The following is a 69,165-nucleotide window of genomic DNA, read 5'->3' as shown; positions in this document are numbered from 1 at the left end:
ACCCCACCTGCATATACCTATCGCCTTCGAAGATAACTTCCATCCAGTTCCACACCCTCCCTCCTATTTATTTCTAAAGCCCCCATCCCCCTCCCTTGCCCACCACTTTCCTGATGAAGGACTTATGCCTGAAACGTCAACTCTCCTGCCCCTCGGATGCTGCCTGTCCTGCTGTGCTTTTCCAGCCCCACACTGTTCAACTCTGATCTCCAGCATCTGCAGCCCTCACTTTCTCTCAGCCTCTAATAGTATTTTCACTCTTTCTGACATGTTACTCAAGAGCGTGATAATTTGTGGAATTGGGACCGAAATTAAGCATTCCCTTGTGCAACATCAGGTTGGAGTGCCAAATCAAGTTTGGGGAAGTAACAGTGAGAGTGAGTGGCAGAGTGTCAGTTCCAGGAATACAGTTTGGCAGGATTCAAGGTGGGAGAAACAATCCTTGTGGTGGAGAAGGTAAAGGAAATCTAGGGAACTAGAGAGTTAACAAAAATACCCAGGAACTTTTCCAGACTGTGTAATAACAAGATCCCACTCTCATAAGGTACAGCAGGAAGGAAAAAAAAAACGAAAGAAAAAGACAAAGGAGTTGATGTGCATTAACTGAAACCCTGTTTGACGTCACGCTGCAGGAAACAAAAGCTGAACAGGCAGAGGGTCAGGCAGTGTTGTTTAGTCCTGAAAGGCTAATAGACTTACGACAAGAGATATATACACACACATACACATGCACACACACAGAAAAGGAATCAGATCATATTATCGAACGTTATTAATTTAAATATAGAATCCTAAAATTTAAATGGAGACCACAGTAGGTTAGTGCAGAGGGAAATGTGCCTAAGTGCACCAGATTCTGTTACTGGTAGCATACAGTGTTACGGGTAGCTCATGAACTAACTGGAGGTGGTCACCGAGGTCGATGGAAGACTCATGCTCAGGTACAGAAAAATGTCTAGTGGCCTGGAATGCACAAGAACGTGGTTATTTTTTGTTACATGCCAAATGGAAGGTAAGTCACAGGCAGTAAAATAAAAAGCAACTTTGTGGGCAATTCCTGCATTCGAAGAATCTTTCATGTGGCTAATGATCAATTGTGTAGCTCCCCTTTCTCAACTAAATGTGGAAACCAATTTTTGCTGACTATAATGTGTCTACCAAATTTCCAGAGGCAATTCCATTCCGGATTGTTAAGGTAAAAAGGGAGGTGGAGGGATTGGTAGCTTTCTTTACTCTAGTCCTTTCCTATCCACATATTTACCCAAATGCTTTTGAAATGTTGTTAATGTACCCCATCAAGTTCATCTGCTGGCAGCACATCCACACACCAGCCCTCTGTGTAAAGTGGTGGCCCCTCCGGTTCCCTTTTATTCCTTCCCCTATTATCTTAAACTCATCCCCTCTAGTCCTCGATTCTCTAAACCTTGGAAAAGGACTGAGAGCATTCCCCATATCCATATCCCTCAGGATCCTATACAGCTCTATAAGGTCCCCCCTCAGTCTTCTACACTCTAGAGAAAAAGTCCTAGTTCGTTCAACCTCTCCCTATAACTCATACCGCTGGGTCCTGGCAACGTCCTTGTAAATTTATTCTGCCCTCTTTCCAATTTAGTAACATCCTTCCTATAACAAGGTGACAAAACTGAACACAATACTCCAAGTGCGGCCTTACCAAAGGTGCAGTTGCAACATAAATACCCAACTTCTATACTCAGTGTCCTGCCTCATCAAGGGCAGTGTGCCAAAAGCCTCTTTCTCTGCCCTGTCTACCTGTGACTCCGCTCTCAGAGAACCGTGCACCTGAATACAAAGGTCTTTCTGACCACGACACCCCTTAAGGCCCTTCCATTCAACATGAAACTCCTACCTTGATTTGAGCTTCCAAAAGGCAAGACTTTGTACATCTACACTACATTCCATTTGCCATTTTTCGGTCCACTTCCCCACCTGATTAAGGTCCTGTTGCAATTTCTGTTAAACTTCCTCACTCACCATGCTCCCAATTAATTTATTGTCATCTGCAAACTTACTAATTATAACTTGTACATTCTCAACCAAATCGTAGACAACAAACAACAATGGACCCAGCCTCCAGTCTGAAAAGCATCCTTCCACTAAACTCTCTGCTTTCTATCATCAAGTCAACTGTGTATCTAATTGGCTAGTTCCTCCAGCACTCCACGTGATGTCACCTTCCAGAGCAGCCTGCCGTGTGGGACTTTATCAAAGGCCTTACTGAAATCCATAAAGACGATGTCTACAGCTCTGTCCTCATCAACCTTACTGATCACTTCATCAAAGAACACTAACAAATTTGCGAAGCATGATCTCCCACTCACAAGTCTATGTGGACTGCTCCAAATCAAACCCTGTGTAAGTAATGGGTGCAGGCAATGGTAAGCTGTCCTTCTATTTATGATGATTCGAGTGCATAAGTAAAGCCATCTTCCTGCAGTTGTAGAGCCTTGCTGAGAGAGCATTTGGGGCAATCTCTACAGAGTTGATCTCCTTTGTAAGGAATGATCTCCTTACCACAGACACCGGTGATGGTATCATGAGAATAGAGGGAAGAAGCTGAGTGTTTAATCTCTAGAAATGTGAGAGGCAAAGAAATAGTGATGCTGAAACAGGACCAGTGGCAGAGATCACTTATTTACTAAGAGACGTTGATAGGGTGAGAAATTCCATACTTTACGCAGGATTGATTGGTTTGATTTATTGTCATGTGTACCTCAGAAAACACTGTATTTATAAACAGTGGAGGCAGATCATAGTAAACATGGCCAGACAGATCATAGGGTGAAAATAGTCTTGGACAGAGTAAGATATACAGATTACACTGAACAGGATAAGCACTCGACAAGATCAACATGAACATGATCAGCATTATTTGAACTTAGAGAGTCCATTCATCAGTCCAATGTGACTTTCTTAATAGTTTATATGCCTAAATTAACTCTCCCCATGTTATTGTGCAGTCGGCGTGTGAACCCGTACTGAACGTCAGGTAGCTCACAATCCCCAACAGCAGCCACAATACCTTCCTTCTGTAACAGGTATCCATTCCCATCAGCTTCCGCCCAGGCTGGCTTCTCGGATGTGGAAGATGCCTTCTTGAGACTTCACAATATGGCTTCCCTCCTCACCGCGAGAAAACATCCACGTTAAAGTCCCACGTGTGTATCATGAGCAACGGAGCCACCTGGAACAACATGGAGCAGTCTGCCTGTGCAGCCTCTACTCCACTTGTTCATCATGTTGGAGCTTTAATTAGGAGACACTTAAGACTGCCGATGCTGGAGATCAAAGTAGAGCGTCGATTGCTGGAAAAGCACAGCAGGTCAGGCAGCATCTGAGGACCAGGAGAATCGACGTTTCGTGCATAAGACATTCATCAGGAATCAGCATAAATTACCTCATTCTGCCCCCGTGTAAGTGCATTGAGGTGGGAATGGCCTCCTACTGTTCCTGTATAAGTGACTCAAAGGACTGTTTGGCTGCTTCCTCGTTCGATTGGACAAGGCCAAGGGCCTGACTGGATTACCCCTGGTTCCTGTTTGACAGCTTGATGTGCTGACAAGTGTGATGATGCTGCAGCTTAAAGAGGCTTTTTTGTCCTAGTTTCCTTTAAGAGAGATATTGAACAACCGTTACCAAGCTGGCTCGTTCAGACCACTTGAGTAAACAGCTAGCGAGGTCTTAGGTTTATTTTAATGGAGCCTGAATGTGTGTGGCCAGCTGTCACAGATTAGGATCACTGCGTTTTGGTTTCTCAGTAACATCAAAAACTATAGGGGTCTCCAGAGAGTTGGAAGCTTCAGGGAATGTCTCCTGGCTGCTACTCTCTCTGAACTTCCTCTTGATGTTGTTTTCAATTCCTGAATTTTCCTTTTTGCCAAGGGCTGTGTTTATGGGAATTTCATATGTTGGAATAATTCATTAGGAGTATCTCCTCGATCTATTATTCTGTTCAGTTGTCCAACAGAATTACGTTATTCTAAATTCCTCTTTCTTTGGTTTTATTTCATCTTTCGTGTTTAAATAAATGGTGTTTTGCTTCACACCAAGTAGTTTGACCAGTCAAATTGATGAAGCAGCTGAAGATGTTTGTGAAAAAGAAGCTACCCTGAGGATCTCCCACAGAGCTGACCCAGGACTCAGATGATGAACATCTTCCTTTGTGCCATGTTTGACTCCAAACACTGGAGGGTTTACTCTGATTCCCATTAACTCCACTTTTGTTAAGCTTCTTGATGTCAACAAAAATCAACCATTGCCTTGATATCGGGGCCAGTAATTTTTTCCCTGAACCTTTGTGTCGACCTCTTTTGTTCATATCATTAGGCCATGATGGAGGAGCAGCAACTGTTTTCTTCAAACAGATGGTATTGAATGTCAGGATTTCTCTTCTCCAGAGTGTTGGGGATCGAGATGACTGAAAGTATTTGAAGAGGAGGTAGATGGATATTGACCTGTCAGAGAAGTCAGGGCTATGAGGAATTGGGCATTAAAGGGCATTTCAGACCTAGAGCAGATCAGCCACGATCTTAGTGAAGGGCAAAACAGGTTTGGGGAGTGAACGACCTTCCCCTGTTTCTGATGTTCTCACATTCTGTTATTGGAAAGTTAGTGGGTGTTATTTTCATGAATGCTCTGATATTGCATATTGCAGTCAGGGAGACCAGAGGATTTTGTGAGCCATCTCTGAGTGAGCCATCTATGGGCTGTATTCGCAGTAAGTCTGGATCTACAATATGACCAACAAATGGAGCACAAGTTGCAGAGAGGGTACACTCTGTAAAGAGAGATGAGGGGCCTCTTTCATACCCAGCTTGGGCTTTCCAATTACATTTCCCAAATCACCTCAAACCGTGTGGGACAATCTTGAAGAGCCGAATGTTCTCCTCCGTTTCTGTGCACCAGGTTATAGCAGTATGTAGCCTCCAACTGCTCCTGTCTAGCAGGTATGAGGGGCTAAATGGAATACAGAAACATGGGACTGAGGAACAGGAGTTGGTCATTAGACACTTTGAGCCTTCTGCACCATGCACTAAGATTGTGGCTGATTAGGTTGTGGTCTCAGCTTCACTTTCCTGTCTGTATCGTATTATGCATGACTCACTTCTCTGTCAAATACTTAACTAATGCAGCTTTCAATCAATGTGAACATAGGGGCACGATAAACTTCCAGTGAAGAGAATTCCCACTTGAAAGGTCCATTCAGAATTATTCGTCATCCCTCTTAGAGAATCAGAGAGTCATGCAGAACGGAAACAGACCCGTTCGTCCAATCTGTTCGCTCTGATCAGATGTCAAATCTCATCTAGTCCCATTTGCCAGCACTTGGCCAATATCCCTTCTCTTTCAGATACGTTTTAAATGTGCGATTGTAACCGCCTTCACCACTTCCTCTGACAGCACTTTCTGTACACACACCACTCTCTGTGTGAAACATTTAACCTCAGGTCCGTTCTACATCATTCACCCTCTCCCCTCCAAACTATGTTATCCTGTTCTGGACTCCCCTACCCTGGGGAGTAGAACGTGGCTGTTCAGAATATCCATGCCCCTGATGATTTTATAAACCTCTATAATTTCACCCCTCAACCTCTGACAATCCGGGGAAACACCTCAACCTAATCAGCCTCTCCCAAAATCTCAAATCTCCAGTCCTGGAACAGCCGTGTAAGTCATTTCTGCAGAAAACCGAGTTTTACGCAGTATTCTTAAAGTGGCCTCACCAACATCCTGTACAGAGGCAACATACCACCACAACTCCTATACTCAATGCTCTGACTGATTAAGGCAAATGTGCCAAATGTGTTCTGCATCACACTGTCTACCTGCGACTCCACTTTCAAGGAACAATGCACGTGCAGCAGTATGTCCCTTTGTTTCACAACATGCCCCAGGACCTTACCATTAAGTGTATAATTCCTGCCCTGATTTGCCTTCTCAAAATGCAAAGCCTCGTATTTATCTAAATTAAACTTCATCTTCACTCCTTGCCCCTTTGTCCCATCTATTTGTGGTCTCGTTGTACTCTGAAATAATCTACTACACCACCTTTCTGATGTAATCTGTAAACTTACTAACTATGGCCCCAATGTTAACATCTAAATCCTTCAAATAAATGAGAAAATGCAGTGAACTCAGTACTGATTCTTGCAGCACACTGCTGCTCACAAGCCTCCAGTGTGAAAAATACCCGTCTTCCTTCAATCCAATTGTGACGAGTTTCCTCTGTATCCCAAGTGACCTAACTTTATTCATCTATCTACCAATCGGAATAAAATTCTAGCTATGAAAAGAGGCTGAGTAGGTTAGGTTTATTTTCACTAGAAAAAAGGAGATTGAGGGGGGACCTGAGTGAGCTTTGCAAAATCATGAAGGGAATAGACAGGATGGATAGAGACAAGCTTTTTCCCAGGGTGAAGGATTCAATAACGAGAGGTCACACTTTCAAGGTGCGAGGTGGAAAGTGTAAAGGGGATACATGCGGTTAGTACTTCACACAGAGTGTGGTGGGCGTTTGGTACACGTTGTTAGCAGAGTGGTAGTGGCAGGCACGGCAGATTCATTTAAGATGCGTCTGGACAGATGCATGAGTAGGTGAGGAGCAGAGGGATACAGATGCTTAGGAATTGACCGACAGATTTAAACAGTACATTTGAATCGTCTCAGGCTTGGAGGGAGAAGGGCTGTTCCTGGGCCGTAAGATTTTCTTTGCTCTTTGTTCTTTAAATGAAGACCTTGCGGAAGTTCATTTAGACAATGTCTACCAAACTGCCTTCATCAATCTTCTTTGTAACCACTTCAAAAAACTGAACCAAGTTAATGAGACATGATTTCGCATGCAGAAAGCCACGTTGTCTACCCCGCTCAGCCCTTGCCTTCCCAAATGTATGTAAATGCTATCCCTCAGAATCCCCACCAAAAGCGTACCCACCACTGACATCAGACTCACCGGTCGATAGTTCCCTGGCTTTTTGGGTCACTGTTTCCTTTTTTGGTCCCACTCCTCCACTGCTCACAACAAATGTTAAATGTAACCAGGTCGGTGAGATGGCCGATGATATCGGTCTCAGACTGGGTCAGGGTCAGTTTTCGGAACAAGTCAGGCTAATTTCTTTTATCTGGAAAAACAACACGTTTATGATCCAAAGCAATGTTACTCAAACTATGATGGAAAGATGAATGGCAAACTATTTGGGTATTGCAAATATATAATCAATATTTCCCTTTCTAAAAACAATGACACGCACACACACACACCACACACACACACCGAGAAACAAAATCTCTGCAATTTTAACTTGAAAGAACTTTGTCCAGATATTATTGGAATTCATGACAAAAGGAAAACAATACGAGATTGTCCAAAACGTTCTTGTGCTTCTGAAGATATTGTACTCACACAGGTGCTCGTAATGGGATTTAATCCTGGGAGAGTTGGAATTTGGCTGAATTCCCTTTGCTTTGGGCAGTGAGGAGATTCCAATGAATTCTGGTCAGGGATCACCCAACGGGTAGCACGGTGGTTAGCACTGCTGCCTCACAACACCAGGAACTTGGTTTGATTCCAGCCTTGGGTGACTGTCTGTGTGGAGTTTGCAAATTCTCCACTTTTCTGTGTGAGCTTCCAGTTTCCTACCACAGCTCAAATTGTGTAGGTTAGGTGGATTGGTCTTGCTAAATTGTCTGTAGTGTTCAGGGATTTCTAGGTTAGGTGCATTAGTCAAGGATAAATATAGGGGAATGGGTTGGGAATGTTGGTATGGACTTGTTGGGCCGAAGGGCCTGTTTCAACACTGCAGGGATTCTATAAAAATAAGAATGGAAACGACGACTGTAGAGAATTTTTGTTTAGCTCGCACACATTGCTGTGATGAGGAACAATGAAGGAGAGAGAGAGTAATAGGCCGTTCCTTCTCGGACAGATTACATTTTCTACCTCTCTGAGCTGAATCACACAGTAATGTCATCCTCTCCCAAACTGGATCATGTGAGGTCTCCTTGTACATTGTCCAAACTATGCCTCCAACACATTCTCTGTTCCATGTAGGTGCATCATTGTAGCTGTCATGCCCAGAGGCATATCTTTAGCAGAAAATGGTCTTGGTCGATTTGAACTATATTTACATGGCCCTGCGTCATTAAAAAAATAAAATGTTTAATTTATTCAGAATACCTGTGTTAAAATGAATGCGTTTTTTAAAGAAATACAGAAATTACTGGAAAAACTCGGCAGGTCTGTCAGCATCCAGATGCCTTTTACATGCTGTAGTTGTACCAGCATCCACCACTTAATCTGGCCGCTCATTCCATATGCACACCACCATCTATGTGAAAAGATGCCCTTTAGGCCTCATCAAAACCTTTCCCCTCTCACATTCAACCAATGCCCTTGAGTTTTGGACGCCCCTAACCTGGGGAAAAAACTATGACTACTCACCCTATCCATGACCGTTCTGATTGTATAAACCTCTACTGCTGCCAAATGTGACTCCAATCAACACGAATGGCTGTACTTTCAGTCATTCTTGGCCTAAATTCTGAAATGCAATACTGGCACCTCTTACTTCTTCATCAAGTAACAATTCTAAGTCGATTTTAATCAGTTTGTTCAGACGTATCATGAGACACTTCTGTGGGATTTACGCCCAGACCTTTGTGCCCGGAGGTAGGGACACGAGCATCACTCAGCAATACCCATAAAGCTGTCACATTATTCTCCTGTGTGTTTGTTCATCAGCCTGTTCTGACATGATGTGACATACCTCTGCAACAGGCAGGACTTGAATCCAGGTGTTCTAGTCCAGAGCTAGGAACACTACCACCCCATTTCAGGAATTGGAATCAAATCAAAAGCTCTGGTTCGGAGACAGGAACACTAGCCACTGCACTATCATACCCAGATTTTGAGTCATAATTTAGTGCCGGCTTTCAGCTCGATGTGGATTTATTATAATCATTACTGAACTTTGTATTGTTAAACAAACGCAAGATATTTGTCTCAACTGTAGAATGTTGAGTGTACGTATTGTGCTATCGAAAGTAACTATGAACTTCTTTAAACGCTATTATCTGTCGTCTGCAATATTAGGGAAATAAATCCTGCAGACACACTCTGCCCAATGAAAGGTGATTAGATTAGATTAGATTACTTTACAGTGTGGAAACAGGCCCTTCGGCCCAACAAGTCCACACCGCCCCGCCGAAGCGCAACCCACCCATTTCCCTACATTTACCCCTTACCTTACACTACGGACAATTTAGAATGGCCAATTCACCTGACCTGCACATCTTTGGACTGTGGGAGGAAACCGGAGCACCCGGAGGGAACCCACGCAGACACGGGGAGAATGTGCAAACTCCACAAAGTCAGTCACCTGAGTCGCGAATTGAACCCGGGTCTCTGGCACTGTGAGGCAGCAGTGCGAACCACTGTGCCACCGTGCCGCCCACAAATGGATATTTATTACTCAACACCAGAGACGAAGAAAGAGCTTAATTTCTGGCCCCAAAACACCGATCAGTATTACCCAACTCTAACGTGCGACTGCCCTCTTCCTAAAACCATGAAATGATACCAGGCCGCTGATTTACAGTGTCTGCAATCTGTCCCTATTCTCACTTACCTCACAAGGCAAACCAAGCTCAGGATCTTTGTGAAAATCAAGGCCGGAGTGTGCAAGTCTCCTGGAGAGGGGGATGGGCAATTTAAAATTAAACGGGGACGGTGAGTGGCTGTAATACCACTCACCAGGCTGAGGGGTGGCAGATGGAGTTTAGTTTCGATTAAGGTGAGGTATTGGATTTGGTAAATCAAACAAGGGCAGGACCTATACAATTAAACGTAGGATCTTTGGCAGTCTTGTTGAACAGAGACCTCATCCATCAGGTATAATTCTTTAAAATTTGCATCTCATACGGATAGTGTGATTAAGGAGGTGTTTAACACACTTATCTTCATTGGTCAGTTCTTTGAGTATCGGAATTGGGACGTCGTGTTGTGGTTGTACAGGACATTGGTGAGAACTCTTTGGAATACTGTGTCCAGTCTGGTCATCCTGCCCGCTCATTCCATAGGCACACCACCCTCTGGTGAAAATGCTGCCCCTTAGGTGACTTAAAAATGTTCCTCTCTCATCTTAAACCTATGTTCTCTAGTTTTGGACTCAACGTACCCCTCGAAAATGCCTTGACTATTAACTTTGATAAAATTGACTTTGATATTATTAAGCTGGAGAGGATTCAGAAGAGATTAACCGGGATGTTGCTGGGAAAGTAAGGATTGAGCTATAAGGAGAGGTTGGGTAGACTGGGACTATTTTCACTGGAGAGTATGAGATTACAGGGTAACTTTACAAGGTTTATAAAATAATGAGGGGTACATATAAGCTGGAGGGTTGATGTCTATGCCCTAGATTTGGGGATTCAAAACTGAGGGATATTTTAAGGTGCGAGGAAAAATATTTACAAAAGTCATGAGAGGTAAATATTTTAGACAGAATCTGGCTTGCGTGTGGAATGAGCTTCCAGAGGAAGTGCTGAAAGCAGGGACAGTTACAACGTTTAAAGGACATTTAGATCAGTACATGGATAAGACATCAGTTTGGATGGTGCTCTGAGCAGCTGCCCTCTCCCTCTCCCTCTCTGAATGAATCCCTGTTGGTTTTCACCCCCTGCCAATGCCTGTGCAATGGCGTGTGGAGGCCAGCGGAGGGTAGCATTGCATCACTTTTAGCACCACAGAGACTGCCAGACCTGCCCCATACAGAGACACACAGATACACACACGGGAATGGTTAGGGCACGGCGTAAAGCTCACCTGGTAACTTAAATGAAATATAAAGAAATGCTCAATTCGCCTCGTAAACTGTTAAAATATGAGTGACAGATCTGACAAATTCTACTGTTTAAATAAAAACATCAATTTATTTTTTCACCCTGAAAGTGAATATTTTACATCAACTATTCTCAACTCTGAGAGCCCCTTTCTCTTAACCACTTATTCCCCGACTCCAGCTCTATAGCAATATATTGTTTCTGGGTCTGCCATCTTCTCATATCTCAGATGCTTCTAAGCCGTCAGTTCAGAACAGCACTCACCCTCTGTTAAAGGTACAGTACACACGTTCAGCTTCATCACATTATACACTGGTCAATATAGATAAGTGGAACCTATCTGGATTTCTCTTGCTCTGTGGATTGTCAATATTTCATCTACTCTTGTCTGGTATGTGTCAGCACTTTTGTTGCTCCATTGACAACATGTGGTCATTCGACTCTGTCGGTTGTAATATAGCAGTATTTCACTTGCTCACACTCGTGTATGTGGGGCAGGATTTCAGTTGTTTCATGGGGACTGTGAGGCTATGACAATCTCAATGTTTGTAGATGGCACCGAACCTGGAAGAACTCTGAAGTCGATGGAGGAGAGTGTGGAACTGTAACCGGACGTTGTTGTAGTGTTCATGTTTATGGCAGATGGGGATCAGTGCAGAGGTGATGCACTTTGGTAGGAAAGACAATGAAAGAGAGTTTAAAACAGGCTGTTCCATTATAAAGGGACTGCAGGAACCGAGAGCGCTGAGTGTATATGAGCACAGATTGTCGAAGATGTCAGGACAAGTGAGGAGAGCAGTAACTATCACAGTTTAGTTTCAGTATCTGAACTATTTCCAGGAGGAGGTGTAGGAGGGAGTCTCCGTGCTCCCTTCTTGGGAGATGGAGGTAACGGTGTGTTGTGAACCCACCCTCCTGCCCACCGAGATTCCATTTGTACAAGTGGGGATTCCATTTGAACCAGCTCAACCAAAAATGGAGATGGCATCAGGGCCAGGGCTTCTAAGTTGAGCTGGGGGAAAACGGAGCTTCCAGTGGGTTTAAAGTGGGAATTGCCCTTCACTGAACATTGCTCCTTACTCGGTCTGGGGGACGTGGATGTTTCATAATCTCCACACGAGGCATCCCGGTCCTGTCTGCCTCCAACCAGGGTCCTCCCCAAATGGCGGGGGGCGCTGGGTGAGGGAACAGACATTGGGCATTCCACTACCCGTCTTGGCCCTTTCTGTCCTACTCTAGGCTGTTTCTCCTGGAATGGGAGGAAAGGAGGGAGGGAGGGTGGGATTGAGTGGCCCTGCTGTTAGTGCTGGTGTAGGTGGGAGACAGGTTCATGGTGAGGTGTCTGGAGGGAGTAAGTCCACAGTGATGTATCCATGCAGTGTTATTAGTGTAGGGGGACAAAGTGGAGGGGGAGAGACTGAACGAGAGAGAGAGCACGAGAGAGAGAGCGCGCGAGAGAGATGGCGCGTGAGAGAGAGCGAGACAGAGACAGAGAGAGACAGAGGTAGAGCCAGAGAGAGAGAAGGTGAGGCTTGCAGCAGTGAGAGTGGTGGAGCAGGAGCCTTGTTCGGGGGTCAGTGCTATAACAGATATACCGTGAGTGTGAGGGGGCAGAGAGAATACGTTAACCCTTATCCTGTCGGAACGGGGAAGGTTATTGATGCTTGTCCTGTATTGCTGGACATTTCTTCAGACCGCAGATACTGCACTGAGCTGGGTGGTGAACTCAGACAATGCTCGGTGGGTATGGTGATGTGACCCCCTCTAGGAAGAGAATTCCCCCCCCCCCCTTCAATGCTAGCCACTCCACCAGGATCTCCATGCCCCTGTCGACAAAATGTAATGTAATTGCCCCTTATCTGCCATGCTCGGGGTCAACTGTGCAGGGCAGCTCATAACAGAGAAAGATAAATTGTGTGCCCATTGGCCTTTTAAAGATGGCACCAATGTCAGGGATCACAGAATATCCAGGGGCACCCGGGCGATCGTGAGTACCTCCAGCCATGATGGGTGGGAGAATCTGGTTGGTATTGAATGAGCGGGACACCATGGGGTGGGGTGGGTAGTTAATGAGGTGAGTTGGATACAATAGCACCAGGAAATTAGCTCAGCCTCGTGTGAACCATCCCTCTGTCACATTCAAGGAAAATCAAACAAAGATGAAGTATTGTTAGAAAATGCCCAATGAGTCAAAGATTCTGTTGAAACTAATTCCAGTTGCAAAGATGCAGAACAAATGCTCATCTGTCTTCACACAAATATCCCTTTTATCCATCTTTCCCGGGAAGACAGGCTCATATTACAGGACGCTATCGAAGTGTCTACATTTCAGCATTCTGAAACCTGGGAGCACATCCTTCCATTACACTGTCTCTCAGTCTCCCTCTCTCTGTCTATACCCCAAACCCCTCCCATGTGGTGATATTTAACCTGATCCCCCCGCCATCCCTCTCTGGCAGTGATGTTCACACCCACAACACCACCTTGTCATGGCACAATGGAGATTAGGGAGCTGGAAATGGATGGGAGCTGCACATCCTGTCAATTCCAGCATGGGTTGCAAGTTTCCCCACACTGGGCAGGGATCTAACACAGTGTTACTGAGCAATGCACTGGGGCGGTGTACACAGTCCTACATGCTGGGAGGGTAACTGCTCTTGGTTTACAGATGAGTTCACGGTGATCACTGCACAGATCGCTGTGCTGGTCAGACTATCTGCTTGAAGATTATAGATAATGCAATGATGTGGTTTGTGTAACTCTTTATACTGGATGGATATTTGTTTCAGGTTCACACAGTAGTGCCCTGCAGCGATATGCATAGCTCCCCATGCTGGACAGATATCCAGTGCGGGTTTATAGATCAATGCACTGCTGAGGACTGCACAGCTCACCGCGCTGGACAGTTATATGGTCTGGGTTTATAGATCAATGCCCTGATCTGATCTGTGCAGTGTTCCACTCTGGACAGATTGCTGGATTGTATTGACCAGTGCAATGGGTGAATCTGGACAGATTGCTGGGTTGTACTGAGCAGTACACTGGCCTGGTCTGCACAGTGTTCCACGGTGAACAGATATCTCCTCTGGGTTGATGGTGTCTGGGATGGTACTGTGAGGTGGATTGAGAATGTGGTATATCTAGCCATTTCAGCTGATCTGGCAATGTCTTTAGTTCCCATTCCTGTGATTGGACCCTCCGTCTCTCACCCTATTAATGTTACAGTGTGCCCAGGCACAGTACATCATGTTGGTGGGGTGGGTAGAGGGGAAAGGTGATGGACAGGTCAAGGAGTTCCCCGGAACGTGCTGTCCCTAACATTCTATAACTGCCATTCCCCGGAACGTTCTGTCCCTGACATTGTTTGTGAACGGCCGGACGTCAGTGAATTGAACAAACGATAAGTTTCCGAGGGAAGAGATCCCGCTCCAGGGAGAAGGAGACACTGTTCCGAAGGCCCCTAAGGCAGTTAAAGGGGTGAATACGTTTTCCCTGCGTTTACATTTCTTCACGACACAGGATTAACCACAATTTAGACCAAAATACAGAAATTCCCAAAGTCCGTTTGTCTTCAGGAAAATGAGAGAGAATCCTTCAGGACAGCAACGTTTCCACCCTCCGGATTAGGAACTGGGAAGGAGTGACCTGTGTTTGCTCTCGAGTGATCGAATGTGTGGGAATGTTCCAGAAACCATCTGTCCTCATGGATGTGTCTCTGTGTGTTTGGGGAGGGAGGGTTTCCTGTGGTTTATGTCAGATTTTTGTCAGTAATTCAGACCTTCCCATTAGGTATTCCAGCTCCAATTATTTTAATAAATCCCTGAATACAGGGACACATTTGAAAATCTCACTGGGTCCCCAATCAAACGGGTCCCTTTGCCTCCAGGCTGATGGATAATGTGTTTGTTTTCCTTCCTCACAGTTAACGTAGTGACCATCTACGTCCTGCTTTATAAAGATTGTGGATTGTCTCCATGTGTCAGACGTTACCTGGGGGCCAAGGCAGCGGCGGATCTCCTGGTCATTATCCTCGACTTGATCCTGAGACACATTCCCATTGTTTATCGGGAACAGTTTTACTTCCTGAGGTACTCCGTCCCCGTGTGTAATATCCACGCCGTCCTGCTTTATGCAGCCACTGACTGCTCTGTCTGGTTCACCGTCACTTTCACCTTTGATCGGTTTGTGGCCATTTGTTGCCAGAAGCTGAAAAGTAAATATTGCAGTGAGAAAACGGCGGCTGTGGTTCTGGGAGCAGTGACTGTGCTGAGCTGTTTAAAGGACATTTTTTGGTATTTTATGCTCACGTTTCAGTACTTGCTGGTGAACCGCCCATGGTTTTGTGAGGTAACAGTCGCTATTAGATCCTCCATTGTCTGGGTCACAATCGAGTCCCTCCACTATCTTCTAACCCCGTGTGTCCCATTTCTCCTGATTCTGCTGCTCAATGTTCTCACCGTCAGACACATTTTAGTGACCAGCAGAGCCCGCAGGAGACTCCGCGCTCACACCAATGGGGACGCTCAGTCTGACACAGAAATGAGAAACCGAAAAAAATCCATCATTTTACTGTTTGTGATCTCGGCCAATTTCATCCTGTTATGGTCAACGTTAATGCTGTATTCTCTATGGTACCGGATGTATTATTTCGTGGATATCCCTGTGTATCTCCATGACTTTATGCGGGAATTGGGCTTCATGCTGCAGCTCCTCAGTTGCTGCACAAACACTGCGATTTATGCCGTGACCCAGACTAAGTTCAGGCAGCAGCTGAAGAATGTGCTGAAATATCCCTTCACCCAAATCCATCCATCAATCAAATTCCCTGATTAATCACCCCATCCGGGATTTTCTCATTTCAATTCAGTGTTTCAGCGATGGAGCAGCCTGTCGCTATGGTAACAGACTGAGGGTAGCGCTGGTTTGTCCATCCTTATTCCACAGGGGGGTTAAAGGGAAACATTTCAATGTTTCTCACAACTCAGGGGCCAGTGAGCAAAGGCACCATCCCACTGAGTGTATCCATCCCTTCCATTTGTAACCAATAAAAATGTTGATTAAAGCGTGCCGAGCAGCAGAGTGACCGATGTTGTTGTGTGTCATTGTGTTGGAGAAGCTGAGCTGGAGAGAGACAGACTCAGCCCCAAGTCCTGGTCCTCAGGGAAGGGGAGGGCACGGCGCCCTGAGATCATTAGCTGGGTTTAACTCCCTCTGTTCACCCACTGCAGCCTGGCCTCCCCATTTACTCTCCCCCACTCATTCTACACGATTCTCTCCCTCTCTCTTACCACCACTCCTCTTCACACTCCCTCGTCCCCCCTCTCACACCCCTCCCAACCCCGGTTTCTCAATCTGCCTCCACTCTTCCCTTTCCGCTCACCCTCACTCTCTCTGTCCTACCGTCTCTGCCTCCCTCCAGCAGTTCCATCTCTACCCCAATTTCACCTGCTCCGACCTCCCACAACTCAGCCCCCCCACACACAGCCTCACGACCAACCGACCCCCGCACACATCCCAGTCTCTGGGTCAGAGGGAGAGGGAAGGACCAGGGAGACAGGGTGCATCAGAGAGAGAGGGAGGGATAGAAGGAAGAGAGATTCAGTCAGAGAGAAACGAATGGAGGTGGGAGAGAGAGACACCGATTGAGGGGGGTCGAGAGTGAGCAAAGGTGGAGAGAGAGTGAAGGAGCAGGGGGAGGGAGAGGGAACAACGGAGCGATAGGGTGACAAAGGGGAGGTCGAGAGAGGGGAGGGAGGGGAAGGAGAGAGGGACGGCGGGGGCGGGAGAGAGAGAGAGAGTGGGGCGAGAGAGAGAAGGGTGTGAGAGAGAGGGGGTGGCGAGAGAGAGAGGAGGCGAGAGGGAGGGGGGAGAGAGAGAGGAGGCGAGAGGGAGGGGCGAGAGAGAGAGGCGAGAGAGAGATGCGAGAGAGAGGGGGACGAGAGAGGGGGTCGAGAGGGAGAGAGGGGGCGAGAGAGAGAGGTGGGGCGAGAGAGAGGGAGAGAGGGGGGTGAGAGAGAGCGGGAGGGAGGGCGCGAGGGAGAGAGTGGGAGAGAGAGAGAGGGGGGCGACAGGGACGAGGGGGGATAGAGAAAGAGGGGAGAGAGGGGAGCGAGAGAGAGAGAGAAGGAGAGAGGGTGCAAGAGAGAGAGAGAGGGAAGAGAGATACAGTGGGTGGCGAGAGAGAGAGGGGGCGAGAGGGAGAGAGGGAGGGACGAGAGAGAGACGAGTCAGAGAGAGGGTCGAGAGAGAGAGGCGAGAGAGAGGAGAGCGAGAAAGGAAGAGAGGGGACGAGAGAGAGAGGGAGAGAGGCGGCGAGAGAGAGAGGTGGGGCGAGAGAGAGGGAGAGAGGGGGGTGAGAAAGAAAGAGGGAGGGACGGGGCGAAGGAGAGAGAGAGAGAAGGAGATAGGGTGCGAGAGAGAGAGAGACGAGAGCGAGGGAGAGAGGGGAGCGAAAGGGATGAGAGTGGCTGGAGAGAGAGGGAGCAAGAGGGGAACGAGAGACAGTGGGGGCGAGAGAGGGGGTCGAGAGGGAGAGAGGGGGGACGAGAGAGAGGGAGAGGGGGGGTGAGAGAGAGAGGGAGAGAGGGGGCGAGGGAGTGCGAGGGAGAGAGGGAGGGAGGGGGCGAGAGGGATGAGGGGGGGTTAGAGAGAATGGGGAGAGAGGGGAGCGTGAGAGAGAGAGGGAAGAGAGAGAGAGGGGGGCGAGAGAAGGGGCGAGAGGGAGAGACGGAGAGAGGGAGAGAGGGAGGGATGGGGGCTCGAGAGAAAGGGATGAGAAGGGAGCGAGAGAGAGAGAGAAGGAAAGAGGGTGCGAGAGAGAGGGATGAGAGAGAGGGGGCGAGAGAGAGAGGGGGCAAGAGAGAGAGGGGGCGAGACAGAGAGGGTGGACGAGAGATAGGGGAGAGAGAGGGCGAGAGAGAGATGGCGAGAGAGAGAGGGGGCGAGAGAGAGATAGGGGGCGAGAGAGAGGGGGCGAGAGAGAGAGACAGCGAGGGGGGGTGCGAGAGAGAGGGTGGCGAGAGAGAGGGGCGAGAGAGACAGAGGTGAGAGAGAGAAGGGCGAGAGAGAGGGGCAAGAGAGTGTGGCTAGAGAGAGAGGGGCGAGAAAGAGTGGTTAGAGAGAGAAGAGGGCGAGAGAGAGAGGCGAGAGAGAGCAGGGTGAGATCGAGAGGGGTGCGAGAGGGAGGGGGTTCGAGGGGGGGCGAGAGAGAGAGAGAGAAGGAGAGAGGGCGGCGAGAGGGAGAGAGGGAGATAGGGTGAGAGAGAGACAGTGGGAGGGGCGAGTGAGAGAGAGAAGCAAGAAAGAGAGGGGCGATAGAGAGAGGGGGTGAGAGAGAGGGGGTCGAGAGAGAGAAGGGCGAGAGAGAAGGTTGAGAGAGAGGGGCGAGAGAGAGGGGTGTGAGAGAGAGAGGGTTTCGAGGGGTGGGCGAGAGAGAGCAGGAGCGAGGTCGGCGACAGAGAGGGAGAGAGGGTGTGAGAGAGAGAGGGAGGGACGAGAGAGAGAGAGAGTGGCGAGAGAGAAGGTCCAGAGAGAGGGGCGAGAGAGAGGGGTAAAAGAGGGAGGGGTGATCGAGGTGGGGGGCGAGAGAGAGAGAAGGAAAGAGTGCGGCGAGAGAGAGGGAGAGAGGGTGTGTGTGAGAGAGGGAGGGGCGTCAGAGAGAGAGGCGAGAGAGAGTGGCGACAGAGAGGGAGAGAGGGGAGCGAGAGGGATGGTTGGCTAGAGAGAGAGGGGGAGAGATGGGAGCGAGAGAGAGAGAGACAGAAGGAGAGAGGGTGCGAGAGAGAGAGAGAACACAAGAGAGAGTGGCCGAGAGAGAGGGGGGGCGAGAGGGAGACGTGGCGAGAGAGAGGGGGGGCGAGAGAGAGAGAGAGAGAGGGCGAGAGAGAGGGGGCGAGAGAAAGGGGCGAGAGAGGGGGGAAGAGGGAGATGGGTATCGAGAGAAAGAGAGGGAAGGGCGAAAGAGAGGGGAGAGAGAGGGGCGAGAGAGAGGGGAGAGAGGGGCGAAAGAGGCGAGAGAAAGAAGGGGCGTTGAGAGGGAGAGGCGTGAGAGAGAGGGGGTGAGAGAGAGGGCGGGCGAGAGAGAGAGAGGGCGAGGGAGAGAGAGTTGTCGAGAGAGAGGAAGAGACAAAAGAGAGAGAAGGGCGAGGGGGCGAGACAGACAGAGAGTGGGGTGCGAGAGACAGAGGGATAGGGGGCGAGAGGCAGAGAGAGGGATAGAGGTGGCGAGAGAGAGGCTGAGAGGGGGGCGTGAGAGAGAGAGGCGAGATTTGGGGGTGGGCAAGAGAAAGGGGCGAGAGAGAGATGGAGGGAGGGTAGCGAGAGAGAGACAGACAGGGGCGAGAGAGCGGGTGAGAGAGAGACGGGGGTGCGAGAGAGAGAGAGGGGTGCGAGAGAGAGGGGGGAAAAGAGAGAGAACGGGGCGAGAGAGAGGGATGGAGGGCGCGAGCAAGAGGGAGAGGGGCGAGAGAGAGAGAGAGTGGGTCGAGAGAGAGAAGGGGGGGCCGCGAGGGAGGAGCGAGAGAGAGAAAGAGCCGAGAGAGACAGAGAGGCGAGAGACAGAGGGAGAGAGGAGAGCGAGAAAGGGAGAGAGGGGTCGAGAGAGAACATAGAACATAGAAAGATACAGCACAGTACAGGCCCTTTGGCCCTCGATGTTGCGCCGATCCAAGCCCACCTAACCTACACTAGCCCACTATCCTCCAAAACTGCACACAATACTCCAGATGCGGCCTCACCAGAGTCTTATACAACTGAAACATGACCTCAGGACTCCGGAACTCAATTCCTCAACCAATAAAAGCCAGTACGTCATATGCCTTCTTCACAGCACTATTACCTGGGTGGCAACTTTAAGAGATCGATGCACATGGACACCAAGATCCCTCTGCTCATCCACACTACCAAGTATCCGACCATTAGCCAAGTACCCCATCTTCTTGTTACTCTTACCAAAGTGAATCACTTCATACTCCACACGAGAGAGAGAGAGAGAGAGAGAGAGGGAGAGAGGGGGCGAGAGAGAGGGAGGGGGCGAGAGAGAGGGAGAGAGGGGGGTGGCAGAGAGAGAGGGAGGGAGGGGGTGAGGGAGAGAGAGGGAGAGAGGGAGAGAGGAGGCGAGAGGGATGAGGAGTTTGGAGAGAGAGGGGAGAGAGGCGAGCGAGAGACAGAGAGAAGGAGAGAGGGTGCGAGAGAGAGAGGGACGAGAGAGGGGGGCTGGCGAGAGAGGGGGGAGCGAGAGGGAGAGAGGCGAGAGAGAGAGAGAGAGAGGAAAGCGAGAAAGGGAAAGAGGGGGCGAGAGAGGGGGTCGAGAAGGAGAGAGGGGGCAAGAGAGAGAGGTGGGGCGAGAGAGGGAGAGAGGGGAGTGAGAGAGAGAGGGAGGGAGGGGCGAGTGAGAGAGAGAGAAGGAGAGAGGGTGCGAGAGAGAGAGAGGGACGAGAGAGAGGGGGTGGCGAGAGAGAAGAGGGAGAGGGAGAGAGGGAATGGCAAGAGAGAGAAAGGCGAGAGAGAGAGTGTCGAGAGAGATGGAGAGAGGGGAGCGAGAGGGATGAGGGGGCTAGAGAGAGTGGGAGAGAGGGGAGCGAGAGAGATTGGGGGTGAGAGAGGGGGACGAGAGAGAGAGGGGCGAGAGAGTGGGAGAGAGGGGTGTGAGAGAGAGGGAGAGAGGGGGCGAGGGAGAGAGAGAGAGGGAGAGAGGGGAGCGAGAGGGATGGGGGCGAGAGAGAATGGGGAGAGAGGGGAGCGAGAGAGAGAGAGAAGGGGAGAGGGTTCGAGAGAGAGAGGGAAGAGAGAGAGGGGGTGGCGAGGGGGGCGAGAGGGAGCGAAGGAGGGCGAGAGAGAGAGAGAGGCGAGAGACAGAGGGGCGAGAGAGAGAGGAAGTGAGGGGAGCGAGAGGGATGAGGGGTCTAGAGAGAGAGGGAGAGAGGGGAGCGAGAGAGAGAGAGAAGGAGAGAGGGTGCGAGAGAGACAGAGGGAAGAGAGTGAGGGGGAGAGAGAGAGGGGTTGCGAGAGAGAGAGGGTGGGGGATAGAAAAAGGGGGGAGAGAGAGAGAGGGCGAGAGAGAGAGGGGGAGAGAGAGGGGGCGAGTAAGAGAGAGGGTGAGAGAGGGGTGCAAGAGAGAGGGTGGCGAGAGAGAGGGGCGAGAGAGAGGGGTGAGAGAGAGTTGCGAGAGAGAGAGGGGCGAGAGAGAGGCGCTGGAGAGACAGAGGTGAGAGAGAGGGGCGAGAGGGAGGTGGGTTCGCGAGGGGCGGGGAGAGAGAGAGAAGGACAGAGGGCGGCGAGAGAGAGAGGGAGATAGGATGTGAGAGAGACAAAGGGAGGGGCGACAGAGAGAGAGGGGCGAGAGAGAGGGGGGCGAGAGGGAGAGGGGCGAAAGAGAAGGTCGAGAGAGAGGGCCGAGAGAGAGGGGTGCGAGAGGGAAGGGGTTTCGAGGGGGGGAGAGAGAGAGAGAAGGAGAGAGGGCGATGGGAGAGAGGGATAGAGGGTGTGAGAGAAAGAGGGAGGGGCGAGAGAGAGAGAGAGGGGGGGCGAGAGAGAAGGTCCAGAGAGAAGATCGAGAGACAGGGGTGAGAGAGGGAGGAGGGATCGTGGGGGGCGAGAGAGAGAGAAGGAGAGAGAGGGGCGAGAGAGAGAGATGGGGCGAGAGAGAGTGGGCGAGAGAGAGATGGGGCGAGAGAGAGAGGTGAGAGAGGGGGAGAGAGAGGGAGGTGAAGGAGAGTGTAGAGAGAGGGCTGAGCGAGAGGGGCGAGAGAGAGGAGATAGAGGGGCGAGAGCGAGAGGCGTGAGAGAGAGGGGCGCGAGATTGCGGGAGAGAGGGGGTGAGAGAGAGAGGGAGAGAGGGGGCGAGGGAGAGAGCGGGAAAGAGGGAGAGAGGGGCGAGAGGGACGAGTGGGGGCTAGAGAGAGAGGAGGAGAGAGGGTGAGAGAGAGAGTCGACGGGAGACAGGGAGCGAGAGAGCGGGGTCAAGAGAGACAGGGGGGCGAGAGAGAGAAGGGAAGAGAGAGAGGCGCGAGGGAGGGGTTAAGAGAGAGGTGCGAGAGAGTGGAGAGAGAGAGAGGGGCGAGAGAGACAGAGGCGAAAGAGAGAGAGGGTGAGAGAGAGGAGTTTGAGAGAGAAGGGGACGAGACAGAGGTGAGAGAGAGAGAGAGGGGCGAGAGAGAGAGAGGTGCGAGAGGGCAGGTGGTTTGAGAGGGAGCAGGGGCGAGAGAGAGAGAAGGAGAGAGGGCGACGAGAGAGAAGAAGAGGAGGTGTGAGAGGGACAGAGGGCGGGATGAGTGAGAGAGGGGCGAGAGAGAGAGGCGAGAGAGGGGGCGAGAGAGACGGGTGCGAGAGGGAGGGGATTCGAGGGGGGCGAGAGAGAGAGAAGGAGAGAGATCTGTGAGAGAGAGGGAGAGAGGGTGTGAGAGAGAGGGAGGGGCGAGAGAGAGGGGTGAGAGCGAGAGAGATGGGGTGAGAGAGAGGGGGCTAGAGAGAGAGGGGCGAGAGAGATGGGGCGAGAGAGAGGGGAGTCAGAGCGGGGCGAGAGAGGGGGAGAGAAAGGGGAACGAGAGGGAAGCGAAGCAGAGGGGAGAGAGAGGGGCGAGAGAGAGAGGCGTTAGAGAGAGAGAGACGAGATTGAGAGGTGGTGGCCAAGAGAATTGGGTGAGACAGAGGGAGGGACGGTGGCAAGAGAGAGGGAGAGGGGGACGAGAGAGAGATGGGCGAGAGGGGGGGAGTGAGAGAAGGGGGCGAGAGAGAGAGGGGCGATAGAGGGGGTCGATGGAGAGGGGGGTGAGAGACAGGGGCGAGAGACAGGGGCGAGAGAGCGAGGGGCGAGAGATAGAGGGGCGAGAGAGAGAAGCGAGTGAGAGAGGCGAGAGCGAGCGGCGAGAGAGAGGGGCAAAAGAGTGGGGCTAGAGAAAGAGGGGCGAGAGAGGGGGTTTGAGAGAGAAGGGTGTGAGAGAGAGAGGCGAGAGAGAGAGAGCGCGGCGAGAGAGAGGGAGTACGAGAGAGAGAGGGTTCGAGAGGGAGGGGGCGAGAGAGAGAGAAGGAGAGAGGACAGCGAGAGAACGGAAGAGAGGGTTTGAGAGAGACAGAGTGAGGGACGAGAGAAAGAGGGGGCGGGAGATGGGGAAGTGAGAGAGAGGGAGTGAGGGTGTGTGAGAGAGAGGGAGAGGCGAGAGAGAGTGAGAGGCGAGAGAGAAGGGGACGAGAGAGAGGGTCGAGAGAGAGGGTCGAGAGAGAGGGCCGTGAGAGAGGGGTGCGAGAGGGAGGGAGTTGCGAGGGGGAGTGAGAGAGAGAGAAGGAGGGGAGGGCAGTGAGAGAGAGGGAGAGAGGGTGTGAGAGAAAGAGGGAGGGGCGAGAGAGAGAGAGAGGGGCGAGAGAGAAGGTCCAGAGAGAGGAGTGAGAGAGAGGGGTGGGAGAGGGAGGGGGGATCGGGGGGGCGAGAGAGAGAGACGGAGAGAGAGGGTCGAGAGAGAGAGAGATGGGGCGAGAGTGAGGGGGGCGAGAGAGAGTGGGCAAGAGAGAGATGGGGGCGAGAGAGAGAAGGGAAGAGAGAGAGGCGCGAGAGAGGGGGTGAGAGAGAGGTGCGAGAGAGAGGGGAGAGAGAGGGGCGAGACAGAGGGGAGAGAGAGAGGGGCGAGAGAAAGAGGGGTGCGAGGGAGCAGGGGGTTCAAGAGGGAGGAGGGGCGAGAGAGAGAGAAGGAGAGGGGGTGTGAGAGGGACAGAGGGCGGGATGAGAGAGAGAGAGGGGCGAGAGAGAGAGGCGAGAGGGAGGGGTTTCGAGGGGGACGAGAGAGAGTGAAGGAGAGAGGGCTGCGAGAGAGAGGGAGAGAGGGTGTGAGAGAAAGGGAGGGGCGAGAGAGAGAGGGGCGAGAGCGAGAGAGATGGGGCCTGAGAGAGACGGGGCGAGAGAGAGGGAGTGAGGGTGTGTGAGAGAGAGAGGGAGGGGCGAGAGAGAGAGAGGGGCGAGAGAGAGGGGGGGCAAGAGAGAGAGCGAGGGGCGAGAGAGAGGGCGAGATAGAGTGGCAAGAGAGAGGGTAGACAGATCGGGGCGAGAGAGAGGGGAGAGCGAGAAGGGAGATAGAGAGGGGAGAGAGAGAGAAGCGACAGGGCCGAGAGAGAGGGGATAGAGGCGCGCGAGAGAGAAGCGTGAGAGAGAGGGGAGCGAGAGAGAGAGAGACAGGGGGCGAGAGAGAGAAGGGAAGAGAGAGAGGCGCGAGAGAGGGGGTGAGAGAGAGGTGCGAGAGAGAGGGGAGAGAGAGGGGCGAGAGAAAGAGCGGTGCGAGGGGGCAAGGGGTTCAAGAGGGAGGAGGGGAGAGAGAGAGAGAAGGAGAGGGAGTGTGAGAGGGACAGAGGGCGGGATGAGAGAGAGCGGGGCGAGAGAGAGAGGCGAGAGAGAGGGGTGCGAGATGGAGGGGTTTCGAGGGGGACGAGAGAGAGTGAAGGAGAGAGGGCTGCGAGAGAGAGGGAGAGAGGGTGTGAGAGAGAGGGAGGGACGAGAGAGAGAGGGGCGAGAGCGAGAGAGATGGGGCCTGAGAGAGACGGGGCGAGAGAGAGAGGGGCAAGAGAGAGGGGCGAGAGAGAGGGGCGACAGAGAGGAGAGACAAAGCGGGGAGAGAGAGGGGGAGAGAGAGGGGAGAGAGAGGGAAGCGAAGCAGAGGGGAGAGAGAGGGGTCAGAGAGAGAAGGGGGCGAGAGAGAGAGGCGTGAGAGAGAGAGAGAGAGAGACGAGATTAAGAGAGGGGTGGCCAAGAGAATGGGGCGAGAGAGAAAGGGAGGGAGGGTGGCGAGAGAGAGTGAGATGGGGTGAGAGAGAGGGGGGCCGAGAGAGAGATGGGTGAGAGTGGGGGCGAGAGAGAGGGGGTGAGAGAGAGAGGGGCGAGAAAGTGGGGCGAGGGAGAGGGGGCGAGAGAGAGGGGCGAGAGAGCGAGGGGCGAGAGATAGAGGGGCGAGAGAGAGGAGCAAGTGAGAGAGGCGAGAGCGAGCGGCGAGAGAGGGACGAAAGAGTGGGGCTAGAGAAAGAGGGGCGAGAGAGAGGGGTTAGAGAGAGAAGTTGGCGAGAGTGAGAGAGGCGAGAGAGAGAGAGGGGTGCGAGAGGGAGTGGTTTCGAGACAGAGGGGAGAGAGAGAAGGAGAGAGGGTGGCGAGAGAACGGGAGAGAGGGTTTGAGTGGGGGACGAGAGGGGGGGCGAGAGAGAGGGAGTGAGGGTGTGTGAGAGAGAGAGGGAGGGCGAGAGAGAGAGAGGGGTGCGAGAGGGAGTGGTTTCGAGACAGAGGGGAGAGAGAGAAGGAGAGAGGGTGGCGAGAGAACGGGAGAGAGGGTTTGAGTGAGGGACGAGAGGGGGGGCGAGAGAGAGGGGAGCGAGAGAGAGGGAGTGAGGGTGTGTGAGAGAGAGAGGGAGGGCGAGAGAGAGGGAGGGGCGAGAGAGAGAGGGGGCAAGAGAGAGAGAGGGGCGAGAGAGAGGGCGAGATAGAGTGGCGAGAGAGAGGGTAGACAGATCGGGGCGAGAGAGAGGGGAGAGCGAGAGGGGAGATAAAGAGGGGAGAGAGAGAGAAGCGAAGGAGAGGGGAGAGAGGGGCGAGAGAGAGAGGTGTGAGAGAGAAGGGAGCGTGAGAGAGAGACGAGAAAGAGAGAGAGGACGAGAGAGAGGGCGGGTGAGAGAGAGGGGAGAGAGAGAGGGTCGAGAGAGAGGGACGAGAGAGTGGGGCTAGAGAGAGAAGGGCGAGAAAGAGGGGTTAGAGAGAGAAGGGGACGAGAGAGAGAGGCGAGAGAGAGAGGCGAGAGAGAGAGAAAGAGGGGTGCGAAAGGGCAGGGTGTTCGAGAAGGAGGAGGGGCGAGAGAGAGACGACGAGAGAGGGCGGCGGGAGAGAGGGAGAGAGGGAGAGAAGGGGCGAGGGAGACAGAGGGAGAAAGGGCGAGGGGGGCCAGAGGGACGAGGGGGCAAGAGAGAGGGGAGAGAGATGGAAGCGAAGGGGAGGGGAGAGAGGGGCCAGAGAGAGGGGCGAGAGAGAGAAGGGGGCGAGAGAGAGAGAGGGGCGAGACAAAGAGCGGTGCGAGAAGGCAGGGGGTTCGAGAAGGACGAGGGGCGAGATAGAGAGAAGGAGAGAGGGCGGCGAGAGAGAGGGAGAGGGAGGGGCGAAATAGAGAGGAGGGTGAGAGAGAGAGGGAGGGGGCGAGAGAGAGAGAAGAAGAGGGGGCGAGACAGACAGAGAGGGAGGCACGGGAGACTGAGGGAGTGAGGGGCGAGAGAGAGTGGGGTGAAAGAGAGAGGGGCGCGAGAGAGAGGGGGCAAGATAGAGAGGGGCGAGAGAGAGGGGCGAGAGAGATGGGCGAGAGAGAGGGGCGAGAGAGAGGGGCGAGAGAGTGGGGCGAGAGAGTGGGGCCAGAGAGAGAAGGGCGAGAGAGAGGAGTTAGAGAGAGAAGGGGATGAGAGAGAGTGGCGAGGGAGAGAGAGGGTCGAGAGAAAGAGGGGTGCGAGAGGGTAGGGGATTCGAGAAGGAGGAGGGGCGAGAGAGAGAGAAGGAGAGAGGGCAGCGAGAGAGTGGGAGAGAGGGTGTGAGGGAGAGTGGGAGGGGCGAGAGAGAGGGGGCGAGAGAGAGGGGGGCGAGAGAGAGAGGGGAAAGAGAGAGGGGTGAGAGAGAGGGGCGAGAGAGGGGGAGACAGAGCGGGGCGAGAGAGGGGGAGAGAGAGAGGAGGGGCGAGAGAGAGAGAGGGGCAAGAGAGAGGGGCGAGAGAGAGGGGAGACAGAGCAGGGCGAGAGGGGGAGAGAGAGAGAAGAGGGGGCGAGAGAGAGGCGTGAGAGAGAGGGCAACGAGAGAGAGGGGCATGAGTGAGAGGGGATCGAGAGAGAGAGGGAAGGGCGAAATAGAGAGGAGGGCGAGAGAGAAAGAGGGGGTGAGTGAGAGAGAAGGAGAGGGGGCTAGACAGACAGAGAGGGGGGAACGAGAGACAGAGAGACGTGATTGAGAGGGGGCAAGAGAAAGGGGTGGAGAGAGAGAGAGGGAGGGTGGCGAGAGAGAGAGAGACCGGGACGAGACAGAGGGGGCGAGAGAGAGGGACGAGAGAGGGGGGCGAGAGAGAGGGACGACAGAGAGGGGCGAGAGAGAGGAGCGAGAGAGAGGAGCAAGAGAGCGGGGGCGAGAGAGGCGGGGCGAAAGAGAGGAGCGAGAGAGAGGGGTGGGAAAGAGGAGAGAGAGAGAGGTAGAGAGAGAGGGGAGAGAGAGAGGTGAGAAAGAGGGGAGAGAGAGAGGGGCGGGAGAAAGCGGCGAGAGAGCGAAGGGCGAGAGAGAGAGGGGCGAGAAAGAGAGGCGAGAGAGAGGGGCGAAAGAGAGGGGCTAGAGAAAGAGAGGCGAGAGAGAGAGGTTCGAGAGAGAAGGGGGAGGGATAGAGAGAGGCGAGAGAGAGAGCGCGGCGAGAGAGAGAGGGGGGCAAGATGGAGCGGGTTCGAGAGAAAGAGGGCGCGAGAGAGAGAAGGAGAGAGGGCGGGGAGAGCGCGGGAGAGAGGGTTTGAGAGAGACAGTGAGGGGCGAGAGAGCGATGGGGCAAGAGAGAGGGGGAGCGAGTGAGAGGGAGAGAGGATGTGTGTGAGAGAGAGGGTGGGACGAGAGAGAGAGGGGGGCGAGAGAGAGGGGTGCGAGAGGGAGGGGTGTTGGGGGGGCAAGAGAGAGAGGAGAGCGGGTGCCGAGAGACAGGGAGAGTGTGTGTGAGAGAGAGGGAGGGGCGAAAGAGAGGGGGCGCGAGAGAGAGAGGGGATGGAGAGAGGGGCGAGAGAGAGGGGCGAGAGAGATAGGCGAGAGAGAGGGGAGACAGAGCGGGGCGAGAGAGAGTGGAAAGAGACAGGGAGATAGAGAGGGGATGGTGAGAGAAGCGAAGGAGAGGGGAGAGAGGGGCGAGAGAGAGGGCGGTTGAGAGAGAGAGGGGTCGAGACAGTGGGGATCGAGAGAAAGAGAGGGAGGGGCGAAAGAGATTGGAGGGCGAGAGAGAGGGAGTGTGGCCAAAGAGAGAGGGAGAGGAGTGAGAGACAGACAGAGAGGGGGTGCGAGAGACGGAGGGAGAGAGGGGTGAGAGAGAAAGGAGAGAGAGAGGGGGGACAAGAGAAAGGGGCGAGAGAGAGGGAGAGGGATGGTGGCGAAAGAGAGACAGATGTGGGGCGAGAGAGAGGGGGTGAGATCGAGAGAGAGCGGAGCGAGGGAGAGAGAGAGGCGAGAGAGAGGGGAGTGAGAGAGGGGTGAGAGAGAGAGAGGGGAGTGAGAGAGGGGTGAGAGAGAGGGGACGAGAAAGAGAGGGGCGAGAGAGAGGGGCGAGACAGAGGGGCAAGAGAGAGGGGCGAGGGAATGGGGCCAGAGAGAGGGGAGAGAGAGAAGAGACAGAGAGTGGCGAGAGAGAGCGGGGAGAGAGAGGGGAGAGAGAGAGGGGAGAGCGCGAGGATCGAGAGAGAGAGGGGGCGAGACAGACAGAGAGGGGGCGCGAGAGACAGAGGGAGTGGTGGGGACAAGAGAGAGACGGATAGAGGGGGCGAGAGAGAGGGACGAGAGAGAGGGGCTAGAGAGAGAGGGGGCGAGAAAAAGAGGGGTGCAAGAGGGAGGAGGGACGAGAGAGAGAGAGAAGGAGAGAGGGCGTCGAGAGAGGGGGCCGAGAGTGAGGGGTGCGATAGGGAGGTTGCTCAAGGGGGTCGAGAGAGAGAGAAGGAGAGAGGGCAGCGAGAGAGAGGGAGAGAGGGAGTGAGAGAGAGAGGTAGGGGCAAGAGAGAGAGAGGGGCGAGAGAGAGAAGGGGCGAGAGAGAGGCGGGGTGAGAGAGGGGGAGAGAGAGAGGGTTCGTGAGAGAGGGGCAAAAGAGAGGGGCGAGATGGGGGAGACAGAGCTGGGCGATAGATGGTGGAGAGAGAGGGGAGAGAGAGAGGAGAGATTGAGCGGGTGGACAGAGAGGGGGGCGAAAGAGAGGGGCGAGAGAGAGGGGCGGGAAAGAGGATCGAGAGAGAGGTAGAGAGAGAGGGGAGAGAGAGAGGTGAGAAAAAGGGGAGAGAGAGTGGGGCGGGAGAAAGCGGCGAGAGAGCGAGGGGCGAGAGAGAGAGGTGCGAGAGAGAGAGGCGAGAGAGAGGGGCGAAAGAGAGGGGGTAGAGAAAGAGAGGCAAGAGAGAGGGGTTCGAGAGAGAAGGGGGCGAGATAGAGAGAGACGAGAGAGAGAGCGCACCGAGAGAGCGAGGGGTGCAAGATGGAGCGGGTTCGAGAGGAAGAGGTGTGAGAGAGAGAAGGAGAGAGGGTGGCGAGAGCGCGGGAGAGAGGGTTTGAGAGAGACAGAGTGAGGGGCGAGAGAGAAGGGCGAGAGAGAGGGGTGCGAGAGGGAAGGGTGTTGGGGTGTGAGAGAGAGAGAAGGAGAGAGGGTGTGTGAGAGAGAGGGAGGGGCGAAAGAGAGGGGGCGACAGAGAGGCGGGTGGGAGAGAGGGGCGAGAGAGAGGGGCGAGAGAGAATGGCGAGAGAGAGGAGAGACAGAGCGGGGCGAGAGAGAGGGGAGAGAGAGGGGGGAGATAGAGAGGGGAGAGAGAGAGAAGCGAAGGAGAGGAGAGAGAGGGGCGAGAGAGAGCGGTGAGAGGGAGAAGGGAGCGAGAGAGGCGAGAATGAGAGAGGGGATGAGAGAGAGGGCGGTTGAGAGAGAGAGGGGGCGAGAGAGTGGGGATCGAGAGACAGAGAGGGGGGCGAAAGAAATTGGAGGGCGAGATAGAGAGTGAGTGTGGCCAGAGAGAGAGGAAGAGGAGTGAGAGACAGACAGAGAGGGGGTTCAAGAGACGGAGGGAGAGAGGGGCGAGAGAGAGAGACAAGAGAGAGGGGGGGACAAGAGAAAGGGGCGAGAGAGAGGGAGAGGGATGGTGGTGAGAGAGAAACAGACGCGGGGCGAGAGAGAGGGCCGAGAGATAGAGAGAGAGGGGAGCGAGAGAGAGAGAGAGGGAGTGAGAGAGGGGTGAGAGAGAGAGAGGGGACGAGAAAAAGAGGGGCGAGAGAGTGGGGCGAGCGAGAGGGCGCGAGAGAGAGGGGAGAGACAGAGGGGAGAGAGAGAGAGAGGGTAGAGAGAGAGGGGAGAGACAGGGGAGAGAGAGGGGGCGAGAGAGAGGGACGAAAGAGATAGCGAGAGAGTGGGGCGAGAGCGAGGGACGAGAAAGAGGGGCGAAAGAGTGGGGCTGGAGAGAGAGGGGCGAGAGAGAGGGGTTAGAGAGTAGAAGGAAGCGTGAGAGAGAGAGGCGAGAGAGAGAGGCGAGAGAGAGGGGTTCGAGAGAGAAGGGGCGAGAGAGAGAGACGAGAGAGAGAGCGCACCGAGAGAGAGAGGGGTGCAGATGGAGCGGGTTCGAGAGGAAGAGGCGCGAGAGAGAGAAGAAGAGAGGGCGACGAGAGCGCGGGAGAGAGGGTTTGAGAGAGACAGCGTGAGGGGCGAGAGAGAAGGGGGCAAGAGAGAGGGTGAGCGAGAGAGAGGGATAGAGGGTGTGCGTGAGAGAGAGGGTGGGACGAGAGAGAGGGGCGAGAGAGAGGGGCGACAGAGAGGGGTGCGAGAGGGAGGGGTGCGAGAGGGAGGGGTGTTGGGGGCTGAGAGAGAGAGAAGGAGAGAGGGTGTGTGAGAGAGAGGGAGGGGCGAAAGAGGGGGGGCGAGAGAGAGAGGGGTGGGAGAGAGATGCGAGAGAGAGGGGCGAGAGCGAATGGCGAGAGAGGGGAGACAGAGCGGGGCGAGAGAGAGGGGAGAGAGAGAGAGGGGAGAGAGAGAGGGGAGAGAGAGAAGCGAAGGAGAGGGGAGAGAGGGGCGAGAGAGAGCAGTGAGAGGGAGAAGGGAGCGAGAGAGGCGAGAATGAGAGAGGGGACAAGAGAGAGGGCGGTTGAGAGAGAGAGGGGGTGAGAGAGTGGGGATCAAGAGAAAGAGAGGGGGGCGAAAGAAATTGGAGGGCGAGAGAGAGAGGGAGTGTGGCCAGAGAGAGAGGGAGAGGAGTGAGAGACAGACAGAGTGGGGGTGCAAGAGACGGAGGGAGAGAGGGGCGAGAGAGAGAGACGAGAGAGAGAGGGGGGACAAGAGAAAGAGGCGAGAGAGAGGGAGAGGGATGGTGGTGAGAGAGAAACAGACGCGGGGCGAGAGAGAGGGCCTGGAGAGAGGGGGGCGAGAGAGAGTGGCGAGCGAGAGTGGGCGAGAGAGAGTTGCGAGAGAGAGGGGAGAGACAGAGGGGAGGGAGAGAGGGTAGAGAGAGAGGGGAGAGACAGGGGAGAGAGAGGGGGCGAGAGAGAGGGGCGAAAGAGATGGCGAGAGAGTGGGGCGAGAGCGAGGGACGAGAAAGAGGGGCGAAAGAGTGGGGCTGGAGAGAGAGGGGCGAGAGAGGGGGGTTAGAGAGCAGAAGGAAGCGTGAGAGAGAGAGGCGAGAGAGAGAGGGGTGCGAGAGGGAGGGTGGATCTAGAGGGAGGGTGTGCAAGCGAGAGAGAAGGGGAGAGGGCGGCGAGAGAGAGGGAGAGAGGGTGTGACAGAGACAGAGTGAGGGGCGAGAGGGAAAGGGGGCGAGAGAGAGAGAGAGAGAGAGGGGCGAGAGAGACAGGGGTGCGAGAGGGAGGGGTGTTCGAGAGGAGGGCGAGAGAGCGAGACAAGGAGAGAGGGTCGTGAGAGAGAGGCAGAGAGGGTGTGAGAGGGAGAGGGAGAGACTAAAGTGAAGGTCGAGAGCGAGAGAGATGGGGCGAGAGAGAGGGGCGCGAGAGAGGGGGGCGAGTGAGAGTGGGGCAAGAGAGAGGGGCGAGAGAGTGGGGCGAGAGAGAAGGGAGACAGAGCGTGACGAGAGAGGGGGAGCGAGAGGGGAGAGAGATGGAAGTGAAGGAGAGGGGAGAGAGGGGCGCGAGAGAGAGAAGGGGGCGAGAGAGAGAGGGGCGAGAGAAAGAAGGGTGCGAGAAGGCAGGGGGTTCGAGATGGACGAGGGGCGAGATAGAGAGAAGGAGAGAGGGCGGCGAGAGAGAGGGAGAGGGAGGGGCGAAATAGAGAGGAGGCTGAGAGGCAGACGGAGGTGGCGAGAGAGAGAGAAGAACAATGGGCGAGACAGACAGAGAGGGGGCACGAGAGATTGAGAGAGAGAGGGGCGATAGAGAGTGGGGTGAGAGAGAGAGCGGCGCGCGAAAGAGAGGGGGCTAGAGATAGAGAGGGGCGAGAGAGAAGAGCGAGAGAGATGGGCGAGAAAGAGGGGCGAGAGAGAGGGGCGAGAGAGTGGGGCTAGAGAGAGAAGGGCGAGAGAGAGGACTTAGAGAGAGAATGGGATGAGAGAGAGGGGTGCGAGAGGTTAGCGGATTCGAGAAGGAGGAGGAGTGAGAGAGAGGAGAGAAGGCGGCAAGAGAGAGGGAGAGAGGGTGTGAGGGAGAGAGGGAGGGGCGAGAGAGAGAGGGGGCGAGAGAGATAGGGGGCGAGAGAGAGAGAGGTGCAAGAGAGAGCGGCGAGAGAGAGGGGCGAGAGAGAGGGGAGACAGAGTGGGGCGAGAGAGGGGGAGCGAGAGAGAGGGCGACGAGAGAGAGGGGCATGAGTGAGAGTGGGTCGAGAGAGAGAGAGGGAAGGGAGAAATAGAGAAGAGGGCGAGAGAGAGAGAGACGGGGCGAGTGAGAGAGAAGGAGAGGGGGCGAGACAGACAGAGAGGGGGGCACGATCGACAGAGGGAGAGGGTTTGAGGGGGCGAGAGAGAGGGGGCGAGAGAGAGAGAGAGACGTGATTGAGAGTGGGGCAAGAGGAAGGGGTGGAGAGAGAGTGGGAGGGAGGGTGGCGAGAGAGAGAGACGGGGACGAGGGAGAGAGGGCGAGAGAGAGGCGCGCGAGAGGGGACGAGAGAGAGGGGCGAGAGAGAGGAGCGAGAGAGCGGGGGCGAGAGAGAGGGGGGCGAGAGAGACAGAGAGAGAGACGTGATTGAGAGGGGGCAAGAGAAAGGGGTGGAGAGAGAGAGGGTGGGTGGGGTGGCGAGAGAGAGAGACGGGGACGAGAGAGAGGGGGCGACAGAGAGGGGCGAGAGAGAGGGGCGGGAAAGTGGGGAGAGAGAGAGGTAGAGAGAGAGGGGAGAGAGAGAGGTGAGAAAGAGGGCAGAGAGAGAGGGGCGAGAGAAAGCGGCGCGAGAGCGAGGGGCGAGAGAGAGAGGGGCGAGAGAGAGAGGCGAGAGAGGGGGCGAAAGAGAGCGGCTAGAGAAAGAAAGGCGAGAGAGAGAGGTTCGAGAGAGAAGGGGGTGAGATAGAGAGAGAGGCGAGAGAGAGGGGGCGGCGAGAGAGAGAGGGGTGCAAGATGGAGCGGGTTAGAGAGGAAGAGGGCGAGAGAGAGAGAAGGAGAGAGGTCGGCGAGAGCGGGGGAGAGAGGGTTTGAGATGGACAGAGTGAGGGGCGAGAGAGAGAGGGGGCAAGAGAGAGGGGGAGAGAGAGAGGGGAGATAGAGAGGGGAGAGAGAGAGAGAAGCGAAGGAGAGGGTAGATAGGGGCGAGAGAGAGGGCGGTTGAGAGAGAGAGGGGGCCAGAGAGTGGGGATCGAGAGAAAGAGAGGGAGGGGCGAAATAGATTGGAGGGCGAGAGAGAGAGGGAGTGTGGCCAAAGAGAGAGGGAGAGGAGTGAGAGACAGACAGAGAGGGGGTGAGAGAGACGGAGGGAGAGAGGACTTAGAGAGAGACAGAGTGAGGGGCGAGAGAGAACTGGGCAAGAGAGAGGGGGAGAGAGAGAGAGAGGGAGAGAGGGTGTGCGTGAGAGAGAGGGTGGGAAGAGAGAGAGAGTGGCGAGAGAGGGGGGCGAGAAGGAGTGGTGCGAGGGGGGTGTTGGGGGTGCGAGAGAGAGAGAAAAGGAGAGAGGGTGGCGAGAGAGAGGGAGAGAGAGTGTGTGAGAGAGAGGGAGGGGCGAAAGAGAGGGGGGCGAGAGAGAGAGGGGTTGGAGGGGGGCGAGAGAGAGGGGCGGGAAAGTGGAGAGAGAGAGGTAAAGAGAGAGGCGGGAGAGAGAGAGGTGAGAAAGAGGGCAGAGAGAGAGAGGGGCGGGAGAAAGCGGCGAGAGAGCGAGGGGCGAGAGAGAGAGGCGAGAGAGAGAGTCGAGAGAGGGGGCGAAAGAGAGCGGCTAGAGAAAGAAAGGCGAGAGAGAGGGGTTCGAGAGAGAAGGGGGCGAGATAGAGAGAGCGCATCGAGAGAGAGAGGGGTGCAAGATGGAGCGGGTTCGAGAAGAAGAGGGCGCGAGCAAGAGAAGGAGAGAGGGCGACGAGAGGGCGGGAGAGAAGGTTTGAGAGAGACAGAGTGAGGGGCGAGAGAGAAGAGGCAAGAGAGGGGGGAGCGAGAGAGAGGGAGAGAGGGTGTGCGTGAGAGAGAGTGTGGGACGAGAGAGAGAGGGGTGAGAGAGAGGGGCGAGAAGGAGGGGTGCGAGAGGGGGGTGTTGGGGGTGCGAGAGAGAGAGAAAAGGAGAGAGGGTGGCGAGAGAGAGGGAGAGAGGGTGTGTGAGAGAGAGGGAGGGGTGAAAGAGAGGGGGCGAGAGAGAGAGGGGTGGGAGAGGGGGGCCAGAGATAGGGGCGAGAGATAGTGGCGAGAGAGGGGAGACAGAGCGGGGCGAGAGAGAGGGGAGAGAGAGTGTGGAGATAGAGAAGGGAGAGAGAGAGAAGCGAAGGAGAGAGGAGAGAGGGGCGAGAGAGAGAGAGGTGAGAGGGAGAAGGGAGCGAAAGAGGCGAGAATGAGAGAGGGACCAGAGAGAGGGCGGTTGAGAGAGAGAGAGGGGGGGCGAGAGTGTGGGGATCGCGAGAAAGAGAGGGGGCAAAAGAGATTGGAGGGCGAGAGAGAGAGGGAGTGTGGCCAGAGATAGAGAGAGAGGAGTGAGAGACAGACAGAGAGGGGGTGCAAGAGATGGAGGGAGAGAGGGGCGAGAGAAAGAGAGGAGAGAGAGAGGGGGACAAGAGAAAGGGGCGAAATAGAGGGAGAGGGATGGTGGTGAGAGAGAAACAGACGCGGGGCGAGAGAGAGGGGCTAGAGATAGAGAGAGGGGAGCGAGAGAGAGAGAGGGGAGTGAGAGAGAGGTGAGAGAGGGGGGACGAGAAAGAGAGTGGCGAGAGAGAGGGGCGAGGGAGTGGGGCCAGAGAGAGGGAAGAGAGAGAAGAGACATAGAGTGGTGAGAGAGAGCGCGGAGAGAGAGAGGGGAGAGAGAGATGGGAGAGAGCGAGGATCGAGAGAGAGAGGGGGGCGAGACAGGCAGAGAGGGGGCGCGAGAGACAGAGGGAGAGTTGGGGACAAGAGAGAGAGGGATAGAGGGGGCGAGAGAGGGACGGGAGAGAGGGGCGAGAGAGAGAGGGGGCGAGAGAAAGAGGGGTGCAAGAGGGAGGGGGACGAGCGAGAGAGAAGGAGAGAGGGCGTCGAGAGAGAGGTGCGAGAGAGACGGGTGCGAGAGGGAGGAGGTTCAAGGGGGTCGAGAGAGAGAGAAGGAGAGAGGGCAGCGAGAGAGAGGAGCGAGAGAGAGATGGGGCGAGAGAGAGGCGGGGCGAGAGAGAGATGGGGCGAGAGAGAGCGGCAAGAGAGAGGGGCGAGTGGGGGAGACAGAGCTGTGCGAGAGAGGGGAGAGAGAGAGGGGAGAGAGAGAGGGGGCGAGAGAGAGAGGCGTGAGAGAGAGAGGGGGTAGAGAGAGAGGGGGCGAGAGAGAGACGGGTGTGGAGAGAGAGAGGGAGGGGCGAAATAGAGAAGAGGGCGAGAGAGAGGGAGGGGTCGAGAGAGAGAGAGGCAGAGGGGCAAGACAGACAGAGAGGGTGGCACGAGAGACAGAGGGAGAGAGTGGAGCGAGAGAGAGAGAGGGATAGAGGGGGTGAACGAAAGGGCGAGAGAGAGAGGGGGGGAGTGTGGCGAGAGAGAGAGAGACGGGGGCGAGAGAGAGGGGGTGTGAGAGAGAAGAGCGCGAGAGAGAAAGGTGGCCAGAGAGAGAAATGGGAGCGAGAGAAGGGGGCCGAGAGATAGAGGGGCGAGAGAGGGAGGCAAGAGAGGGGGGGGGCGAGGGAGAGGGGCGAGCGAGAGAGAGGGAGCGATAGAGTTGCGAGTGAGAGTTGCTATAGGGGGCGAGAGAGAGGAGGAGAGAGAGGGGGGAGAGAGAGGGGCGGGAGAGAGGGGCGAGAGAGAGGGGCGAGAGAGAGAGGGGCGAGAGCGAGGGACGAGAAAGAGGGGCGAAACAGTGGGGCTGGTGAGAGAGGGGCGAGAGAGAGTGGTTAGAGAGTAGAAGGGAGCGTGAGAGAGAGAGGCGAGAGAGAGAGAGTGGCGAGAGAAAGAGGGGTGCGAGAGGGAGGGGGTTCAAGAGAGAGGGGGCAAGAGAGAGACAAGGAGAGAGGGCGGCGCGAGAGAGGGTGAGAGGGTGTCAGAGAGACAGAGTGAGGGGCGAGAGAGACAGGGGGCCAGAGAGAGAGGGGGGCTAGAGAGAGGGGCGAGAGAGAGAGGGGTGCGAGAGGGAGGGGTGATCGAGAGGGGGGAGAGAGAAGGAAAGGAGGAGAGAGGGTGAGAGAGGGAGGTGAGAGGGGAGAGAGGGGCGAGAGAGAGGTGTGAGAGAGTAGGGAGCGAGAGAGAGAGGCGAGAAAGAGAGAGGGGACGAGATAGAGGGCGGGTGAGAGAGGGGGGCGAGAGAGGGGGGATTGAGAGAAAGAGAGGGAGGGGCGAAAGAGATTGGAGGGCAAGAGAGAGAGGGAGCGTGGCGAGGGAGAGAGTGGCAGAGGGGTGATAGACAGACAGAGAGGCGGTGCGAGAGACGGAGGGAGAGAGGGGCGAGAGAGAGACGAGAGAGAGAGGAGTGCAAGAGAAAACGGCGAGAGAGAGGGAGAAGGATGGTGGCGCGAGAGAGAGAGATGGGGCGAGAGAGAGGGGGTGAGATAGAGAGAGAGAGGGGAGCAAGAGAGAGAGGTGAGAGAGAGGGGAGTGAGAGAGGGGCGAGAGAGAGAAGGGGACGAGAAAGAGAGGGGCGAGAGAGGGGGCGAGAGAGAGGGGTAAGAGAGAGGGGCGAGGGAGTGGGGCGAGAGAGAGGGGAGAGAGAGAGAGAAGAGATAGAGAGGGGTAAGAGAGCGGGGAGAGAGAGAGGGGAGAGAGAGGGGGAGAGAGAGAAGGGCGAAACAGACAGAGAGTGGGCGCGAGAGACAGAGGGAGAGGAGGGGACGAGAGAGAGAGGGATAGAGGGGGCGAGAGAGAGAGGGACGAGAGAGAGGTGCTTGGGAGAGAGGGAGCGAGAGAAAGAGGGGTGCGAGAGGGAGGAGGGACAAGAGAGAGAGAAGGAGAGAGGGCAGCGAGAGAGAGGGAGAGAGGGAGCGAGAGAGAGAGGGAGGGGCGAGAGAGAGAGAGGCGAGAGAGAGATGGTGCGAGAGAGAGGCGGAGCGAGAGAGAGGGGGGCGAGAGAGAGATGGGGCGAGAGAGAGGGGCAAGAGAGAGGCGCGAGAGAGAGGGGAGACAGAGCGGAGCGAGAGAGGTGGAGAGAGAGAGGGGAGAGAGAGAAGCGAAGGAGGGGGAGAGAGAGGGGCGAGAGAGGGGAGAGAGAGAGGGGAGTGGGGGCGAGAGAGGGAGGCGAGAGAGAGAAGCGGCGAGAGAGAGAGGCGTGAGAGAGAGAGGGTAGAGAGAGAGGGGGCGAGAGAGAGGCGGTGTGGAGAGAGAGAGGGAGGGGCGAAATAGAGAAGAGGGCGAGAGAGAGAGAGGGAGAGGGGAGAGTCAGACAGAGAGGGTGGCACGAGAGACAGAGGGAGAGAGTGGAGCGAGAGAGCGAGAGGGATAGAGAGGGCGACAGAGAGAGAGAGAGAGCAGATTGGGGACAAGAGAAAGGGGCGAGAGAGAGAGGGGGAGTGTGGCGAGAGGGAGAGAGACGGAGGCGAGAGAGAGGGGGTGTGAGAGTGAGGGAAGCGAGAGAGAAAGGTGGCCAGAGAGAGATTTGGGAGCGAGAGAAGGGGGCCGAGAGATAGAGGGATGAGAGAGGGGAGCGAGAGAGAGGGGGGCGAGGGAGAGGGGCGAGGGAGAGGGGCGAGAGAGAGGGGGCGAGAGAGTTGCGAGAGAGAGTTGCGAGAGAGAGGGGCGAGAGAGAGGTGAACGAGAGAGGCGAGAGAGAGAGAGAGGGGAGAGAGAGAGAGGGGCGGGAGAGAGGGGCGAGAGAGAGGGGCGAGAGAGAGCTGAGAGAGTGTAGGAAGCGAGAGAGAGAGATGAGAAAGAGAGAGGGGACGAGATAGCGGGCAGGTGAGAGAGAGAGGGGGCGAGAGAGAGGGTGGTCGAGAGAAAGAGAGGGAGGGGCGAAAGAGATTGGAGGGCGAGAGAGAGAGGGAATGCGGCGAGAGAGAGAGTGGGAGAGGGGTGAGAGACAGACAGAGAGGGGGTGTGCGAGAGACGGAGGGAGAGGGGGCGCGAGAGAGAGACGAGAGAGAGAGGGGGGGCAAGAGAAAAGGGTGAGAAAGAGGGAGAGGGATGGTGGCGAGAGAGAGAGAGAGAGACGGGGCGAGAGAGAGGGGGTGATATGGAGAGAGGGGGGAGCGGGAGAGAGAGAGCGGCGAGAAAGAGGAGGGGAGTGAGTGAGGGGCGAGAGAGAGAGGGGCGAGAGCGCGGGGAGAGAGAGGGAAGAGAGAGAGGGGAGAGCGTGAGGGTCGAGAGAGAGGGCGAGACAAACAGAGAGGGGCGCGGGAGACAGAGGGAGAGGTGGGGATGACAGAGTGAGGGATAGAGGGGGCGAGAGAGAGGGGCGAGAGAGAGGGGCTAGAGAGAGAGGGAGCGAGAGAAAGACGGGTGCAAGAGGGAGGAGAGGCGAGAGAGAGAGGAGGGGGACAGCGAGAGAGAGGGAGAGAGGGTGTGAGAGAGACATAGGGAAGGGTGAGAGAGAGAGAGGAGCGAGAGAGAGGGTCGAGATAGAGGGGCGAGAGAGAGTGGTGCGAGAGGGAGGTGGTTCAAGGAGGGGCGAGAGAGAGAGAATGAGAGAGGGCAGCGAGAGAGAGGGAGAGAGGGAGCGAGAGAGAGAGGGAGGGGCGAGAGAGAGAGATGGGGCGAGAGAGAGGCGGGGCGAGAGAGAGTGGGGCAAGAGTGATGGGCGAGAGAGAGGGGAGACAGAGCGGAGCAAGAGAGGGGGAGAGAGAGGCGGAGAGAGAGGGGGGAGAGAGAGAGGCGAGTGAGGGTAGAGAGAGGGGAGAGCGGGGCGAGTGAGAGACGCGAGAGAGAGAAGGGGGCGAGAGAGAGAGAGGGTGCAGAGACTGAGGGGGTGGGAGAGAGGAGTGTGGAAGAGAGAGAGAGGTAGGGGCGAAATAGAGAAGAGAGCGAGAGAGAGAGGGAGGGGCGAGAGAGAGAAGGAGAGGGGCGAGACAGAAAGAGGGGGGCACGAGAGACAGAGGGAGAGAGGGGAGCGAGAGAGCGAGAGGGATAGAGGGGGCGAGAGAGGGGGGCGACAGAGAGAGGAGATTGAGAGGGCGGTAAGAGAAAGGGGCGCGAGAGAGACGGGGGCGAGAGAGAGGGGGTGAGAAGAGAGGGGCGCTAGAGAGAAAGGTGGCGAGAGAGAGAGAAATGGGAGCGAGAGAGGGAGGCGAGAAATAGAGGGGTGAGAGAGGGGGGCGAGAGAGGGGGGCGAGGGAGAGGGGCGAAAGAGAGGGGCCAGAGAGACGGGGCGAGAGAGAGTTGCGAGCGAGAGTTGCGAGAGAGAGGGGAGAGAGAGAGGGGAAGAGATAGAATGGGCCGAAAGAGTGTGGCAAGAGAGTGGGACGAGAGCGAGGGATGCGAAGGAGGGGCGAAAGAGTGGGGCTGGAGAGAGAGGGGCGAGATAGAGAGGGGTTAGAGAGTAGAAGGGAGCGTGAGAGAGAGAGGCGAGAGAGACAGCATGGCGAGAGAGAGGGGTGCGAGAGGGATGGGTGTACAGAGGGGTGGAGAGAGCGAGAGAAGGAGAAAGGGTGGTGAGAGAGAGGGAGAGAGGGAGTGAGAGAGACAGAGTGAGGGGCGAGAGAGAGAGGGGTCGAGAGAGAGGGGGGCGAGAGAGAGGGGCGAGAGAGAGGGGCAAGAGAGAGTGGCGAGAGAGTGGGGGGAAAGAGAGGGGTGGGAGAGGGAGCTGGTTCAAGGGGGAGTGAGAGAGAGAAATAGAGAGGGCAGCGAGAGAGAGGGATAGAGGGAGTGAGAGAGTGGGGGAGGGGCGAGAGAGAGAGATGGGGCCAGAGAGAGACAGGGCGAGAGAGAGAGGGGCGAGAGAGAGTGGGGAAAGAGAGTGGGGCAAGAGAGAGGGGCGAGAGAGAGGGGAGGCGAGCGGGGCGAGAGAGGGGGAGAGAGAGGGGAGAGAGAGAGGGGAGAGAGGGGAGAGAGGGGAAGAGAGAAAGAGGGCTGCGAGAGGGAGGAGGGGCGAGAGAGAGAGGAGAGAGAGCGAGAGAGACAGAGTGAGGGGCGAGAGAGAGACGGGGCGAGAGAAAGGGGGCGAGAGAGAGAGGGGAGAGACGAGGGCCGAGAGTAGAGGGGGCGAGACAGACAGAGAGGCGGTTGCGAGAGACAGTGGGAGAGATGGGGGCGAGAGAAAGAGGGATAGAGGGGGCGAGAGTGAGGGAGAGAGGTGCCGAGAGAGAGAGAGAGAGAGAGGCACGAGAGAGAGAGAGGGGTCCAAGAGAAAGGGGCGAGAGAGAGAGGGAGCGAGGATGGTGAGACAGAGAGAGTTGGGGGCGACAGAGAGAGAGAGACGAGAGAGAGAGAGGAGGGCCAAGAGAAGGGGGCGAGAGAGAAGGGGAGGGAGGGTGGCGAGAGAGTGAGAGAGACGGGGGCGAGAGAGAGGGGGATGAGATTGAGAACGAGAGGGGGCGAGAGAGAGAGAGGGGGCCGAGAGAGATGGGCGAGAGAGAAGGGCGAGAGAGGGGGCGAGAGTGAGGGTTAAGACAGAGGGGCAAGAGAGTGGGGCGAGAGAGAGGAGTGAGAGAGAGGAGAGCGAGAGAGAGAAGAGACAGAGAGGGTCGAGAGAGAGTGGAGAGAGCGAGCGGAGAGAGAGAGAGGACGAGACAGACAGAGAGGCGGGTGCGAGAGACAGAGGGATAGATGGGGGCGAGAGAGAGTGGGATAGAAGGGGCGAAAGAGAGGGAGAGAGGGGCGAGAGAGAAAAAAAGAGACACGAGAGAGAGATGTCCTAGAGAAAGGGGCGAGAGAGAGAGGGAGCGAGGGTGGTTAGAGAGGGAGACAGATGGGGGCGAGGAGGGGGGGTGAGATAGAGGGGTGACTAGAGAGAGAGGAGAGGAGAGGGGGCGAGAGAGAGAGGGGCGAGTGAGGGAGAGAAAGGCTGGGCGAGAGAGAGGCGAGAGAGAGAGAAAGGGGCGAGAGAGAGGGGGTGAGTGAGAGAGAGGGGCGAGGGAGAGATAGTGAGCAAGAGAGACAGAGAGTGGGAGGGGATGGAGAAAAAAAGTAGAGAGAGAGTGAGTGAGTGGGAGAGAAAGTGGTCACAGAGAGGGGGCCGACAGACAGGGGGCGAGAGAGAGTGGTCGAGAGAGAGAGGGGGGTGAGAGAGGCGGGCGCGAGAGAGAGAGGGTTGTGAGAGTGAGGGGCGTGAGAGGGGGCGTGAGAGAGAGGGGGCGGGAGAGGGAGGAGGGCATGAGAGAGAGGGGGCGCAAGAGAGAGAGGGCGCTCGATAGAGGGGCCATGAGAGAGAGCAGGCGCAAGAGAGAGAATTGGGGACTCGAGAGGGAGAATTTGGGACACGAGAGCGAGAATTGGGGGAGAGAGAGCGGGAGAGAGAGAGGGGAAGATGTGTTGGACGGGTTGGGTAGGGGGTGGTGTTGGATGGTGTTGGGTAGGGCGTGGTGTTGGACGGTTCTGTGGGAGGGGGTGGTGTTGGACAGGTTAGGGGGAGGAGGCGGTGTTGGTTGGTTTGGGGGAGGGAGCGGTGTTGGAGTGGGTTGGGGGAGGGGGCTGTGTTGGACGGGTTGGGGGTGGGGGCAGTGTTGGACGGGGTTGGGGGATTGGGCTTTGTTGGACGTGGTTGGGTTAATGGGCAGTGTTGGACGGTGTTGTAGTGAGGGGGCGCTGTTCGACGGGGCTTGGGGAAAGGGCTGTGTTGGGCGGGATTGGGTGAGAGGGCAGTGTTGGACGGGGTTGTGGAGACGGGGCGCTGTTGGACATGGTTGGGGATGGGGCGATGTTGGAAGGAGTTGGGGCAGGGGGCGTTGTTGGACGGTGTTGGGGAAAGGGGCAGTGTTGGACTGGGTGGTGTAGAGAGCGGTGTTGGACGGTGTTGGGGGAGGGGTGGTGTTGAACAGGGTTGGGTAAGGGGCGGTGTTGGATGGTTTTGTGGAGGGGCTGGATTTGGAAGGGGTTGGGGGAGGATGCGGTGGTGAACAGGGTTGGAGGAGGGGCGGTTTTGCAATGTGTTTGGTGGAGGGGCGGTATTGGTCGGTGTTGGGGGTGGGGGCGGTGATGTACTGTGTTGGGGAGTGGGCAGTGTTGGACTGTGTAAGGTTAGGGATGGTGTTGGACGAGCTAGGGGAGGGGGCTTTTTGGATGTGTTTGGGGATGGGGACGGTGTTGTACTGGGCTGTGGGTGGGGGCGGTATTGGACGGGGTTGGGGAGGGGGCAGTGTTGGACAGGGTAGGGGGGAGGGGGCTGTGTTGGATAGGGCTGGGTGAGGGGGCGGTGTTGGATGGGGGTGCGGGAGGGGTGGTGTTTTACAGGGTTGGTGGGAGGGGCAGTGTTGGACGGGTTTGGGGAGGGGGCGGTATTGGGGAGAAGGGGTGTTGAACGTGGTTGTTGAGAAGTGGCGTTGTTGGACGGTGTTGGGCTCGGGGTGATGTTGGGGGAGGGGGAGGTGTTGGATGGGTTGGGGGGATTTGGCAGTGTTGGACGTGCTTGGGGGTGGGGGCGCTGTTGGACTGTTTTGGTGAGGGGCAGTGTGAAGTTCGGAGTTGGAAGAGGGGCCAGTGTTGGACGGGGTGGGAGAGGGGGCTGTGTTTGACTGTGTTGGGGAGGGGGCAGTGTTGGATGTGGTTGGGGGAGGGGCAGTGTTGGACGGGTTTGGTGGTAGCGGGTCGGTATTGGACTGAATTGGGGGAGGGAGCTGTGTTGAGCGGTGTTCAGGAGGGGGCGATGTTGAACGGGGTTTGGGGGTGGGGGCGGCGTTGGACTGGGTTGGGGAAGAAGGCGTTGTTGGACTGGGTTGGGAATGGAGGGTTCTTTGTCGGGCGGGGTAGGGGGCTGTGTTGGGCGTGATTGGGGAGGGGGCGGTGTTGGGCATGGTTGGGGGGAGGGTGCGGTTTTGGATGGTGTTTGTGGGAGGGGCTTGTGTTGAACTGGTTTGGGGAGAGGGCGGTGTTGCACGGTTTTGTGCGAGGGGGCGGAGTTGTACCATGTTTGGGGGAGGGAGTGGATTTTGTTGGGGTTCAGGAGGGGGCGGTCTTGTACTGTGTTGAAGGGGGGCTGTGTTGGACGTGGTTGGGGAGGGGGCGGTGTTGGTCGGTGTTGGCGTGGGGGGCAGTGTTGGACGGTGCTGGGGGAGGGGGAGTTGTTGGACAGGGCTGGGGAACTTGCGGTGTTGCAACGGATTGGGGAGGGGACAGTGTTGGACGGGGTTGGGGAAGAAGAGCGGTGTTGGACGGGGCTTGGAGAGGGGCGGTATTGGATGGGGTTGGAGGGAGCTGGGCGGTGTTGGACGGGGTTGGGGAGGGGGGTGGTGTTGTACCGGTTTGGGGGAGGGGGCGGTTTTGGACTGTGATGGGGAGGGGCACGGTGTAGGACAGGTTTGGAGAAGGAGCGGTGTTGGACGGTGTTGGGGGAGGTGGCGATGTTGGACGGGGTGGGAGACGGGGCAGTGTTGGACGGGGTTTGTGGAATGGGGCATTGTTGGACGGGGTTGGGGAGGGGACGGTGTTGGACGGGGTTGGAGGAGGGGACGAGAGAGAGGGAGCGAGAGAAAGAGGCGAGAGAGAAAGAGGCGAGAGAGAGAGATGTGAGAGAGAGAGAGGCGAGAGAGAGAGAGGCGAGAGAGAGAGGGGCGAGAGAGTGGATAGAAAGAGAGGGGTAAGAGAGAGAGGGGTTAGAGAGAGAAGGCAGTGAGAGGGAGATGCGAGAGAGAGAAGCGGTGAGAGAGAGTGGGGTGAGAGGGACAGGGTGGGTGAGAGAGAGAGAAGGAGAGAGGGCGGCGAGAGATAGGGAGAGAGGGCGCGAGAGAGAGGGGACGAGAGAGAGGGTGGCGAGATAGAGAGAGAGGGAGGGGCGAGAGAGAGGTGCGAGAGAGGGAGGGCGAGAGAGAGGGGCGAGAGAGAGAGGTGCAAGAGAGGGAGGGCGAGAAAGAGGGGCGAGAGAGAGGGGGGCGAGAGAGAGGGGCGAGAGAGAGGGGCGAGAGAGAGGGGAGTGAGACGGGCGAGAGTGAGGGGATAGAAAGAGAGGGGCGTGAGAGGGGAGTTAGAGAGAGAAGGGGTTGAGAGATTGAGGCGAGAGAGAGAGGCGAGAGAGAGAGAGCGGGGGTGAGAGGGAGGGGGTGGGCAAGAGGGAGAGTGAAGGAAAGAGGGCGGCGAGAGAGAGGGAGAGAGAGGGTGACAGAGAGAGAAGGGTAAGAGAGAGAGACGGGGCGAGAGAGAGAGAAAGGCGAGAGAGGGAGGGCAAGAGAGAGAGGGTGGCGAGAGAGAGGGGAGCGATAGAGAGGGGCGAGAGAGAGGGGGGCGAGAGAGAGAGGCGAGAGAGAGCGGGGGTGAGAGGGAGGGGGCGGGCAAGAGGGAGAGAGAAGGAAAGAGGGCGGCGAGAGAGAGAGAGGGAAGGGCGAGAGAGGGAGGGCAAGAGAGAGAGGGGGCGAATGAGAGAGGGTGGCGAGAGAGAAGGGGGCGAGAGAGAGTGGCGAGAGAGAGGGGCGAGAAAGAGGGGGTAGAGAGGGGCGAGAGAGGGGGTGCAAGAGAGAAATGTCCGAGAGAGAGAGGAGCGAGAGAGAGCGAGGAGCGAGAGAGAGAGGGGCGAGAGAGAGAGAGAGGCGAGAGAGAGGGGCGAGAGAGAGGGGCGAGAGAGAGAGAGAGAGAGGGGTTAGAGAGAGAAGGGCGCGAAGAGGCGAGAGAGAGAGAGGGACGAGAGAGAGGGGGGCGAGAGCGGGCGAGAGAGAGAGAGAAGCTGAGAAGGGGTGAGAGTGAGAGAGGGAGGGCCGAGAGAGAGAGAGGGCCGAGAGAGCGAGGGGCGAGAGAGAGAGAGGGACTAGAGAGAGAAGGGGCGAGAGAGAGAGGGGGGCGAGAGAAGGAGGGAGGCGAGAGAGAGGGAGGCGTGAGTGAAGGGGCGAGAGAGAGGGGCGAGAGAATGGGGAGAGAGAGAGGGGCTAGAGAAGGGAGAGAGAGGCGCGAGAGAGATTGGCAAGAGAGAGGGGCGAGTGACAGAAGGGGGAGAGAGTGAAGTTGGCGAGAGAGAGAGGTGAGAGAGAGAGGGGGTGAGAGAGAGGGGGGCGGGAGAGAGGGAGTTCGAGAGAGAGAGAAGGAGAGAGGGCGGTGAGAGAGATGGAGAGAGGGGGCGAGAGAGAGCGGGTGCGAGAGAGAGAGGGGCGAGAGGGAGGCGGCGAGAGACAAGGGGGCGAGAGAGAGAGGAGCCAGAGAGAGAGAGAGGCGAGGGAGGCGAGTGAGAGGGGGCGAGAGAGAGGGGCGAGAGAGAGAATGTTAGAGGGGGGAGAGAGAGAGAGAGAATGAGGCGAGAGAGTGCGAGGGGGAGAGGAGAGAGAGGAGAGGAGAGGAGGTGGTGAGAGAGAGAGGGGCGAGAGAGAGGTAAGTGCGATATTGAGAGGGGACGAGAGAGAGACGGGGCGAGAGAGAGAGGTTGGCGAGGCAGAGAGAGGGGGCTCAGAGTGAGAGAGATGGAGGGGCGAGGGTGGGGACGAGAGAGAGATGGTGGCGAGAGAGAGGGGCGGGAAAGAGGGGATAGAAAGAGACGGGCAAGAGAGAGGGTTTAGAGAGAGATGGGTGTGAGAGATAGAGGCGAGAGAGGGGTGGAGAGAGAGAGGGGGTGAGAGGGAGGGGGCGGGCATGAGAGAGAGTGAAGGATAGAGGGCGTCGAGTGAGAGGAAAAGGGCGTGAGAGAGAGTGATGGGCGATAGCGAGAAAAGGGCGAGAGAGAGGGTGCGAGAGAGAGAGAGGGGACGAGAGAGATGTGGGCGAGAGAGAGAGGGAGGGGCGAGACAGAGACAAAGAGGAGGGGCGAGAGAGAGAGGGAGTGAGACAGACAACGCAAGAGAGAGACGGGGGCGAGAGAGAGGGGGTGGCGAGAGAGAGTAGGCGAGAGAGAGGGGCGAGAGAGAGGGACGAGGGAGAGGGGGGCGAGAGAGAGAGAGAGGCGAGAGAGAGAGGCGAGAGAGAGGGGCGAGAGAGAGAGGCGAGAGAGAGGTTAGAGAGAGAAGGGGGCGAGAGAGGCGAGAGAGGGGGAGAGAGAGGAGGGCGAGAGGGGGGCGAGAGAGAGAGAGAAAGAGAGAGGAGATGAGTGAGAGAGTGAGGGGCGTGAGACAGAGAGAGGCGAGAGAGAGAGGGGGAGAGAGAGAGGGGTGAGAGAGAATGGGGGGCAAGGGAGACAGGGGGCGAGAGAGAGAGGGGAGAGAGAGGGGGCGAGAGAGAGAGGGAGAGAGAGGGGGCGAGAGAGGGAGGGGGCGAGAGGGGGAGAGAGAGGGGTCACAGAGAGGGGGCGGAAAGAGAGGGGGACGGACAGAGAGGGGGGCGAGAGAGAGAGGTGTGGGGGAGAGAGGGGGCGAGAGAGGGGTCACGTGAGAGAAATGGCGCGAGAGAGAGCGAAAGAGAGAGCGCGGGGCGAGAGAGAGATGGAGAGAGGGGCGAGAGAGAGAGGGAGGGGAGAGAGAGAGAGTGGGGGGATAGAGAGAGAGTGGGGCGAGAGAGGGGTCACGTGAGAGAAATGGCGCGAGAGAGAGGGGGGCGAGAGAGAGCGAAAGAGAGAGCGCGGGGCGAGAGAGAGATGGAGAGAGGAGCGAGAGAGGGAGGGGAGAGAGAGAGAGAGTGGGGGGATAGAGAGAGGGTGAGAGAGAGAGAGTGAGGGGCGAGAGTGAGAGTGTGCACGTGGGGGCGAGAGTGGGGGGCCAGAGAGAGAGTGGGGCGAGAGAGAGAGGCGAGAGAGAGGGGATAGTGAGAGAGGGGCGAGAGAGAGGGGTTAGAGAGTGAAGGGGGCGAGAGAGAGAGGCGAGAGAGAGGGACGAGGGAGAGGGGGGCGAGAGAGAGAGAGAGGCGAGAGAGAGAGGCGAGAGAGAGGGGCGAGAGAGAGAGGCGAGAGAGAGGTTAGAGAGAGAAGGGGGCGAGAGAGGCGAGAGAGGGGGAGAGAGAGGAGGGCGAGAGGGGGGCGAGAGAGAGAGAGAAAGAGAGAGGAGATGAGTGAGAGAGTGAGGGGCGTGAGACAGAGAGAGGCGAGAGAGAGAGGGGGAGAGAGAGAGGGGTGAGAGAGAATGGGGGGCAAGGGAGACAGGGGGCGAGAGAGAGAGGGGAGAGAGAGGGGGCGAGAGAGAGAGGGAGAGAGAGGGGGCGAGAGAGGGAGGGGGCGAGAGGGGGAGAGAGAGGGGTCACAGAGAGGGGGCGGAAAGAGAGGGGGACGGACAGAGAGGGGGGCGAGAGAGAGAGGTGTGGGGGAGAGAGGGGGCGAGAGAGGGGTCACGTGAGAGAAATGGCGCGAGAGAGAGCGAAAGAGAGAGCGCGGGGCGAGAGAGAGATGGAGAGAGGGGCGAGAGAGAGAGGGAGGGGAGAGAGAGAGAGTGGGGGGATAGAGAGAGAGTGGGGCGAGAGAGGGGTCACGTGAGAGAAATGGCGCGAGAGAGAGGGGGGCGAGAGAGAGCGAAAGAGAGAGCGCGGGGCGAGAGAGAGATGGAGAGAGGAGCGAGAGAGGGAGGGGAGAGAGAGAGAGAGTGGGGGGATAGAGAGAGGGTGAGAGAGAGAGAGTGAGGGGCGAGAGTGAGAGTGTGCACGTGGGGGCGAGAGTGGGGGGCCAGAGAGAGAGTGGGGCGAGAGAGAGAGGCGAGAGAGAGGGGATAGTGAGAGAGGGGCGAGAGAGAGGGGTTAGAGAGTGAAGGGGGCGAGAGAGAGAGGCGAGAGAGAGAGGGGTCGAGAGAGGGGGCACGTGAGAGATAGGGCGCGAGACAGTGAGAGGGGGCGAGGTAGAGCGAAAGAGAGAGGGTGGCGAAAGAGAGAGATGGTGAGAGGGGGCGAGAGAAAGAGGGAGAGGAGAGAGAGAGATGGAGAGAGTGGGAGAGAGTGAGAAGGAGGGGAGAGAGAGAGAGGGCGCGAAAGAGAAAGGGGGCGAAAGAGAGAGAGGGTGCGAGAGAGAAAGTGGGCAGGAGAGAGAGGGACAGAGAGAGAGAGAAGGAGAGAGGGCACGAGAGAGAGAGGGGGCGAGAGAGAGTGTGCAAGAGGTGGGCGAGAAGGGGGGCCAGAGAGAGAGGGGCGAGAGAGAGAGTGGCGAGAGAGAGAGGAGGCGAGAGAGAGAGAGGCGAAAGAGAGTGGCGAGAGAGGGGGCGATAGAGAGGGATGAGAGAGGCCGGTGAGAGAGGGAATAGTGAGAGAGGGGCGAGAGAGAGGGGTTAGAGAGTGAAGGGGGCGAGAGAGAGAGGCGAGAGAGAGAGAGAGGGGGCGAGAGAGGGGGCGGGGGGAGAGAGAGAGAGAAGGAGAGAGGGTGGCGAGATAGAGGGTGGGGCGTGAGAGAGACGGCGGGAGAAAGAGGGGGCGAGAGAGAGGGGGCGAGAGGTAGAGGGGGTGGGGTGAAAGAGAGATAGAGGGACGAGAGAGAGAGGTGAGCGTGAGAGAGAGGGGAGCAAGAGAGAATGGACGAGAGAGGGGTGCGAGAGAAAGAGAAGGGACGAGAGGGGGAGAGAGAAAGAAGGAGAAAGAGCGGCGAGAGAAAGAGAGGGAGAGAGGAGGAGAGAGAGAGATAGAGAGAGGGCTGAGAGAGAGGGTGGGGAGTGAGAGAGATAGAGAGAGGGGCGAGAGAGAGGGCGCGAGAGAGAAAGGGGGAGTGAGAGGGGGGGGCGAGCGAGAGAGGAGAGAGGGCGGCGAGAGAGAGAGAGATGGAGAGTAGGGGCGAGAGAGGGAGGGAGAGGCGTGAGAGAGACGGTGAGAGAAAGAGGGGGCGAGAGAGAGAGGGGGCGAGTGAGAGAGGGGGTGGGATGAAAGAGAAATAGAGGGACGAGAGAGGGGGGCGAGAGAGGGGTGAGCGTGAGAGAGAGGGGAGCGAGAGAGAAGGGATGAGAGAGAGAGTGGGGCGAGAGGGAGAGAAGGAATGGGGGGACGAGAGAGAGAGAAGCAGAAATGGCGGCGAGAGAGAGGGAGAGAGGGGGCGAGAGAGAGAAAGGGGGGCGAGAGAGAGAGGGAGCAAGCGAGAGAGGAGAGAGGTCGGTGAGAGAGAGAGATGGAGAGTGGGCGCGAGGGAGGGAGGGGCGAGAGAGAGAGAGAGGGGCGAGAGAGAGGGGCGAGAGGGAGAGAAAGAGCACGAGAGAGAGGGGGAGAGAGAGAGAGAGAGGCGAGAGAGAGGGGCGAGAGAGAGAGAATGGGGCGAGAGAAAGAGGAGAGAGGGCGGCGAGAGAGAGAGATGGAGAGTGGGGGCGAGAGAGAGAGGGAGAGGCGTGAGAGAGATGGTGAGAGAAAGAGGGGGCGAGGGAGAGAGGGGGCGAGTAAGAGAGGGGGTGAGGTGAGAGATAGAGGGACGAGAGAGTGGGGGCGAGAGAGGGGAGAGCGTGAGAGAGAGGGGAGCGAGAGAGAAGGGATGAGAGAGAGTGGGGCGTGAGGGAGAAAAGGGATGGGGGCGAGAGTGAGAGAAGGAAAAATGGCGGCGAGAGAGAGAGGGAGAGAGCGGGCGAGAGAGAGAGCGATAGAGAGAGGGGCAAGAGAGAGGGCGCGATAGAGAAAGGGGGCGAGAGAGATAAGGGGCGAGCGAGGGAGGAGAGAGGGCGGTGAGAGAGAGAGATGGAGAGAGAGGCGGCGAGAGTGGGAGGGAGGGGCGAGAGAGAGAGAGGGGCGAGAGAGAGAGGGGCGGGAGAGAGAGAGAAAGAACACGAGAGAGAGGGGAGAGAGAGGCGAGAGAGAGGGGTGAGAGAGAGGGCGATAGAGAGGGGTAAGATAGAGAATGGGGCGTGAGAGATAGGCAAGAGAGAGGGGGCGAGAGAGAGGGGGGCGAGTTGGCGAGAGAGAGTGAGAGAAGGAGAGAGGGCGGCGAGAGAGCGAGGGAAAGAGGGTAGTGAGAGAGAGGGAGGTGCGAGAGAGAGGGGGCGAGAGAGAGGGGGCGAGAGAGAGAGGGGGCAGGGTAAGAGAGGGAGGGGCTAGAGAGAGGGGGCGAGAGAGAGAGGGGGGGGGAAAAGAGAGTGGGATGAAGGGGGGCGAGAGAGAGGGGGAAGGGGAAGAGAGAGGAGGCGAGAGAGAGGCGGCTGGAGAAAGGGGGCTAGAGAGAGGGGTCGAGAGAGAGTGAGAGAAGGAGAGAGGGCGGCGAGAGAGAGAGGGAAAGAGGGTAGTCAGAGAGAGGGAGGTGCGTGAGAGAGGGGGCGAGAGAGAGAGGGGGAAGGGTAAAAGAGAGAGGGGCGAGAGAGAGGGGGCGAGAGAGAGAGGGAGGGGCAAAAGAGAGGGGGTGAAGGGGGCGAGAGAGAGGGGGAAGGGTAAGAGAGAGGGGGCGAGAGAGAGGCGGCTGGACAAAGGGGGCTAGAGAGGGGGGGCGAGAGAGAGTGAGAGAAGGAGAGAGGGCAGCGAGAGAGAGAGGGAGAGAGGGTAATGAGAGAGGGAGGTGCGAGAGAGAGGGGGCGAGAGAGAGAGGGGTCGAGAGAGAGGGGGTGAGAGAGAGAGGGAGGGGCGAAAGAGAGGGGGGTGAGAAGAGGGGCGAGAGAGAGACGGGGAAGGGTAAGAGAGAGGGGGCGAGAGAGAGGCGGCTTGAGAAAGGGGGCTAGAGAGAGGGGCGTGAGAGAGGGGCGAGGGAGAGGGGAAAGAGAGAGGGGGCGAAAGCGATGGGCGAGAGACAGAGGGGAGGGGCGGTGTTGGACGGAGTTGGTGACTGGGCAGGGTTGGGCGGGTTTGGGGGGAAGGGGGCGTGTTGGAACGGGTTGGAAGAGGGGGCTGTGTTGGACCTGGTTAGGGACGGTGCGGTGTTGGGCGGGTTTGAGGGGACGTGGGATGTGTTGGACGTGTTTGGGGGGCGGTGTTGGACGGAGTTGTGGAGGGGGCCGTGTTACACGGGGTTTGGGGAGGGGGTGATGTTGTACCGTTTTGTGGAAGGGGCCGTTGTTGGAAGGGGTTTGGGAGAGGAGGCGGTGTTGGATGGGACTGCCGAGGTGGCGATGTTGGGCGGGGTTGGGGGATGGGGCGGTGTTGGACTGGTTTGTGAAGGAGGGTGTTGTACTGGGCTTGGGCAGGGGCCGGAGCTGAAGGAGCTGGGGGAGGGGGCGGAATTGGTCGGGGAGGGGGTAGTAGTGTGGTGCTGGACGGAGTTGGGGAGGAGGCGGTGTTGGATGGGTTTGGGGGAGGGTGCGGTGTTGGACGGGTTTGGAAGGAGGGGGCAGTTTTGGACGGGATTTGTGGGAGTGGGCGGTGTTGGATGGGTTTGGGGAGGTGGCCGTGTTGGACGGGGTTGGTGGTCTGGGCAGTGTCGGACTGAGTATGAGGTCGTGTGGGGGTGTTGGAATGGATTAGGGGCTGTTCTGAGGGTCAGGCTGGGGGCGTAGTGTGGGCCACGGTGAGGGCCAGGCTGTGGGTAGTGTGTTGACAGCGGCAAGGATCAGGTTAAGGGTGGTGTTGAAAAGCAGTGAGGGTCAGGATGGTGGCGGTGTGTGGACAGCAATGAGGGTGAAGCTGGGAGCGGTGTTGGACTGTGGTGAGGGTCAGGCTGGGGACGGTGTGCGAACGGCAGTCAGGGTGAGGCTGGGAGCAGGGTTGGACGGCAGTGAGTGTCAGGATGGGGGCGATGTGTATGCAGTGGTGAGGGTCCGGTTGGGGACAGTGGTGGATATTGCTGAAGGTCAGGCTGGCGGCGGTGTGAACAGACGTGAGGGTCAGGCTGGGGGCGATGTGTTGGTGATGGTGAGAGTCAGGCTGAGGGCGGTGTTGAATGGCGGTGAGAGTCAGGCTGAGGGCAATGTTGAATGGCGGTGAGGGTCAGGCTGGGGGCGGTGTGTGGACAGCGGTGAGGGTCAGTCTGGGGGCAGTGTGTGGACGGCTGGGAGGCTGGGGCAGTGTGTTGTCGGCAGTGAGGGTCAGCCTGGGGACGTTGTCGGACGGCGGTGAAGGTCAGGCTGTGGGCGGTGTGAACAGAGGTGAGGGTCAGGCTGTGTGTGGTGTGTTGGCAGCGGAGAGGGTCAGGCTGGGAGCGGTGTGTTGGCAGCAGAGAGGGAAAGGTTGGGGGCGCTGTGTGAGCGCAGGTGAGGGTCAGGCTGCGGGCGGTGTGTGGATGGCTGTGAGGGTCAGGATGTGGGCAGTGTGTGGACGGCAGTGTCGGTCAGTGTGTGGGCGCTGTTGGACGGTGGTGGGTGAAAGGCAGGGGTGGTGTTGAATGACGGTGAGGGTCAGGTTGGGGTCAGTGTGTGGATGGCGGTGAGTGTCAGGCTGGGGCCAGTGTGTTGATGGCAGTGAGGGTCAGGCTAGGGGCGCTGTTGGATGCCGGTGAGGATCAGGCTGGGGCGGTGTTGAATGGCGGTGAGGGTCAGGTTGGTGGCAGTATTTGACGGTGGTGGGGGTCAGGCTGGGGCGGTGTATGGGCACCGGTCAGGGTCAGGCTGGGTCGTTTTGGGGAGGGTCAGGCTTTGGGTGGTGTTGAACGGCAGTGAAGGACAGGCTGGGGCAGGTGTATGGACGGCAATGAGGGTTCGTCTGTGGGCGATGTTGGATGGTGGTGGGGGTCAGGCTGGGTGCAGTTTTTGACGATGGTGAGGGTCTGACTGGGGGCGATGTGTGGATGGTAGTGAGCGTCAGGTTGGGGACGGTGTGTGGATGGCGGTGAGAGTCAAGCAGGATGTGGTATGTGGACGGCAGTGAGGGTATGGCTGGGGGCGGAGTGAATGCAGCGATGTGGGTCCGACTGGGCGCTGCGGAACGGCGGTTAGGGTCAGTCTGGAGGTGGTGTTGAACGGCAGGGAGGGTCAGGTTGGTGGCAGAGTTGCACGGCAGTGAAGGTCAGGCTGGGAGCGCTGTTGGACGGCGGTGACGGTCAGGTTGGTGACAGTGTTGGATGGCGGTGAGGGTCAGGCTGGGGGCGGTGTGTGGGCAGTGGTCAATGACAGGCTGGGTCAGTGTGTGCATGCCCGTGAGACTCAGGCTGAGGACGTTATGAGGACGGGGGTGAGGGTCAGGTTGGGGTCGGTGTGTGGATGACGGTTAGTGTCAGGCTGGGGGCGGTGTGAGGACGGCAGTGAAGGGCAGGCTGGGGGCGGTGTTGGACAGCAGTGAGGGTCTGCCTGTGGGTGATGTTGCACGCTGGTGGGAGTCAGGCTGGGGCAATGTGTGGACGTGTTGAGGGTCTGGTTGGGTGCGGTGTTGGACGGCGATGAGGATCTGGCTGGGGAGGTTTGTGGACATGGTGGGGATCAGGCTGGGGACGGTGTGTGGATAACGGGTAGGGTCAGGCTGGCTGCCTTGTTGAATGGCGGTGAGGCTCAGATTGGGGACGGTGTGTGGGCGGCAGTGAGGGTCATGCTGGCGGCGGTGTGTGGAAGGGGTGAGGGTCAGACAGTGGGCGGTGCGTGGACGGCGGTGAGGGTCAGGCTGAGGATGATGTGTGGACAACGGGGAGGGTCAGGCTGCGTGCGGTGCTGAATGGCAGTGAGCCTCATGTTGGGGACGGTGTGTCGACGGCAGTGAGGGTCATGCTGGGGGCGGTGTGTGGAAGGGGTGAGGGTCAGACAGCGGGCAGTGTGTGGACGGTGGTGAGGGTCAGGTTGGGCGCGGTGTTGGACGGCGGTGAGGATCAGGCTGAGGGCGGTGTTGGATGACAGTGAGGATCAGGCTGGGGTGGTGTGTGGATGGCAATAAGAGTCAGGCTGGGAGCGGTGTGTGGACGGCAGTGAGCGTCAGGCTGGGGGCAGTGTGTGGACGGTGGTGAGGGTCAGGCAGGTGGCGGTGTGTGGATGGCGGTGTGTGTCAGGCTGGGGCCAGTGTGTTGACGGCAGTGAGGGTCAGGCTAGGGGCGGTGTTGAATGGCGGTGAGGGTCAGGTTGGTGGCCGTATTGGACGGTCGTGGGGGTCAGGCTGTGGGCGGTGTGTGGGCAGCGGTCAGGGTCAGGCTGGGTCGATGTGTGGATGGCTGTGAGGTTCAGGCTGGGGACAGTGTGTCGATGGTGGTGAGAGTCAGGCTGGGGTGGTGTTGAACGACGGTGTGGGTCAGGTTGGGGTCTGTGTGTTGACGGCTGTGAGAGTCAGGCTGGGGGCGGTGTGTTGACGGCAGTGAGGCTCAGGCTGGGGGCGGTGACGGACGGTGGTGAGGATCATGCTGGGTGCGGTGTGTGGACAGCAGTGAGGGTCAGGCTGGGGGCGGTGTTGGACGGCTGAGAGGGTCAGACTGGGGGCAGTGTGTGCACGGCAGTGAGTGTCAGTCTGTGGGCGGTGTGTGGAATTCCATGGGGTCAGCCTGGGGACTGTGTGTGGATGGCCGTACGGGTCTGGCTGAGGGCGTGGTGTGGACGGCGGTAGGGGACAGGCTGGGGACGGTGTGTGGATGGTGGTGAGGGTCAGGCTGGGGCGGTGTTGAACGATGGTGAGGGTCAGGTTGGGGTCGGTGTGTGGAGGGCGGTGAGGGTCAGGCTCGGTGTGGTGTATTGACGGCAGTGAGGGTTAGACTGGGAGCGGTGTTGGTCGGCTGTAAGGGTCAGGTTGGGGAAGGTGTGTGTACGGCAGTATGTGTCAGTCTGGGGGCAGTGTTGGACAGCAGTGTAGGTCAGGCTGGGGGCGGTGTGTGGATGGCGTTCAGGATCAGGTTGGGTACGATGTGTGGACAGCAGTGAGGGACAGGCTGGAGATGGAGTTGGACGGCTGTGAGGGTCAGGCTGAGGGCAGTGGGTGGACGGCAGTGAGGGTCAGTCTGTGAGCGATGTTGAACAGTGGTGGCGGGCAGGCTGTGGGCGGTGTTTGGACGGAGCTGAGAGTCAGGATGGGTACAGTGTTGGACGGCGGTGAGGGTCAGGCTGGGGCGGTTAGTGGACAGCGGTGGGGGCCAGGTTGTGGATGGTGTGTGGACGATGGTGAGTGTCAGACTGGCGGTGGTGTGTGGACGGTGGTGAGGAACAGACTGGAGGCGGTGTGTGGACAGTAGTGAGGGTCAGGCTGGGGCGGTGTTGAACGACGGTGAGGGTCAGGATGGGGTCGCTGTGGAATGGCGGTGAGGGTCAGGTTGATGACAGTGTTGGACGGCGGTGGGAGTCAGACTGGGGGCGGTGTGTGGTCAGCGGTCAGGGTCAGGCTGGGTCAGTTTGTTGTCGGCGGGGAGGGTCAGGCTTTGGGCGGTGTTGAACGGCGGTGAGGGTCAGGCTGGGGCAGGTGTGTGGACGGCAGTGGGGATCAGGCTGCTGGCGGTGTGTGGACGGCAATGAGGGTCAGTCTGTGGGCGATGTTGGACGGTGATGGGGGTCAGGCTGGGTGCAGTTTTCGACGGTGCAGAGGGTCTGGCTGGGGCGGAGTGTGGACGGTGGTGAGGGTGAGATTGGGGACAGTGTGTGTAAGGTGGTGAGGGTCAGGCAGGGCGCGCTATGTGGACGGCAGTGAGGTTCAGGCTTGGGGTGGTGAGTGGCAGTTGTTGAGGGTCAGGCTGGGGACGGAGTGAAAGCGGCGGTGACGTCTGGCTGGGGGGGTGGGGAGGGGGGTTAAGTGTCAATCTGGGGGTAGTGTAAAACGGCGGTGAGAGTCAGGTTGGTGGCAGTGTTGCACAGCAGTGAGGGTCAGGCTGGGGGCAGTGTTGGACGGCGGAGAGGGTGAGGTTGGTGTCAGTGTTGGTCAGCGGTGAGGGTCAGGCTGGAGACGGTGTGTGGGCACTGGTCAGGGTCAGGCTGGGTCGGTGTGTGCATGCCCGTGAGAGTCAGGCTGTGGGCGGTATGTGGACGGGGGTGAGGGTCAGGTTGGGGTCGGTGAGTGTACGGCAGTGAGGGTCAGGCTGGGAGCAGTGTGTTGACTGCAGTGAGAGTCAGGCTGCAGGCGGTGTTGGATGGCCATGAGGATCAGGCTGGGGGAGAGTTGAATGGCAGTGACAGTCAGGTTGGTGGCAGTGTTGGACGGCGGTGAGGCTCAGGATGTGGCTGGTGTGTGACAGCGGTCAGGGTCATGCTGGGGCGGTGACGAACGATGGTGATAGTCAGGTTGGGGTCGACGTGTGGACGTCAGTGAGGGTCAGGCTGGGGGCGGTGTTGGACGGCAGTGAGTGTCAGGCTGGGAGCAGTGTGTGGGTCCGGTGAGGGTCAGTTTGGTGGCAGTGTTCGAAGGCAGTGAGGGTCAGGCTGGGGGTGGTATGTGGACGGGGGTGCGGATGAGGTTGGGGTCAGTGTGTGGACGGCCGTGAGCGTCAGGCTGGGGGCGGTGTGTTGATGGCAGTGAGTATCAGGCTGGGGGCGGTGTTGGAAAGCGGTGAGGATTAGCTGGGGCAGTGTTGTATGGCGGTGAGGGTCAGGTTGGTGTCAGTGTTGGACTGCGGTGAACGTCAGGCTGGGGGCCGTGTGTGGGCAGTGGTCAGGGTAAGGCTGGGTTGGTGTGTGGATGCCCGTGAGATTCAGTCTGTGGGCGGTATGTGGACAGGGGTGAGTGTCAGGTTGGGGTTGGTGTGTGGACGGCGGTTAGGGTCAGGCTCGGGGGGGGTTAGGACAACAGTGAGGATCAGGCTGGGAGCGTTGTGTGGATGGCAGTGAGGGTCAGGCTGGGGGCGGTGTGTGGATGGGTGTGAGGATCAGGCTGGGTTCGGTGTGTGGACGGCAGTGAGTGTCTGTCTGTGGGCGATGTTGCACAGTGGTGGGGGTCAGGCTGGGGGCCGTGTTGGACGGCTGTGAGGGTCAGGCTGGGGCAGTGTGTGGACGGCAGTGAGGGTCAGGCTGGGGGCAGTGTGTGGACGGCAGTGAGAATCAGTCTGTGGGCGATGTTGGACGATGGTTGGGGTCAGACGTTGGGCGGGTTTGTGGACCACAGTGAGGGTCAGGCTGGGTGCGGTGTTGGATGGCGATGAGTGTCAGACTGGGGAGGCTAGTGGACGGCGGTGGGGATCAGGCTGGGGACGTAGTGTGGACAACGGGAAGGGTCAGAGCAGAAAATGTGTTGCTGGAAAAGCGCAGGATGTCAGGCAGCATCCAAGGAGCAGGAGAATCGACGTTTCGGGCATGAGCCCTTCTTCAGGTTCATGCTTGAAACGTCGATTCTCCTGCTCCTTGGATGCTGCCGGATCTGTAGTCCACATTTTCTGCGATGGGGAGGGTCAGGCTGGGTGTGGTGTTGAATGGCAGTGATGCTCAGTTTGGGAACAGTGTGTGGACGGCGGTGAGCGTCATGCTGGGGGCGGTGTGTGGAAATGTTGAGAGTCAGACAGCGGGCGGTGTGTGGATGGTGGTTCGGATCAGGCTGGGGGTGGTGTTGGACGGCGGTGAGAATCAGACTGGGGTGGTCTGTGGATGGCGATAAGAGCCAGGCTAGGAGCGGTGTGTGGACGGGAATGACGGTCAGGCGGGGGGGGCGGTGTGTGGATGGTGGTGAGGGTCAGGCAGGTGGCGGTGCGTGGACGCCGGTGAGGGTCAAGCTCTGGGCGGTGTGTGGGTAGCGGTTAGGGTCAGGCTGGTTCTGTGTGTGGATGGCCGTGAGATTCAGGCTGGGGGCAGTGCTTGGACGGGGTTGAGGGTCCGGCTGGGGGCGGTGTGTGGACGGTGGTGATGGTCAGGCTGGGGCGTTGTTGAATGAAGATGCTGGTAGACTAGAAGGATTAGAAATTTCAAACTATCGTAGGATAAAAAAAAACAGATGAAATATATTTTGTCCCTTGTCAGAGAGACTGTTGTAACATTTTTGCTCCCATTAATACCTTGCTTATTTCTCACCTTTAGTATGGTAACAGTATCTTCCGGATTAGTAAGATAAGTGGGCAAATTAACCCACTAGTTATTCAGCCGAAAAAAAAGTGTTCTTGTGATGCTGTGGTAGTGTCTTCAACTTTGAGCTAGAAGGCCTGGATCAGTCTCACCTGCTCCAGAGGTGTCGTAATGCATCAAAGTAGGTTGATTAGGAAAGCAATATGAGATAAACTTCAGTCATTGAGTTGAAAGTCTTGATGGTCTCTGGAAATTCCAAACTTGACTGTTTTGTATCCTCACCTGAGGCCTGATCTCAATTAATCTTTCTCATTTATACGGAATTGCCTTTTCTTGTGTTGAATATTATTGAAGTTTGTCCTGTCTGCATGCCCCCTTGCGCAAAACCTGTTGCAATCTGTCAAAGAACAAGATTGAAAACTCAGATTAGCTGATAGCCTGTTCAAGGGCTTAAACCAGTGGCCTTTTTCCACTGGGACAGTAGTCGCTGCAGAATTGATCCCATTTCCCATTAAACTGAGACAGGAGGTGGTGAGCTTGCTGAAATGTCTTTCACTGAAAAATGTTTGAATTAAAATAAATTATGATTGCTGTGGTGAAATTGAATTTAGAGACTTCGTGAGGAGTATTGACTGTGTTTTCTTTGTTTCATCGCAGAAGGAATGAGGGCAGCCCAACGCTAGCCGGACCTGCGGAAAAACAACCAAATATTAAAATGAATAACTCCGCTTCATTAACGTCGCTTGTCTGAGTCATCCAGACTCAAACATCATGACTCGAGATAGGATTTTTGTGTTCACTATGAATGCTATTTCAGAGTACAAAATTAATGCATAACATATTTCTTGAGAACTGAATACAACAAATACTGCAGATCGCAGGAGGGAGCCGATGGCTGAGTGGTATTACTGCTAGACTGTTTATCCAAAGATCCTGGTAGCATTCTGGAGAACCAGGTTTGAATTGTGCCACAGGAAATGGTGGAATTTGAATTCAGTGAATATCTGGAATTAAGAATCTCATGACCACAAATCCTTTGTCAAGTTCCGGAAAACCCATCTAGTTCACTAACATGCTTGAGGTAAGAAGCTACCATCCTTAGCTTGTTTGTCCTACATGTGATTCCAGACACACAGCAATGAGCTTGACTCTTAGCTGCCCATTGGGCAATTAGGGATGAGCAATGAATTCTGCCGATCCAATGACACCCCCATCCCATGAACTTCTTTTTAAAAAATTGATGGAGAGAGGAAGCTAACATTCTAAGTCCAGATGACTCTTTATCAGAGCTCTGATCGAGTCATCGAGACTCACCGTTAGCTTGCTTGCTCTCCATGGCTGCTGCCTGGACTGCTGTTAGCTCCAACATTTGTTATTACCAGTACAGATTCCAACATCTGCAGTAATTTCTTTGTATACTTCTTCTTTACCTATACCTTACCTATAGAGTACTGTGGTCCTAGTGTCAAAATCTTCCATTGAACTGTTCAATTACACCATAGTTTAAGACAATTGCAAAATGCCACTGTGGCTGAAAAGAATAGAAAAAAAATAATCATACTGCATGGAAACGAATCCTTCAGTCCAACTTTTCCATCCCAACCAAATTTTCCAAATTATGCTAGTGCACTTTGCCTGCATTTGACCCACATTCCTCTACCTTTCCTATTCATGTTTCTCTCCAAATGTCTTTTAAATGTTGTAACTGTACTTGAATCTACCACTTCTCATGGCCGTTCATTCGGGTGTCCCAACCAATCGCTTTGTGAAAAAGTTGGCAGCTGATAGTTTCACTGTTGACTACGGTTTGAGAGTCGCTGGGGATTATTGTTCGTTCAGGACCACCCCTTTCTGAGCATGGCTTAGGGCCTCAAGAGATTCCTGAATGTAGCTTGAGGCCTCTTTGTAGATTACCACATGCTGCTCAAGGTCTTGTGTTTGCGCAGCGGAGCTGTCTATGGGTGGGGGTATTGTGGAAGGAAGGAGGAGGTGTTAAGGAATTAATTAATTTATGGAATGTGGGTGTCACTGGCTGTGAGAACATTTATTGCCTCATTCTAATGCCCTTGAGAAGGTGGTTGTGAGCTCCTTTTTTCAATCACTGCAGTCCGTGTGAGTTGTAGGCCTATTGGTCGTGCTGTTGGGAGGGAATTCCATAATTTTGGCTCAGTGACACTTCAGGACTGCTGAATGATTTTCAACTCCAGATGGTAGTGGCTTGGAAGGGAACCTGCAGGAGGTGGAGTTTACATGAATCTGCTTCCCTTTTCCTTTTAGTTCGTATTGGTCATAGGTTTGGAAGATGCCATTGAAGTGTTATGAATTTATGTAATGTATCTTGTAGATAGCACACAGTGGTGCTCTAGGTATCAGTGGAGGGGAGAGTGAATGTGGTGCAAGCAGTCTGCCTTTATCCTGATGCTGTCAAACTTCTTGGAGGTGCACCCAAACCTAGCCAAGTAGCGAATATTGCATTGCACTCCTGAGTAGTTTCTTGTAGATGGTGGGCAGGCTTCAGAGATTCTGGGGGTGGTTTACTAACTGTAGTTATATGGCTAGTACACTTCAATTTCTAGTCAATAGTAAATCCCCAGAATGTTGATGGTAGGGGATTCGGTGATGGTGGGTTTGGAGAAAGAGGCTGCAAGGTGTTTGGTGAAGGAGCTTCAGGCTTAAAACTAGGGAGGGGGGAATATAGTAGAAGCAAGAACTGGATAGGTGGAGAAAGATGCTGTAAAGGAGACATCATGGTCTTTTCTCTGTGCTGGGCCCAGCTGGTATGCTGACATTACTGTAGACATGTTGTGGCTCACGTCACCAAATCAAACAGCTTCTCACCATAGTTTTTTCAATACTATGTCCATTAAACACCTTGTATTATTCCATTCCTCTTACGTCTTCCTTTTGAAATAAGAACATAAGAGCATCAGAATTAGGAGCAGGATTAGTAATCCAGCCCCGTGTAGCTGCTCTGCCATTTGATACAATCATGGCTAATCTCATCTTGGCCTGAACGCCACTTTGCTGCCAGCTCTCCTTAACTCTTCAAACAATTACTAATTAAAAATCTGTGTGTCTCCTATTTAAATTTACTTAGTGTCCCAGAATCCATATTGTTCTGAGGTAATGAATTCCCCACATTCACCATCCTCTAAGAGAAGGAATTCCCCCAACTTCCCCTTTATTGTAAACTTACGACTCCTCACTTTACATTGAATTATCTTCTCTGCATCTACTTGGCCAATCCCTTGACCACTTTATAGATCTCAAAAATACCATCTCTCATTCTGTGGCTGCAATGCATATGAATGCAAATAGTGGTTGTAGTTCAGCTTGTGACATTTTAATAACTGTGACGGAGGATTTTTTTCAAAACTGAGCTGGAGAGTTAATGCTTTTCAAATAAGCAATACTTGACGAGATTAAGTACATTAATATTTTGGAGTTTTGTTTTTAAGAAGACTTTCTGATGGGAAAGAGAAAGTGAGTACTCCAGATGCTGGAGACCAGAGTTGAAAAGTGTGGTGCTGGGAAGGCGCAGCAGACCAGGCAGCATCCGAGGAGTAGGAGAATCGGGCAGAAGCACTTCTTCAAGACTTACTGTTGAGAAGATTTGGTTAAGGGAATATTGCAGTCAAAGCTATGGAAGATTAACCTCCACCAATGTGTGAGGTAGTACACTGTGGTCAAAATAATAAAGAGACCTCTTCCTCTTTGGAAATATGTCCTTAAACAGGACAGAGGGATCTGGAGATAGGAATGAATCACTAGCAGGAAATGTCACCTGTTTGTTAGGTTAGATAGAAAAGTAGATCATGGGTTTATTTCTGGGGCGACAGAATGAAATGTGTTAGATATGTGAAGAATCATTGACAGATCACCCTTGGTGCACTGCAAACAGTTCTGATCTTCATATTGTAATATGGGTGTACAGGCAGCAGGGAAGATAAAGAATAGTTACTTGAATTATGTCAAAACTGAATATGAATTCATCAAGTAAGATTGGACTGTCTTGTCTCGTTGAAAAAGAGTGACATGGTCCAGTTACGTCGGGGTCTGATCGGGTCGACATCGAAAAGATGTTTCTGCTTGTGAATGACACTACCCACTGGAGCTGGAGATATAATTGTAGTCACTATTAAATCCAACAGAGAATTTGCAGAGGGCGACAAAGTCTTTACCCAGAAAGGGGTTTGACTTTAGAACTTACCTAATCAAGAATAATTGAAGCAAATAACAGATGAATTCAAGGAGGAGCTTGGAATACAAGAAAACAAAGAAAACTATGTTGATGGGTTTAGGTTGTGAAGGAGGCCTGTGTAAATCACAAATACTGAGAACCTGTTTTTGTGTCCTGAAACTATGCAACTGTGTTGTTCTGTGGCGCATCGATAGTAGCAGCAGCGGCAGCAGTAAACAGGGCAGCTCACCCTTACCAATCTTGCAGAAAAGCAGAACCTCTGGCCACACAAAAGGGAAATAGCTCTATTGAGGAGGTGGTTCAAACAGTGGCCAACGACTCGATCCACAGAGACAGTGCGCCTTCATTACCTGGTGAGAAAGGTGAATTCTTTAACCAGAAATGATGTTTTGTCCTTCCACTGATCTCATGACTTAAACGGGGAAATGTGCATCCTCAGTTAGATGATTTGAATCAATCAAATCTATTGCTACATTAGCACTCCCTCCCTACCCAAAGGATATGTGGGTCAAATAGGCACATGTCTTGCACTGATTTATTTCAAGATTTCTTTATTCAGTCATGTGCTTAAGCTATTCAATCCAACTTCCTTGTGTTTCCCCTGGATCTGTGGTTGTGCATAAGGAAACTTAAACAATGTGTGATTCAATATCAAAGTTGTGTTGAATCAATAATTGTAACCCAACTCTGCTCCTTGAGCAGATAATTAATCCAAGGATCCGAGCTCAGCCCATAACTTCAAGTTCACGTTCTAAACCTTTCTGTGAGCAACCGAAAATAACAAGGAACAATGTAAATCATTTATTGTCTCTCCAGATTCTGCTTCTGTTGCCACTGAGTACTCCCATAAGATTTACGAGTCAATGACTAAAGGTGCGAATGAAGAGAAATCCTTCCGTTCCCTTCTGCCATTAGAGAGCCATCACCGATTTAATATGGGGAAGAAACGCAGCCAGCAGGATGATTCAGATGAGGACATAATGCGGGACCAATGGGCGTCTCCTATGGATTAGGGTGAGTGGTGGTGCCAATTAGTGGGATGTCAGTGCTTGGAATAGTTGCTCCTCTCCATGTTCGGGGTATCTTGCCATGAGATTCAGATGGGGAGGACCAGGACCATATGGTGTAACGAGTGTGAGATAACAGTTGAGCGGAGCCTGTATTTTTGAAAAAAAAAATCGAGTACCACTCGGTAACAATGCGCCCAGAGTTTATAAATATTGAAGAAGAATAAATGTTTCACATTGTTAATCTTTGTGATCGAGATCCCATATCGTGAAGACAAAGATTAATATTTCCTGGGATTCCTTGCTCACACAGTCAGGTAAACACAAGCTCAATTTGACTGCGAAGAATGTCCCTGAATTTACGCCTTTCTACTGTCCATTAAAGGTGGTAATAAGATGCAAAAAACCAGGGGCGTTTGCAGAGGAATTTGATTTGAACAAGAGACATTTGTGCAGGTAGTAAGAGATCTTCTAATTGGAATGATATGGTTAGTGATATTCTACACGGATCAATGTTGGAGCCCTAATTATTCACTATTCATAATGAAAGGAAAACCACATTCAAAATTTGGGGCCACTCTGCAGATTACAGTGATTTCAAGTATACATAAATGGAATCATAGCATTAGAAAGCAATCTTGATAAATTCAGTAAATGAAGAAACAACGACAGATGAGTCTGTGAAGTCAAATGAGAGGTTTGATCAAATTAAAATGTTTCTTGATTGTGAAAACTGATTGAGTTTGGACTCCAAAGAAACTTGGGGGGATTGATCCAGCTGTATAGTCCATGAAAATGTCACAAACAGGTTCAGAAATGTGAGCAAGGGGCCATTGGAATGTTGATATTGATCTCTACAGAAGACTAGAAAACAAAGGATTAGAAGTCATGCTTCAGCAATTCAGAACCTAGTTAGACCAAGCTGTCAGGGCTGGGAACCATGGCTTATTAAGTGTATCACTCTGAGTGGAAGTGCAGTATAGATTTACTGAAGTGATACTTGGATTCCAAGCTTAATTTAAGAAGAAAGATTAAACAGATAAAGTGTTAGAGTCAGAACATTGAGGTGTGATATCGAGTAACACTTTATACACAGAAATGGATAAAGTTTGATAAAGTTCCACAAACAGCGATTGATTGGAAATCATTTGCAAATTTTAAATCTGAGATTGGTAGATTTTGAATGAAAATGCTGAAGGAGTATGGGACAAAGACAGGGATTTGTCATGATGATGAAGATTACCATGGTTTGGGAGAATGGTGGAATAGGCTCAAGAAACTAAATAGCCTCCTCGTGTTCTGATGTTGATGTAACCATGGCATCCTTATGCTCTGCAAGTGCAACTCCTGTTGTATTTTTGGTTATTTATCAGAACCTGGCAGCAAATTCATGAATGGAGTCCTGACCAGAAAATTATAAGTATGAGGGGCTTCGCCAGTCTTAATGTGTTTCACAGATGATGAAATGACACAGCCAGCATTTACTCATCCTGATAAATATTGGGTTGGTTTGATGGGATCACTTGTGATGCAGCAAGATTAGCATGTCTGATGATACTCCAACTATTTTTAAGTGTTGCTGTTGTCTGCACTCAGTCCTGTGTTTTCGTGGATTACAGAGCAATTTTTACTTGAGTCAGGGTAAGCAGATCACTTCACTCTGTACTGTTTGTCTTCCTGTATTTCACTGTCCCGTATTGTTTGAGCATGCCCTTCTCGGGGGAAAAGACAATTTCTCTACATTCACCATGGAGATGGTGCAACAGTACATGGAGAAGGAGGAGCTGCGTGCACAGCACCAGGTGTCACTCCTCAAATTGCGAGGACAAGCCTTGAAGGAAAAGCCCAAAACAGAGCTGGCCTGTTTGGAGCCCCAGAAAAAGGGAGGAGCTGACCTATGCAGTGAAGTTAAGCTGAATAGCTGCTCAAAAATGTGATGTTAGAATGTGCAGATCCTTCCAGTAATCCTTCCCAGAGAAGGGAGGAAAACCGTTGTCTTTTCTCATTGCAGTGGGGCTGTTGTCCAGAATCTCGGTATTCACAACATCTTTCCCCTTATCACTGTTGTGGATTGAGGAGAATGAAGTCAATTTTGATTTTTTTTTGTTTCAGATTTTTAAGTTCTTTCTTTGAATTTGGATGTTTCCGGTAATGCTGGAATTTGTTACCTTTCCCTCGTTCTCGAGATGGTCACGGTGGTGAGCTGCCTTGAGCCACTGCAGTCAACATATCAACCCTCACGTGCTGCTGGGTTTGGAGCTTAGGGTTCTGTAGCAGATTGATGCAAGACTGTTGTCCTAACCCACGGTTCAGGCTTTTAGACTTTTTGTTTTTCAATGGATGTCAGCACTGCTGGCAAGGCCAGTGTTGTTGTCCCTTCTTCATTGCACTTGGGAAGTTGACAGTGAACCATTTCCTCAAACATCTGCAGTTAACTGCTACAGGTACAATCACAATGCTGATCGGAAAGGAGTACCTGGAATTGTGATCCTATAGCAGTGAAGGAACGATATATTCCTAAGTCAGGACGGCGTGTGGCTTGGAGAGGAACTTACAGGTAATGGTATTACCATGTTTAAATTAACTTTTTCTTTTCGCAGTCTGTGTTTTTTTTTTCAACTAGGAGCTGAACCCGGAAGTCGTCAACAGAGGCTTCTGAAAAGGTAAGAAGTTTGAGTGGAGAAGGAACCAGAGACGCTACACGTGTAGTGTCTCCCACCCTCCCTCCTCTTCTAACTTACAAAAAAAAGTCTCAGTCGGCTGAACAGTATGTTTTGGAGACTAAGTGTAGAGTTATGGCAGCGCAGGCAGTGGAATGTTCCTCCTGCGGGATGTTTGAGGTATGGGTGACCGCTGATGCTCCTGCCAACCTCACTTTCAGGAAGTGCAGCCAGCTCCAGCTCCTCACAGACGGCGTTAGGGAACTGAAGCTGGAGTTGGATGAACTAAGGACTATTCGAGAAGCTGAGAGGGTGATAGATAGAAGCTACAGGGACATAATTACGCCTGAAAACAGAGGTAGCTGGGTAACAGTTAGAGGTTGGAAGGGGAGGAAGCAGGCAGTGCAGGGATCCCCAGTGGTCGTTCCCCTCAACAATAAGTACACTGCTTTGAATACTGTTTCGGGGTGATGGCCTAGCAGGGGTGACCTGCAGTGAGCGGGTCTCTGGCATGAGGTCCGGCTCTGAGGCCCAGAAGGGAAACGGGGAGAGGTGGAGAGCGCTAGTGATAGGAGGCTCTATAGTTAGAGGGACAGACAGGCGGTTCTGTGGACATGGGGCGAGACTCTCGGATGGTTTGTTGCCTCCCGGATGCCAGGGTCCGAGACGTCTCAGACCGTGTCTTCAGAACCATTAAGGGGGAGGGTGTGCAGCCAGAAGTCGTGGTGCACGTTGGCACTCACGACATAAGTAGGAAGAGGGGTGGGGAGGTCATTCAGGAGCCCAGGGATTTCGGCTGGAAGCTAAAAGCTAGGACGGACAGAGTCATCATCTCTGGGTTGTTGCCGGTGCCATGTGTCAGTGAGGAAAGTAATAGGGAGAGGTTGCATTTGAACACTTGGCTGCAAGGATGGTGTAGGAGGGAGGGCTTCAGGTATTTGGACAATTGGACTGCATTCTGGGGAAGGTGGGACCTGTACAAGCAGGACGGGTTGCACCTGAACCAGAAGGGCACCAATATCCTGGGAGGTAGGTTTGCTAGCACTCTTCGGCGGGGTGGGGGTTTTAAACTAATTTGGCATTGGGATGGGATCCGGACTTGTAGTCCAGCAAGTAGGTTAGCTGTTTTTCAGGATGTCCAAGAACATAGGGAGGCTGTGGAGAAGGTAGAACTGACAGGGAATACTTGCCGACAGAGAGATAGGCTCAAGTGTGTATACTTCAACGCAAGGAGTATCAGTAATAAGGTGGGTGAACTTAAGGCGTGGATCGGTAATTGGGACTACGATGTTGTGGCCATCACGGAAACGTGGATAGAAGAGGGATAGGAATGGTTGTTGGAGCTTCCTGGTTACAGAAGTTTCAGTAAGATTAGGGAGGGTGGTAAAAAAGGAGGGGGTGGCGTTGCTAATTAGAATTGGTATAACGGTTGCAGAAAGGCAGTTCGAGGGGGATCTGCCTTTGGAGGTAGTATGGGCTGAAGTCAGAAATAGGAAAGGAGCAGTCACCTTGTTGGGTGTTTACTATAGGCCCCCCAATAGCAGCAGAGATGTGGAAAAACAGATTGGGAAACAGATTTTGGAAAGATGCAGAAGCCACAGGGTAGTAGTCATGGGCGATTTCAATTTCCCAAATATTGATTGGAAGCTCTTTAGATCAAGTAGATTGGATGGGGCGGTGGTAGTGCAGCGTGTCCAGGAAGCTTTTCTAACTCAGTATGTCGATTGTCCGACCAGAGGGGAGGCCATATTGGTTTTGGTACTTGGTAACGAACCGGGACAAGTGGGCATGTTAGTGGGTGAGCATTTTGGTGATGGTGACCACAATTCTTTGACTTTCACCTTGGTTATGGAGAGAGATAAGTGCGTGCAACAGGGCAGGTTTTACAATTGGGGGAAAGGTAAATACGATGCTGCAAGACAGGATCTGAGGACCATAAATTGGGAGCACGAGCTGCCAGGGAAGGATATCGTTGAAATGTGGAATTTTTTCAAGGAACAGATACGCCATGTCCTTGATATGTATGTACCTGTCAGGCAGGAAAGAGATGGTCGTGTGAGGGAACCTTGGTTGACGAGGGAGGTTGAATGTCTTTTAAGGAGGAAGAAGGAGGCTTACATAAGGTTGAGGAAACAAGGTTCAGACAGAGTGTTGGAGGGATACAGGATAGCCAGAAGGGAGCTGAAGAAAGGGATTAGGAGAGCTAAGAGAGGGCATGTAAAATCTTTGGCGGGTAGGATCTAGGATAACTCCATGGACTTTTATGCGTATGTGAGAAACATGAGAATGACGAGAACGAGGGGACAGTAGTGGGAGGAGAAAGTGAGGTCTGCAGACGCTGGAGATCAAAGCTGAAACTTTATTGCTGGAACAGCACAGCAGGTCAGGCAGCATCTAGGGAACAGAAGATTCGACGTTTCGGGCACATGCCCTTCTTCAGGAGGGGCAGTAGTGGGAGACTGTATTGACTCGGAAGAGATAGGAGACGTCTTGGATGAGTACCTTTCTTCAGTATTTACAAATGAGAGGGACCGTATTGTTGAAGAGGAGAGTGTGAAACGGACTGGTAAGCTAGAGGAGATACTTGTTCGGAAGGAAAATGTGTTGGGCATTTTGAAAAACTTGAGGCTAGTCAAGTCCCCCGGGCCTGACGGGATATATCCTAGGATTATGTGGGAAGTAAGAGAAGAAATTGCAGAACCGTTGGCAATGATCTTTTCGTCTTCACTGGCAATGGGGTGGTGCCAGGGGACTGGAGAGTGGCGAATGTTGTGCCACTGTTCAAAAAAGGGAATAGGGATAACCCCGAGAATTACAGGCCAGTTAGTCTTACTTCGGTGGTAGGCAAAGTAATGGAAAGGGTACTAAGGGATAGGATTTATGACTATCTGGAAAGACACTGCTTGCTTATGGACGGCCAGCACGGATTTGTGAGGGATAGGTCTTGCCTTACAAGTCTTATTGAATTCTTTGAGGAGGCGAACAAGCATGTGGATGAGGGTAGAGCAGTGGATGTAGTGTACATGGATTTTAGTGAGGTATTTGATAAGTTTCCCCATGGTAGGCTTATGCGGAAAGTCAGGAGGCATGGGATCGGGGGAAATTTGGCCAGTTGGATTGAGAACTGGCTAACCGGTCGAAGTCAGAGTGATGGCAGATGGTAAATATTCAGCCTGGAGCCCAGTTACAAGTGGAGTTCCGCAGGGATCAGTTCTGGGTCCTCTGCCGTTTGTAATTTTTATTAATGACTTGGAAGAGGGAGTCGAAGGGTGGGTCAGTAAATTTGCAGAAGATACGAAGATTGGTGGAGTTGTGGATAGTGAGGAGGGCTGTTGTCGGCCGCAAAGGGACTTAGATATGATGCAGAGCTGGGCTGAGGAGTGGCAGATGGAGCTCAACCCTGTTTGAGGTTGTCCAGTTAGGAAAGACAAATAGGAAAGCGGAATACAGGGTGAATGGTAGGGTTCTTAGTAAGGTGGAGGAGCAGAGGTTTCTTGGGGTCTATGTTCATAGATCTTTGAAAGTTGCCACTCAGGTGGCTAGAGCTTGTAAGAAGTCGTTTGGTGTATTAGCGTTCATTAACAGAGGGATTGA

Source organism: Chiloscyllium plagiosum, unplaced genomic scaffold, assembly GCF_037043375.1.
Source record: "Chiloscyllium plagiosum isolate Xiang-an unplaced genomic scaffold, Cpla_swu_hap1 HiC_scaffold_44, whole genome shotgun sequence".
Classification (NCBI taxonomy): Eukaryota; Metazoa; Chordata; class Chondrichthyes; order Orectolobiformes; family Hemiscylliidae; genus Chiloscyllium; species Chiloscyllium plagiosum.
This window is presented reverse-complemented; position numbering follows the sequence as displayed.